Source organism: Lycium barbarum, chromosome 1 (genome assembly GCF_019175385.1).
Source record: "Lycium barbarum isolate Lr01 chromosome 1, ASM1917538v2, whole genome shotgun sequence".
Classification (NCBI taxonomy): domain Eukaryota; kingdom Viridiplantae; phylum Streptophyta; class Magnoliopsida; order Solanales; family Solanaceae; genus Lycium; species Lycium barbarum.
Window position 1 is genome coordinate 129,624,671 of NC_083337.1, and position 72,089 is coordinate 129,696,759.

General features: G+C 36.3%; 2 protein-coding genes and 2 pseudogenes across 2 annotated transcripts; 3 read left to right on the plus strand and 1 right to left on the minus strand.

Moving 5' to 3' along the window:
• Nucleotides 1-2,921: 2,921 nt before the first annotated feature.
• LOC132614069 (photosystem II protein D1-like) lies at nucleotides 2,922-3,670 on the minus strand (annotated as a pseudogene).
• An 8,772-nt stretch (nucleotides 3,671-12,442) lies between these two features.
• On the plus strand, nucleotides 12,443-13,690 carry LOC132614081 (uncharacterized). The gene has a single exon (XM_060328443.1). It carries the CDS (start codon nucleotides 12,443-12,445, stop codon nucleotides 13,688-13,690), a length of 1,248 nt encoding a protein of 415 aa, XP_060184426.1.
• A 2,583-nt stretch (nucleotides 13,691-16,273) lies between these two features.
• On the plus strand, nucleotides 16,274-18,265 carry LOC132614088 (uncharacterized). The gene is made up of 7 exons (XM_060328449.1): nucleotides 16,274-16,679; nucleotides 16,758-16,996; nucleotides 17,077-17,280; nucleotides 17,407-17,493; nucleotides 17,580-17,657; nucleotides 17,802-18,183; nucleotides 18,252-18,265. Exons 1-7 carry the CDS (start codon nucleotides 16,274-16,276, stop codon nucleotides 18,263-18,265), a joined length of 1,410 nt encoding a protein of 469 aa, XP_060184432.1.
• Nucleotides 18,266-25,938: 7,673 nt separating this feature from the next.
• LOC132614097 (maturase K-like) lies at nucleotides 25,939-26,762 on the plus strand (annotated as a pseudogene).
• The last annotated feature ends 45,327 nt before the right edge of the window (nucleotides 26,763-72,089 follow it).

Here is a 72,089-nt window from a genome sequence, read left to right on the forward strand (position 1 = left end):
TTATTAGTAATGTGGTTCGCCTACTCAGAGGGATAGTGTAGGTGCCACCACGACTCGCGAATTGCAAAAACACTTTCACTTCCTTCACAGTGGGTAACATTCAGCATGCGATTGTCTTCTTAATTAACAACCTTAGTGTTGGCACATAATGTTTTACCTCCCATAATTTATTTTAATTACCCAGAGTCCTTGAATATCAAACAGAGTGAAATGTGTTTTTTTTAGAAGTCAAATGATTTTATAAAATTATTTAGATAATATTTTACCAGTCTTAATTGGTAAAATAATTCCTATAATATTATGATCATTTAGAAATTAATTTACCCATTTATTGCAATAATTATGACATTTGCTAAAATAACCAAGAGAAAAAGCAATTTATAACAATCATTTAATTGTTTAAATTATTAAATTGTCAATTAGTAAGTGTTTTACTCTGTTTAATTCAAGGAATTTGGATAATTAAATGAATTAATCATTCTTATCCCTCAATGCCTAAATTAGTATTTATCATAATTAATTAAGTGTCTAATTGTAGTTAAAATCCGTAAATTGCTTTTTGTATGGCTAGAAGTGCTACAATTGAAATAATCAATTGTTAGTTTAAGTATGACCTCAATTGAAGATCAATCTCATGATTTAAGGCAATTAGGTCATATTCCACAAAATTGGATTTTATTGATTAGTTAGATTTAATAAAGCTATATTTGAAATGTCAATTAAATGACAACTTTAAAATATGGCTATTTGTTAAAATTCATTTGACCTCCCCTTGCATAGATATGTATACACAGATATACATATGTGTATACATATACAGATATGTATCTCGTGTATACATATGTATACAATGGGCTGCCCCTTTATTTCCTTTCAGAATTGACCGAGTCCAACCCAAAATAGGGCCAGACCCGACCCAAGTGACAAAACATATATACTCCCTCCTTCAGCCAAACAAACCCCTTAGGGGTCATTTATTTTTTACCAATGTTTCCGTTGAAAACCCTAGCGCCGCCACAAGGTGATGGACTCTCTCTTATATCATTTTTGCCATTTCTGGCAAGTTTACAAGCGTACCACACCTTTACTAGGTCTGGTGTGACTATATCGAGCAACGCATTTAATGTTTCTCCCTTCTCTCACCAAACACTGCCCAAACACGGTACATCTCTCTTCCCTTTTTACTTTTTTCTGATAACTTGGGGTCAACGAGTACGGATTTGTCTCAAGGCGAATTTGAATTCTCAAATTTCATTGGTTGGTCCAGAACCAAATGGATCCGTTGGGATGTCCTAACTTTGACCCTTCATACGTTGTGTTGCTTTAACCTTGGCCTTTGAATGTTGAGGAAGTGGACACTACTCACGGTGCTGAGTTCAGTCTCACATTAACTTTTCTAGGGTTTGAGTTTCAATTTGGGGTTTTATATAAAGAACTCCAACTCACATTTTTAAAAAGACAAAAAAAGGGGATATACACATATATTCGCTAAAAGAACTTAGTTCCTTTTAAGTTTTGGCGAGGACAGGTTATTCACATTTCATTTGATAGTCAGAGGCGAATTGAAAGTTAAGCAGTGGGAATTCTAAAGATTCCCTGGGGGGAAAATAGAGATGTCTCCTACGTTACCCATAATATGTGGAAGTATCGACGTAATTTCATAGAGTCATTCGGTCTGAATGCTACATGAAGAACATAAGCCAGATGATGGAACGGGAAACCCAGGATGTAGAAGATCATAACATGAGTGATTCGGCAGATTTGGATTAATATATATAGCCACCCATATGGGTACTTCATTCTACGATATATATAAGATCCATCTGTATATATATCATCATCTACATCCAGAAAGTCGTATGCTTTGGAAGAAGCTTGTACAGTTTGGGAAGGGGTTTTGATTGATTAAAAGAAGAATCCACTTCAACCGATATGCCCTTAGGCACGGTCATACATAACATAGAAATCACACTTGGAAAGGGAGGACAATTAGCTAGAGCAGCTGCTGTTGTAGAGAAACTGATTCCAAAAGAGGGGAAATCGGTCACATTAAAATTAACTTTTGGGAAGGTCTGTTTGATATCCAAAAACTTCTCAGCAACAGTCGGACAAGTGGTGAAGGGAGAGCCCCAATTGGTAGAAAAAAAAACCCAGAACCCCTTGGTTTATCCTGCAGTTGGAAGAAGAAGTAGAAAAAGGAATAAATATAGTGATAATTTGATTCTTCGTTGACGTAGTAAATAGGAGAGAAAATCGAATTTAATTCTTTGTTTTTACAAAAACTTTACAAAAAAAAAAAAAGAAGAAGTAAGCATGTGACACATTCACTAAAAAATACCCCTTTGAAGCCAATCATTTATCTAATATTTATTATTTATGAATTATATAATATTTATTATTTATGAATTATAGGCGAACGACGGGAATTGAACCCGCACATGGTGGATTCACAATCCACTGCCTTGATCCACTTGGCTACATACGCCCCCTCGCGTACTTACATTCCATTTTTACATTATTTAAATTCGAAAACAAAAGATTAAAGTTCGAAAATATCTCTTCTTTCTTATTTCAAAGATAAGAATGTGAAGTCAAAATTAGATTTTTTATTTTTATTTTTATTTTTTAGAAATGAAATGAAAAAGAGATAGTAACATTAGCAACAAGAGGAACAAGTTATATTTCTACAATTTAAAATAAATACAAAATCAAAATAGAATACCCAATCATGAATAAATGTAGGCAAATACCCTCTCCTTCTTTTTCGATAATGTAAACTAAAAAGTTTATATGAGTAAAATACTGGTAAATTAATTATCTAAAAAGAAAAAAAGAAAGGAGCAATAGCACCTTCTTGATAGAACAAGAAAATGATTATTGCTCCTTTCTTTTCAAAACCTCCTATAGACTAGACTGGGATCTTATCCATTTGTAGATGTAGCTCCGATAGCAGCTAGGTCTAGAGGGGAATTATGAGCATTATGTTCATGCATAACTTCCATACCAAGGTAAGCACGGTTAATGATATCAGCCTAAGTGCTAATTACACGACTTGACTTTCAACTACAGATTGGTTGAAATTGAAACCATTTAGGTTGAAAGCTATAGTGTTGATACCTAAAGCGGCAAACCAGATATCTATTACTGGCCAAGCAGCTAGGAAGAAGTGTAACGAACGAGAGTTGTTGAAACTAGCACATTGGAAGATCAATCGGCCAAAATAACCATAAACGGCTATGATATTATAAGTTTCTTCCTGTTAACCGAATCTGTAACCTTCATTAGCAGATTCATTTTCTATGGTTTCCATGATCAAACTAGAGGTTACCCAGGAACCATGCATAGAACTGAATAAGGAGCCGCTGAATACACCAGCTACCCCTAACATGTGAAATGGGTGCATAAGGATGTTGTGCTCAGCCTGGAATACAATCATGAAATTGAAAGTACCAGAAATTCCTAGAGGCATACCATCAGAAAAACTTCCTTGACCGATTGGGTAGATCAAGAAAACTGCGATAGCAGCTGCAACAGGAGCTGAATATACAACAACAATCCAAGGTCACATACCCAGACGGAAACTAAGCTCCCACTCACGACCCATGTAACAAGCTATGCCAAGTAAGAAGTGTAGAACAATTAGTTCATAAGGATCACCATTGTATAACATAAACTTGCTATTATTTATAATTCGTGAAATAGATTGGATCGTTACTTGAGAAGTAGTTTCCTTTCTTCCATTCTTGCTGCCATTGATCAATTTACTTGCTTTCTAGATTAGAATTTATATTTCCATATTTTATCAAAACCTTATAAAAAACCACCATTGATGCGTTCGGGCATAGCTATTGTTAGTGATAATTCCTAATCTGCTTAAATCGCCTACATATTGTTCTCTGTGGGATTCGACCCCAACCTTGTTGGGTTACTATATTTGACAACGTCCGCGTTATACCATTAATAGGTGTAATTTGAGCGTATCAAATTTTGGCACCGTTGCCGGGGAACAATTGGTGTATTTTGGCTAATCTAGGAAATACGCTAACTTGCTTTGAACCGAACCCGTAAATATTTGTGTAGTTGTTTTCTGTGTTTTATTTTATTTTATTTAAAAAAAAAAACAAAAATGGCATCTTGGAATGAAAATGGGTTTGATGGTTGCAATCCATACTTTGATGACCCATGTCCATTTTGTGAAGGACCCCATTTTTGGCAAGATTGTGAATATGCTCTCGGGAGAGAGATGTGTGCACCGTCTCAATCCTATGATGAGAGTATTTGTAATATATGTGGTGGTCAAGGTGGACATTGGGGTGATTATCCCAATTATTTCACTTACCCTCCCCCGAGTTGTTCTAACGAAAATGCTAGCTGTGCTTTTGAGTTTGACAGGGACAACAACATGACAAATGAATGACAAAGTGCCGGATATGAAGGCATCATGGCAATGCTCCAAACATACTTAGATCGAGAAGCTAAAATGGAGGAAGAGCGAAAGCTCCTCCAACAATCCATTTTAAAAAATGGAGAAGCCATAAAAAGAATGAATGATTCATTTGAGGATGCCAGTTCTTCAATTGTCATGGAAGTGTCGACTCCTCAAAATGAAATGGTTGAAGAAGAGATTTAAAGTTTACAAGATGAACCCGAAAATTCTTGTGACCACGACGAGAGTTGTGAAATTGAAGAAATGGTTCAACTTGAAGAAAATGAGCTAAGTCATAAAGAAGAAATCTCCAATTCTCGAAAAGAGGAAATTGAGGAAATGTTGAATGGCATTATGGCGAGAAATGAAAAATATGGGAAGATTGTGGCCAATTGGTGGGAAGTAGTTCAAAATGGAGATGATGAAACTATCCAAAACATGGATTTCACCATGTTAGGATTTTTACAAGCTTTGGACGATTCTCACCATGAAGAAAAACTTGACAAAGTGGATATTGTGAGCCAAGATTGGCTAATGAATCAAGCTCAACATCTTGAAGTATATGGGCATCACCGTGAAGGCTTTTCACGGATGATGGAAGAATATCTAAAAATGCATGTTGAGCAAAGTCAAGAAGTAGAGCTACTTGAAATTGCTATCCGAGAATTGAAGACCGAGTTGAATGCAAAGATTGAGGCATGTGACACTCAATATCAAAAGGCCATGGATAGTAGTTTTAAGTTGGTTTCCAATGAAGAAGTGGTCACTATTGATTTTCAAGAGCTAATGATAAATTACCAACCAACAAATCCAAAAATAGTGAATGATGCCGAGATTGAAGAAATGATGCTAGAGTTGCATAAAAAAGTTCATGAAATCGTTTTTGAAGACTCTAGTTCATTTATGGGTAAGAATGTCAAAATCATGCAAATTTGAAATTTGAGCGCGTTGGACCACATTCGGACCATTTTTCAACATTGTGCTTGGTTGATGATATGGAAGTTGAACCAAACAAGCCAATGGAGAATTTTGGATACGAAGAAGAAAGCGTTTTTATTTTGAAGTTTGCTATGCCAAGAAGACAAAATGACATTCCTCACTCAAAGGCCAAAAAGTGCAAAATGCGACATCCGAGAGTTGGCCTCTTTGTTTTTCTACCATCGCCTCATGAGCATCACCGGAATCTTGATTCAAAGTTGGGGCGCAAATTCATAAGCTCCAAATGGAGAGAAAAGCGGTAAAGTTGGTAACCGTCGTGCCGCGACGTTAACTTAAGCGCTTGGTGGGAGGCAACCCATCGTTTTAAAAATTTTAAATCATTTTTGAAATTTGATTTTTTAGAATTGTTTAGTTTATGATTTGTGACTAATCTGCAAAATTTCAAAATTTTTGGAATTGTTTTTGGAATTGTTTTGAGCAGGTTGGGTTTTCAGAACAACCACAAATCAGTAGCTGATGGTTTCTGCTTATTTTCTGAATCTGGAAAAACAGGGCCGAATTTACCACTACGCGATCGCGCAACAAAGCGACGCGATCGCGTTAAAAAAAAAAAGAAGAGTAACTTACTCTGCGCGAACGCGCCACATCGACACGCGATCGCGCAGAGGCACGTTTTCCAGTTAACAAAACAGAAAAATAGAGGGCAAAACCCCCCATTTCCTTCACTTCTTCTAAAATTTCTTTTCACTTTTCTCCCAAATTCAACTTCAAATTTTAAGAAAAATTCTTCAACTTGTAACCACAAGGTATGTGATTCTTTCATTGTCTTGTTCCTAGAGTTGTTTTTATCATCTTTCCAGGTTAGAAATTGTGAGTTAGAAAAAATATATATATTTTTTTTCTTGCACTTATTTAAGCATGAAAATGTGATGAAATTGTTGAATTTCTTGTTATATAAATTGTTGTTTGTTGTTGAGTGATGTGAGTTGAGAGTTGGGTGCTGATAATAGAAAAACAAATGGGGCAAAATACGTGCTTAGAATCATTGAATTGAAGCCCCAAAAATGATGCCCATAACCTGTTTGTGAAAATGTTTCTGAGAATCTGAAATGACTCAGCGCAATCGCGTTGATAATAGACGCGATCGCGCTGAATAATGGCTAAAAATTACGCGATCGCGTCCTGTTGAACCGCGATCGCGGTGAAGAACATTCTCAAAATGGCGTGATCGCGCAACAAACTGGCGCGATTGCGCTGAAGGAAATATGACAGTCCACAAACAGAAAGCTCGTACAGAGCTGCCCAGAACTTTGGCAACCAATTTCTTTGGCCTAATTACCTCATTATACATCATTGTAGGTGTTCATATGCATTGTGTTTGTTTTGTAGGTACTTAATCTTAAAAAAAAAATGGCTTCATCATCCAATGCTGCTCAAGTGCCCTTGATTGAATACTATGACACCACCACCTTCCAGTCAGCAAAATGTTCGAAGCTATATGATAGACTGCTGGGAAAGAGCTTCATTGAAGAGAGGGGCTTTGTAACAGAAAATTTGGAAGAAAAGATGCCCGAGTTCTATGGAAGGTTGGTAACAAGCGGCTGGATACGCTTTGCAGATGAACCAATCAGGGCAAATCATTCCCTTGTGCGGGAATTCTACGCAAATGCTGCAGAGGCAGACATTATACATAGGGAAATTGTCAAAGTCAGAGGTCGATGTCCTGTGCAATGCCTCTAGAATCAATGCCTATTACAATCTGCAGGATGGTGACAACAGCGAGATGGCACAGATGTACGAACAACTACGGCAACAATGGTTTGTGACCCACCTTCACGGTAGGGAGCAACCAAAGTGGCTAAACACAATGCAGAAAAGGATTGACTCTGCAGAGTTCACTGCTGAAGCCAAAACTTGGCTTGATATTGTCACATCCAGGGTGCTGCCTTCAAAACACGATTCAGAGGTGCCCCTTGAGAGGGCTAAAGTAATTTGTGCTGTGATGGAAGGGTTGCCTGTCGACGTGGGGAGGCTCATTATGCAAGAAATCCGGGAGGTGGTGCTTGAACGTACTAAGAGTATATTCTTCCCATCATTAATCACTTAGTTGTGCTCCACTGATGGAGTACCCACAAGACCAGGCGACAAAGAAAAGGGGCCTAGTGGACCGATTTATCCGTTGAAGAAGAGAGGCCCCAGGAATGTGCAGAAGAAAAGGAGGATTGATGTAGCAGCCCCGTCATTTGGGCAGTTCACCTCTACTGCATAAGAGTCGACTGGTGGAGCATCTGCTCCCCCCATGGCTATACCAATCTTGCCACCACTGCAAGAAGCCGCCAGGCCTTTCCAATATATCTCCACCCAGGTCCATGGGGTGGACAATCGGATTCAGCAGCTAGTGGCTAGTCTCCCTTCGGGCCCACATGGAGAAGGCACATCTACAGCTCCCTCTGTTCCTATTGGTCCGACATTAGCAGGTGTGGTGGAGGACATGAAGCATATCAAAGAAAAGCAGGGAAAGATAGAGAGGAGGCAGAAAAAGGCAAGAGAGCACGCCAAGAAGCAAAGCAAATTTCTGAACAAAATGATGAGCATTCTGAGGAGTGTATGCGGAGCACAACATGAAGAGGAGGAAAATGAGGACGATTTTGTCCTGCCAGAGACCAGCAGCTCCAGTTCATAGGGTGAGCAGAGATGACCATAGCACGCAGTGCTAGGAGGTATGAAAAAAAAAAGTTTTTCTGTGTTGATGTACTGCAATGAGGACACTGCAAGTTTTTTAGTTAGGGGTAGGAACCTCCTCGGCTTTTCTTTGCCAGAGTTCTTTTCCTGAGGGGGTTTTTTATTTTGTTGAAACTGGCATGTTTAGGATGTTACTTAGGTTGAATAGAGTAATTTTGTTTTATTTGGTACTACTTGGTAACTAATGGCATGTATTGTGTTTTGTTGAAATTTTTAGACCCCTCGAAATTTTGAAAAATGCATACTTAGAACAGTTATTGTCTGACATGATTGATTCTTTATATGACATTATGATTGTTGGGGTGTTGTGTGTGATGAATTACTACTTAGGAGGTCACAAGTGTAAAAATTATTGTCCTTATGCCGATGTGTGTGTGAGTTGTTAGTTTGATTCTGTTTATGCATGTATAATCTAGAACTTTCCCGGTTGGTCTTGTATGAAATCCGAAAGTTAGTTTGGTTGTGAGATGATCTTAGGCTTTCTTTGTTGAAATAGTCACTTTGCCTAAATAAGCCTTACCAAAAGTGTTAAATACCCTTAGTTTCCCTTTTGAGCCTTTTTGACCTTTTTCTTGGCTAGCCAATTATGAAACCTTACCCTTTGTGAAATTAATCCATCTTCGCACCCGTTCCCTCCTTGATGCTACTAGTTAGATGAGGCAAAATGCCTAAGTTGGGGGTGAATTAAATGTGGAGTACATGTTAAAAACATAACTTGGGGGTGGTGGAGTTTGCTAGTGGAGATTCGATGTGGTAGTTGCGTATATATATATATATATATATATATATATATATATATATATATAGATATATATATATATATATATATATATATAAAATAAAATAAAATAAAAAAAATTAGAAAATTGTTGTAAAAAATGATTTGTAAGTTGGTTAGGAGTAAAACCACATCGAGGTTGAAAACTGAAAGAAAATAAAGGGGTGAAAAGAAAAGAGGCGAATTAAGGTGACAAGATGTTGTAGTGTTCAAGGAGGGTGAGTAACTAATATCCAAAAAGTATCCGACCCGTCCCTAAACCTACATTACAAGCCGAAACAAGTCCTAATGTGATCACAACCGAACGAGCCTAGGATGAGAACATAGAAAATATGGGCAAGCCTATGGTATTTGCATGTGTAGATATGAATTTCTTTGTGAGTGTGAGTGTTTTTCTCTTCTCTTTCGTCTTCGTCCCATTCTTGTCGTATATATGTGTGTTGGGACATTCGTTGGTCTATGTGAGGGCATAAGGATGAGAATTGAACAAAATAAAGTGACCGCTTAAAGTAGCGTTTGTGTGCACCATAATATGTTCGATAATGTAATGTCATTCATTGAAGCTTCATTGTTAGTCGTAGTGTTCTTGAGTTGTGCATATTGCTTTAAAGTAGGAAGTTGGGGTGGTCGTTTAAAGGAAAACATGCATGCCGGTAGTTCAGAGTCAAAACCAATGTAGACATTGTTATTCTATAATATCTAGGTGTTAGATTGAGTCATGGTTTTGTATGGCTTGCTTGAGGACAAGCAAATACTTTAAGTTGGGGGTGTTGATGTGGCGTGATTTTACGCCACAATCGATGCTTTTTAACTACAAGTTTTACTTGTTTTTAAGCAAGTCTATGTCATTTTACGTAGTTTTTATCATTTTTTAGGTAATACGAGGTCCCTAGAGCCTAAGTGTGGAAAACAAGCAAAACAGAGCACAAAACGTTGATCACTGGAAATAATTGGAGGTTCTGGAAAAATTCGTGGAAAAATACTCTGCGCGTTCGCGCAGGTATCCCACGCGATCGCGCCCACGCGCAATATTAACTATACGCGTTCGCGCTGCAAGTCCACACGATCGCGCACACGCGCGATATTAAGTCCACGCAATCGCGCTAAATGTTCACGCGATCGCGCTGAAGGTAGCGAGTGGAGATGACGTCATCCACGCGATCGCGCAGACACATGGCGCGATCGCGTTGAAGGATTTTCGGCAATTTTCGACCAGAACTTGAGATTTGACGATTTCTTCCATTCCAGTTCATATAAATACAAAATTAGGGCAAAACATCAGATATCTTTGGCAGCTTTCACAACTTGGAGGCTAGGGTTCCTACAAAAATGTTCTCTCTTCTTTTTAATCCTTGTTGATGGAAATCTCTTGGTGACAATTAAGATTGACACTCTTGTTGTGCTTATTTATTCCTATGTATTATTCTTAATCAAGTAAGTTCTTGCTATTTTAATTATTCTTGTTCTTGAATGTTTTCAATGGATTAGCTAACCTTTGAACTCGCCCATTTACTTTGTTTGAAACTCGGAAGAGGAAGAACAGAGTTGGGATAGAATAATTAACATGAATTTGGGGCGTTAACCCTCATCTAATGGAAATTGACCTAGGAATAGGCAATACCACTTGTAGCCATATTCGGGTGTTCTTAATGCTCCTAATTGCTTGAGGGATCTTCAATTGGGTAGTCTAGTTAATCTTCGGAAGAAGTCAATTTAGAGTCATTATCCGAGGCTAAATAACATAAACTTGCTATTATTTATAATTCGTGAAATAGATTGGATCGTTACTTGAGAAGTAGTTTCCTTTCTTCCATTCTTGTTGCCATTGATCAATTTACTTGCTTTCTAGATTAGAATTTATATTTCCATATTTTATCAAAACCTTATAAAAAACCACCATTGATGCGTTCGGGCATAGCTATTGTTAGTGATAATTCCTAATCTGCTTAAATCGCCTACATATTGTTCTCTGTGGGATTCAACCCCAACCTTGTTGGGTTACTATATTTGACAACGTCCGCGTTATACCATTAATAGGTGTAATTTGAGCGTATCAAGTATCTGTTTCCATTTTTTGTACATAGTCTTCACACGACTTTAGGGATGTTGTTTCTTCTGTCAGCTAATATAGTGTGTGTGTGTATATATATTCCGATGTTGTTTTAGGAACTTCATTGTACTGATGTGCAGTTCCATCTAAGTGATGGTTATTAATGAAGCTTCTTTATTGCTTATTGATTTGAAAGAATACTAATACTTTAGAACCATTGGAAGTTTAATTTATTGTAACTGTCTTCTCGCTTAGCCTTGGGGTTTGTTACTTAGTTATGAGATTCTTATAGTTTATGTTAATTGAAAAACAGAAATATAATTATAGTAATCCACATTTACATATTAGCAAAAGTATGCAAGTGTATGGTGAAAAAAATAAAGATTTTTTTTTGGTTAGCAATTAAAAGTGAACTTTATTAAATCACAAAAGTGAGAATGACATACCAGGGGAGAGCTTAGCCACCTCAATCCCTTCTCAGTTACTTCCTCTACACCTAGAAACAACAACACCTAGGAAAAAACCAAACAATACAAATGAACCTACAGATTACTAGCTAATGTATTCGAACAGCCTACTACTAGCTCTAACTCTAGTACAAATAGCAAGCTTCAGTTGGTGAAGCAGTTGATTCTCTGGTGTAGCTTTGTGCTGAAAAATCCTCAAGGTCCTTTCAATCCAAATACCATGTACTACTGCTGCAAAACTAGCCTTCAAGATAGTCCCTCTAGGATGTTTGCCCCTAGCTTGCTGCATTACCCCATTTCCACATTATATCCCAATCTTGTGATTCTCCTGGCCACTTTTGCCACTCCAACATGCTTCTCCAGATTTTGTAAGTATACTTACAACCAAAAAATAGATGTGCTTTAGTTTCTGGCACAGCTTGGCAGAATACACACATGGCATCCACAGTCATTCCCCATGTAAGTAAAATGTCTTTGGTTCTAAGTGTACTGTGAAGACAAAGCCATAACATAAATACATGTTTAGGTTCAGCTACATTCTGGCAGATCAACTTCCTTTAGGGGACATTGGGTACAACACCTCTCAAGATCTTGTAAGCACTACTTATGTGAAAGACCCCTCTTTGTATGAAACTGTTATTCTGATTCAGTACCTGCTAGTGTTTCCTCATATTAATAATCTTCCTAATCATCCAAGAGGCTTGTTTTGGCATCTCCATTGTGAAATTTTTTTGAACAAGTTATTTATGTTGAATGGATTGAAACTAATAGTTCAAAATTTCAGCCTACAAAGTATGATGGTAACTATCTGTTTTGGGTCCTCCGTGTATGCTCTTTTAGTCTTTGATTTCTTATCTTTTGCTACAAATTAAAATAGCATCTCCTTTTCCTTTTGAGATGCAATTTTATTGAATGAGTAAGAGTTTTGTGGTTAGTAGTTGAAGGTCCGTAACAATTATCTTAACATGTTGTTCTTCTTCTATTTCTTGGCTATCAGGACTTCTAAATTTTGTGTTTTTCTTATCTTATATAGGATTTTAATGGACAATGGAGATAAAAGTTGGATGAATTGCCTAAGATGGACGGAGGAGTATAGTCGTGAAGTGAACAATTTTCTTGATAAGGCATTTGAACGAGCTTCTCAAGGAGATGAAATATTATGCCCTTGCAAAAAATGTGTTAATCGCTACTGGCATTGTAGAAATGTCGTGGAAGAACACTTGGTTGTTGAGGGGTTTGTTGATAATTACACTAAATGGGTTTTCCATGGAGAAGGGTTTTACTCGAGAAATGCACCTGATCCAATCAATGATGATGAAGATTCTAACTTGCGTGACGACATTGATGGACTGCTTCATGGTACATTTAGAAATGTGGAGGGTGAGTCGGCACATGAAGAAGTAGGGAGAGAGGGACTATTATCTGAAGATGCAAAGAATTTTTTTAAATTATTGGAGGAAGGGAAACAAGAGTTATATCCGGGGTGTGAAACTTTCACTAAATTAAGTTTCACCATTCGGTTGTACTTGCTTAAAACCTTCCATGGGTTGAGTAATGTAGCATTTTCAGACATTTTATCATTCCTGAAGGAGGCATTTCCCTTTGCCCAGCTACCAGAGTCATTCAACAAGGCTAGAAACATGATAAAAGATTTGGGTCTTCATTACGAAAAAATACATGCATGCCCTAATGATTGCATGCTATTTTGGAAAGACAATGAGAAAGCAGAAAATTGCTCTGTTTGTCGGTCTTCTAGATGGAATAGTGTTGGTAATGCCTTGACTAATGCCAAATCTAAAATCCCTGCAAAGGTTTTAAGGTACTTTCCCTTAAAGCCTAGGCTTCAAAGGATGTTTATGTGTCCTGAAACATCTGTTGCAATGAGGTGGTATGCTAATGAACGACCCAATGACGGGAATATAAGGAATCCTGCTGATGGAGAAGCTTGGAAGGATTTCGACTCTTTGCACCCAGACTTTTCTAGAGATCCTCGTAATGTCAGGTTGGGTCTTTCAACTGATGGTTTCAACCCATTTCGAACCATGAGTATTTCTCATAGCACGTGGCCTGTTATGTTAATGAACTATAATTTATCACCGTGGATTTGCATGAAGTCGGAATATATCATGTTGTCAATGATCATTCCGGGTCCTTCATCTCCGGGAAATGATATAGATGTGTACCTACAACCATTAATTGCAGAATTAAAGGAATTATGGGAAGTTGGGATAGAAACTTATGATGCTGAAACCAACCAAACATTCCGAATGTGTGTAGCCTTATTGTAGACAGTTAGTGATTTTCCAGCATTAGCAATGGTTTCTGGATGGAGCACCAAAGGGAAATTGGCATGCCCCACTTGTAATTATGACACATGCTCTCAATATCTCAAGCATAATCGTAAGATGTGTTACATGGGTCATAGGAGATTTTTTCCTCGCGATCATCTATTAAGAAAAGATAAGAAATCATTTAATGGTCAGGAGGAGCATAGACCTGCACCAACTCCTTTGTCGGGTGTATAGGTATTTGAAGAGCTGCGTGAATTCAACAATGTGTATGGAAAGGGAAACAAAAAGGCCTCGGGATAATAAGGGTCCCTGGAAAAAAAGGTCCATTTTTTATGAATTGCCATATTGGGCATATAATAAATTGAGGCACAATCTTGATGTGATGCACATAGAGAAGAATATATGTGATAGTTTGCTTGGGACTTTATTGGATATAGATGGAAAGTCAAAGGATCATGTAAATTCTCGCTATGACTTACAAGAAATGTGGATACGGAAGGAGCTACAACCAATAGAAGATGATAATGGTAGTTTAAGTTTGGCTCGAGCTTGTTTCTCCATGAAGCCAGAATAGAAACGGTTGTTTTGCACAGTCATAAAAAATGCCAAATTACCAAAAGGGTGTGCGTCGAATATATCACATCGTGTGCAAGTGAAGGAGATGAAAATATCAGGGTACAAGAGCCATGATGCTCATTTTATAATGCATTACCTTCTCCAAGTTGCTGTTAGAAAAGCTTTGCCCAAGAATGTTTCGCTGACCTTGATTAGATTGGGTAATTTCTTTAGAGCCATATGTAGTAAGGTTATAAGGCCAAGAGATCTTGAAAAAATGCATTCTGAAATTGTTGAAATAATATGTGACCTTGAAAAGATTTTTCATCCAACATTTTTTGATATAATGCTACATTTACCTATTCATTTAGTGAATGAAATTAAGTTTGGGGGTCCGGCCCATCTTCGTTGGATGTATTCCATTGAGAGGCACCTATGTAAGTTGAAGGGGTTCGTTCGCAATCGATCTTGTGCAGAAGCATCAATAGCAGAGGGGTTCTTGGCTGAAGAGTGCTTGACTTTTTTTTCGAGATACCTACACGATGGCGTGAAGACAAGATTTAGTAGGTACCAAACTGAGGATGACGAGTGCCTTCAAAATTTGTAACCTATATTCCCTAACATAGGTCATCCAATAGGAAGAGAGAAGAAAAAGAGAAACACTTTTCTTATGGATTCACAATCCAAAGATGAAGCACATCGGTATGCTCTGTTCAATACTGGAGATGAACAAGTGGAGAAGTTAATTGAGTAAGATAAATTATATAACAAATATTTACATTTAAACTTCATTATTTGCATTTTAACTTCATTTATAAAGGCGTAGTAATTTAATTTTTAATTTTCATGATTGCAGGGAGCATAAGAATTTGATGGGTAATCATACTAGATCAAATGCCTGGGTAAGAGAAAGGAATCATAGTCTAGAATTCAGTAACTGGTTTGAAAAGAAAGTTGAAAATGTTGAAGTGCCAGATTATTTACGAGGGCTAGCTCAAGGGCCTAATTTGGTGGCTAAAAGATATACTGCATATTTTATTAATGGATACCGATTTCATACGAAAACCCGAGATGCACCCCGCAAGACTCAAAATAGCGGAGTGACTTTATCAGCAACAACTGATAGTTTTGCTAGTGCTAGGGACCAGAATCCCATTGATGGAGAAGTCATCTATTATGTAGTTATTCAAGATATCATTGAGATTGATTATTATGGTCATTTTAGTGTCGTATTGTTCAAATGTGATTGGTTTCATAATGAAGTAGATGAATATGGTTTAACTCGGGTATACTTCAATAGATTATGCAGTACAAATGACCCTTATGTGTTAGCATCGCAAGTTCATCAGGTTTTTTATGTGGAGGATCCAGCTGAAAAAGAGGTTTACTATGCAAGGAATAAAGTTCCGATAGATTTGCATGATTTAGAGGAAGAGAATTGTCCCAATATCAGAGACACATTTTGGGGGGAACCTAATGATGTCATTGGTTCCTTAAGTAGATTACCTGATGTTGACAATGGCACGTCAAGAGAAGACATGCCTGTTGATGTTGTTGACGTGCCAATTCATACACAAGATTTAGAAGAAACAATTAGAGAATCATCAGAAGAGGAGGATGACATTGATGATACTGATTGGGATTGGATGGAAGAGGATGATTAAAGTGAAAATCTTGAACAAACTTTAATTATGCACTTGCTGTTTTAATTTTATTTTTATTTTTTATCAATGAATGATAAATGCCCTTTTAGAAAACTATTTATGACTATTCTTGTTCTCTCTTTTTAATCATCTTTCATTTATCTTCTTCAATTTACTGAATTTATGAATAGATTTGTATATTTAACAAAATGTATCTTAGGATGAGATTTAAGTTATATGAAAAAGGTGTGAAGGTCCTGATACAAAATTTAAAAGGTCTGTAATTTTAGAGTTGGTCATCTTTTATTTTGTTTCTACTAATGCTTATGCTAACCTTTCCTTTTATTTTAATTTTCTGAACTTTACAGAGTTCTGAATAGTCATGGATGAAAAAGATCGGGCTGTAAGAAAAAACAAAAGAGCAAAAGGCTCAATGTTCCTTCCAGCTGGATCACTTTCCTCGTTGGCAAACCAAATGTCGTTGAGGGGAACAAAAAGAAATGTTCAAGCAGCTGATTGCTCAAATAGGGAAAAACAGCTTCCAAGGTTAAGATCCCAAGTGCAAACTCAAGTGCAGCAAGAGACAATTCATTCTACCTCTCTTGTAGAACAAGTACAACAAGTACCAAGGCATTCAACCGCTTCTGCAGCACAAACAGTACTAGAACAAGTGCAGCAAGAGTCACGACATCCTACCCCTTCTACAGCACAAGCAGTACAGGAGCAAGTGCAACAAACATCACAAGATTCTACACCCCAAGAAGCAAATCAAGAATCTGAGGAACAAGGTAAGAATCTACAGATTGTCATTGATTCTACTAACATTAATTAGTAATTTGGTAATCTCTGTGTTGTGATTATTGTAGGTCCTGCTTCCATGAAAAAAAAAAGAAGTAGAACACAAATTCAAAATGTCCATGGACGAAGTGAGCGTAAATTGATCGTGCTAAATAAGCACAACCAACCTGTTGGTCCTACTCAAGCGATCGTAGCAGAGTTAGGTAGCTTCCTTGAAACATTGGCAAGGAATTCGACCTTTTGTCCTGTTAACGTATCAAATTGGAGGAAACTGAAAACACATAAAGATATGTGGAAATATACCAAGGTTTGAAGTTCTCAATGTTTCTATTTTTTGTTGATATTTTTCAGTATCTTTCGCATTAACCTAACAACACCAAGTTGTAGGAAAAATATAACATTCCTGATACTGCACAAGCATGGGCTTTAAAAGCAATTCAATTTGCTTGGAGAAAGTATAAGAATTGGTTGAAGAAAAAACACTATATACCCTATGCCAATGACCAACTTCGAATGGAAAATAGACCCGGATATGTTCCACAATCTCATTTTATGGATCTCCTTGTATACTGGAACTCTGAAAAATCTCAGGTAATATATAAATTAAGGACAACGTAACTTTCTTTTCTTGAAGCTAGTGCCTTATTTACATCTGATTTATTCTCTTCATTGCTTATATTTTTGGTTCCTATTATCTCACTAACTAATTTATTGCAGAAAATGTCCAACACTAACAGAGAGAATCGCAAAAAGTTGAGGTATCCGCATACTGTTGGCAAAAAAAGTTTTGTTGTAATTCGCGAGGTTTGGCGTTTTCTTTTATTGTTAATTTACTATAAACCTGCAGACTTTACTTAGGAAGATTTTTATGCCAACTTTCATTTAACTAGGAAAAAAAGAAGGAAGATCCCGATGCTGTGACGAATAAGGCCATCTTTGTGACTACAAGAAAGAGGAAACCTGGTCGAGTATACAAGGACTCATATGAAGATATGATTAGGAAAATAGTACGAAAATTTCTAATATAAAGTTTATTGAGATCATTTGTTTGTTCTTAAATGTTGGATTAGTTTGATATACTTGAACTCTCTACTCTTGAATCTGATTTGTAGGCTGAAATGGAAAGAGTAGAAACTCAAGAAAGAGAAGATGGAGTTGATGCATTTGCCGCAGTTATGGAACCTGATCATCCGGGCCATGTAAGATTGTATGGGCGTGGGGTTACAAAAACTGTCTTGAAAGGGAAAGCTGGAGATTCTGGACCCTCTTTAAATGGTAATGATGAACTGATGAAGCAAAAAATGGAGGAGATGGAAGTGAGGATGCAAAAAATGCAGGAAAAATTCGATGCACAAACGGAAGTGATGGAACAAGGTATTACAATGAACGTCATCGCACAACTTCAGCGTCTAAACCCAGACTTAGTACTTGATCCTAGCATGCTAAAATTCAATTTTCGTTCGCGAGGAGAAGCTGCTAGTAGTAACAACCAAGGTCAGTAATTCTTCTTCTTCTTCCACTGTTCTCTCTGTTAAAGACATTTCTTTTCTTCTTGTTCTCAGTCTCAAGCAACTGAGTAATCTTGATTCGTACATGTGATCTATTTGATAATTTTCTTAATCTCTCTGTTGATTTTTTTTCTTGCCTAAGAATTGATGAAATCTTATACTGGCTGGTTGTTTGTAAGGAATGAACGAAATATGTAATGCTGGTGTTTAATTGCTTCCTACTTCTTGATCTATCTGGATTGGTTGGAAAGAACAGTGAGCTGGTGTTTTACATATTAGATGAAGAATGTTGTTTACTAGTTTTTTACGAAATAGTTTTTTACCTGAGCATTTACCAGTTGATTCTGCTTATTTCCAGCAGACTTAGGATCAGTTTTGCTAGGCTTGTGTACACTAGCACTTGAGGTCAAATGTTCATAACTTTCAAGTGATTTTTCCCCACTTCGAACTATTCGATCTGGTATCTGCTAGTGCATTGTACTGCTGTTTGTGAGTTGCAGATTTTTATGCTGTAAACTGGTGCAGCTTATGAGTATTATCTCTTGGAGTCACATTATTTTCCAGTGTCTTGTTTGCTGCTTGCATTCCTAGCAGTTTTGTTTTCTCATCAACTTTATATATACGGAGTATATAACAACGAAATAAGTTTTGTAATGTTTCGTTGTCGTTTTATTCTCGTGCTATCAACCCTTCTACTGGTACATGCTGTATTGATCGATGGACTTACCAATCTTGATTGTTAAAATTCTTTTACCTCAGCACCCCTCAAATGAGATGGAGCAACTGGAGCACTCATAGTAGCATAGACTTGCTGCTGTGTGTGAACATCGATCAGTACCCAAGACTTGCCCTATAGTACCGGTTTCACCAGCAATATGTTTAGTACTGCCCTTATATATTCTCCGCAACTGATTGCAGCTTCTTTTGTACATTAACTCTGGACCTTCTTCCGAACAACAGTACTTGGACTCATTTGATCCTCAGTCTGCACCATAGCATTATGCAGCACTTTAGCACCATCCTCCAAATTCCTTTCTCTCTTATTTGTTTGTACTGCATCATGTGTATTTTGGATCAAGTTAGAAGCTTCAGTAGCTGCATACAAGTTAACATCTTCAGCAGCTACATATTCACCTGCAGCCACTTTGTTTACCATGATTTCCTACATGTTACCCCTTGATTCTTTCTCATCAACAGCATCCAAGGCTTGCACTTTAGTGCTAGTCTCACCAGCAAATTGCACCTGCTTCTGATCTTTCTCTTCTCTAATTATATATTCGTTTTGGGGTGGATTTTGAAATTGTGTCACATTTTTTTGGGATTCTTCTTTAATATGCTTTCCATTGTTGAAACGACCTTCAAAAGGAAGCAGAAACAAGAAGCAAGAATTTTATCAGGAAACACGAACTTCAAAACTATAAGACAGATCTATTGTTTTATGGTATTAGACAACAGCTGAAATGGGATGTCAAATGATACATACAAGAAACTGATAGGTAGAAACAGCTGGCACAATTCTCTATTCCTAGTCATTTGTTTTTGAGACATTACTGACAACAAAACATACACTTCTATAAAGGCCATAAAACCGTTATAGTTCTTACAAGGAAAACTTTGACACATTTGCAAAATATAACATAATGAATATCATCCATGAAGTTGATGTGTACAGATTTGAATGTTTCTCAAAAATAAAATAGGAGTTTTAATAAGATATTATCTGTGTATTGAGTGTGCACGCTTGAAGGGTAACAGCATTATTTATCCTCTTTTGTAGGTGTTAAAAAGGAAGAAATGGAAGGTGATGATGATCGGAGTGAAGACTTCTGAGTCGCTGCTCTTTTGCTAGATCTTTTGGGAATGATCTCTTTTGCTAGATGTTTTAGGAATGATCTTTTGCTATCAAACAATTTAGATCTTTTGCTAGATGTTTTAGGAATGATCTTTTGCTATCAAACAATTTAAAACTTATGCAAACTCTCTTGAAATGCATGTAAATTAAAATTAATTATGCATATTTGGGTTGTAACATTTTGCTTTTATGGATATTACTAGCTTGCAGCCCATTTGGATTGAAAACTTTCATTTTCTGATTATATAAAGTTCATTGTATATTATAATTGATTGACCAGGGTTGTAAATTTTATTTTTACCGTTGCAATAGTCTACCAAACCCGTTGCAGAAAGTCCCAAATAAAATGTGCCAACCGTTGCAATAGGCCATGTGAACCGTTCCTATATGTCCGAAAACTGTTCCCGTAGATACTTATTGATTGTCTCTAATCCAATAAAAACTGTTGCATAAGATTTTATTAACCTTAATTAAGCGTTGCCATACCCTTAGCAGTCATTGCATAAAAGGTCTATGGGGACGGTTTTTAACGGTTCCATTTAACCAAAATAATGTTGCTACAGATAGACCAATTAACCGTTGCTATAGAGAAACTATAGCAACGATTATGTTAACCGTCGCAATAGAGAAACTATAGCAACAGTTATGTTAACCGTCGCAAGAACCGTGGCTATAGAGCTATTGGCATGCGATCAGATGTCACCGATGATAATGCGTCCCGATAGATCTGTGGCAACGGTTTTCGTTTCTATTGCAACGCATTTGTTTGGGTTTCCATTGGCCCATTTTCTGGTAGTGTTCAAAATAAGTTTTTAAAGGAGAGACATACCTTAATTTTTTAAACAAGGTTTAATAATTCACTTTTCTAATGAAGAACACCCAAACCCTAGCTTGAATCACTTCGGAAAGAATTATGTTGCAAACCCTAGGTTTTGGTCACAAACATCATGTTAAGAATCATGGGTTTGATGTTAGAATGAATTAGTAAAGTTAAGGATGCCCTTACCTTTGATTTGAAAACTTGAGGGAATGATTTTCGTCCTTAGGGTTGTTTAGGAAGTGGAGGAATAAACAAAACAAGTGTCCTATTTATATTTTTCTGGTGAAAACGGGCTAAAGGACGCCTCTGAAGGACGGACCGTCCTTCGTGTTACGGACCGTTCTTTGCACCGTCCCTTAGTGGAAATTTCCAGAGAGTTTCTGGAAATTTTTGAGACGTTACGGTTCATGTTATGGCCCGTAACACGTGTTACGGTCCGTAACGTCTCACCGTAACACATGCCAAATTTCCAGCGAAGACAGGCTTCAGTAAAATGGGCATAACATTTTGTACGTAACTTTTCTTGGGCTGGGCGACATACCGTTGGAAAGATATTTCAAAGATCTACAACTTTCATGAAGGAAGTTTTTCCAAATTCGTAACACAATTTCATGAAAATTGCCCAGAAGAAAGACCTACCAAATCTTAGGCGAATTTAAGAGGCCTTAAGAACTTCACTAGTTGGTTTGTCTTTAAAACGGCCATCTTCCACCCGAATTCATCAAGAATGGATTCATATAGATATAATATCATCTTAATACTAGATTTTTACACATTCACACCTAGTTCAAGTTTACGAGGTGTTACACCTAATAAGGTCTTTCACTAGAAAGGAAAGCGTCAAAAAATAAGGAAATAAGTTAAGCCGGATTTCTCGTGACTATCCAAGAATTTCAATGTTTGAATCGAGGTTTCAAGCGGTAAAGCTTATCTTATTTTATTTATTTTAGAATTTTTTCTCGAATAAATCATGAATTTTCTAGGATATTATTAAGGATCTCATCGAAAACTTACAAGAGCTTGCCAAACAAAGGCTAAGAGAAAAACGAATAGAGGTATGACTGGCATGATATCTACAATTGGATTCAAAAAAGCATAGGCCTCGGGTAATTTTCCCAAGAAAAAACTACTCGAATAAAGGGTCGAATTAAGACAGATACCGATCAAACTAAAGGTATTAAGCATAACAGACTTTTTGTTCTTGGAGATAATTGCATTTTGATTGAGTTATTGATATAAGGAAAAGGAAAGTAAGTAAGATAAACAAAACATCCTTCTTTTTCTTTGAACTCACCCAATCAAAAATCGTCCTTTTCTCAAAGGAGAATCGAAAAAAATCATATTTTCATATAATATCTTAATTGAATTATATGTAATGATCAATCAATTAAGTTGAATTATATATCTACACATACCGAAGACATAGCAAAATCCTAGCACCAATCTAATCTATTCTATAGATATTTGGACTAGAGTTGACAAACAAACAAAACCAGCAGTATACTTTATTAGTATCGAATAGAAATCTAAATAGGGTGTGGCCAAGTGGTAAGGCAACAGGTTTTGATCCCGTTATTCGGAGGTTCGAATCTTTTCATCCCAGAACATATATATATATATATATATATATATATATATATATATATATATATATATATATATTCTATGAGAATATAGATTGTTTTTTTAACAATATTCTATTTAAAATCGAAATCTTAGCTGGAATGTGGTTAAGGAGCAAGAATTTGACTTAATCTAGACTTGTTTGGCTTTGTACCTAGACAGCTCGCATTTCGTAAAAATAAAAAATACTAGGACACCTCCTTCTTTTCTTTTGATTTATGCTGCATCAGTCCCATAGAATGGGGTAGATAGAAGTTAATCAGTAATGGGAAGGCGTTCATTTCAATATCTATAAATGGTGACAATTGCTCAGTCTATTTGATCGAATTGATAGATACGAAAACCTCCCTATTCTTTGGATTTTATCAATCAGATGAAAATAATAATAATAAGAATTAAAATCTTACCTTACATTAATCTTTTTTTTTTATCCATCTCATAAAAAAATTGGATTTGTTGTTTGGTGTATTTATCTATTTTAAATCATTGAAATCATTGATGATTCAATTAAAAAAAAAAAGATAAGTCTTTTTTCCTAAGATGATCAAAATTTCTTCAAATAATGATGTCGAAAGATAAATCGTTTTAATAATTCCTTAGAAGCTGAATCTTTGCTATTTGAAGAAGTATGAAATAGGTCAATCTCTCCTATTGAGTCACATGAAGATGCAGAGTAAAAAAGAACTCATTTATTCATCTTATTTATTATTATTTATACTTATTATTATTATTATATATATATATATATATATATATATATATATATATATATATATATATATATATATATATATATATATATGTTAGACAAATTAATATTATTGATGGGGTCTTACTAACACTTCTTCAGAAAAATATTTATCCACCTATATGTATAGTATATAGATATAGAAAAAACTATAGATTATAGTGTTTATACATCAGCCTAACCAATGACTATTCATGATTCCATAATTGAATCAATTCCATATCGGTTCTTAGAGGAATGTTATGGTAAAAATTTGTTTGAAATGATGTGGTAGAAAGCAACGTGCGACTTGAAGGACACAATCCGTTGTGGATTTGTACATCCACCATTTTATGTAGGAATCAAGGTGCTCTTAGCTCGACGTCATTGGTAATGTAAATAGTCCATGATGGAGCTCGAGTAGAAAGTATTAATTTATTTCTCGGGGCAAGGGTCTAGGGTTAATGTCAATCAATAAAAAAATTGAAACAACTTCGTAAATATATCTTCGGTATGGAAATCTAAAGAATCCAAATCGAGCAAGTTTTCAATTCCAAAATTTCTTGGAATTGATCAAACTTTTTTGATCCAAAGTGTTTCACGCGGGAATCCATCGTCTGTAGGATTCTTTCATAGAAATCGCAAAAAGGGTATTTTGTTGCCATTTTGAAAGGATTAAAAAGCACTGAAGTAATGTCTAAACCCAATGATTAAACATAAAAGAAAGATAAAGGATCCCAACACAAGGAAACACCTTTTTAATTGTCTTAATAACTGGATCTGACTGAAGAATCCAAATCGATTTTAAACGAGACAAACAAAAAAGGAGGAAAGACCGCTCAATAAATGAAATTGCCGACAAATTTTTCTTTGAACTGTTCGAAATATATCCAACTCGAGTTATGAGACTATGAATGGTTTCTTTTTCATTTTCAGGAAGAAGGAAGAAAAAAATGACTAACATCTTTTATTGATTTGATCATTTTGTGGACCCAGTTGTCATTTCTTAGATAGAATTCCATACAGAGACAAAACCTCGAATCAATCATTTTTCTCGAGCCGTATGAGGAGAAAGCTTCCTATACATTTCTAGGGGGGTGTTGTTCATCTACATCTATCCCAATGAGCCATTTATCGAACTGTTGCAATTGATGTTCCATCCCGAAGAGAAGGAAAAGATCTTCGTAAAGTGGGTTTTTATGATCCGATAAAGAATCAAACTTATTTAAATGTTCCTGCTATTTTATATTTCCTTGAAAAAGGGGCTCAACCTACAGGAACTGTTCAGGATATTTTAAAGAAGGCGGAAGTTTTTAAGGAACTTCATCCTAATCAACCGAAATTCAATTAAGGAAATAAATTAAGGAAATACAAGAAAGGGGGTAGTGAATTGTATATAACTTTGTATGAATTTTCTCTTCTATTTTTTTGTATTTCCTCCCTTTCCTTTTCTATTTGTATTTATTTCTCATTACTTCCATTGAATTCCGTGTTCTATAACGACAAAACCTCTTATTTTATTGATCTTCTAAATCTAAAATAGGGGTATTTCCTTCAATTGGGTGGTTTAAAACGAAGAAAGAAATCAAGTTTGCTTATGTAACTTAACTTGATTGAATCCATTATGGATTCAATAAATATAAGTAAATTGTAGTTTTGTTTTCCACTTAGTCTTTATTTATTCCCCCATCTATACTTTTTTGTATCTATTTTATTTTGATTAGATTTGTAGTGCCAATCCAACACAAGTCCTTTTTTAAAAAATATTTTTTATTGTTTTCAATTGAAATTTCTTTTTTTTCCATTATTCAATATTTATATTGACAACAGTGTATCGAATAAATATAACTTATTGTGATAAATGAAGTGGATCTATTTAGTTTTATTTTATGTTTTAAATTAATTAGAAAGTGTGAATGTATTTTTTTAGATTTCTTCTTTCAATGCTTTTTGGTTGTCATGTCTAATCTCTTTATTTCTTTTTCTTCGGATTGGATCTACATAATTTTTTCGATATTTACTTCGGGTTGCTAACTCAACGGTAGAGTATTCAGCTTTTAAGTGCGGTTAGTGTCTTTTACACATATGGATGAAGTGAGGGATTCATCCATACTCTCAGTAAAGTTTGGAAGACCACGACTGATCCTGAAAGGGAATGAATGGTAAAAATAGCATGTCGTATCAACAAAACGTTCTGAAAAAATTTCGTTGTTCCTAGATGGGTATAAAACCATTTTAGAATTCTTGGAACGGAGCAAAATAAAGTTGGGTAGAATGAATAAATGGATAGGGCTGCTGCTTCAATTAAATTATAGGGAAAGAAAAATCAACGAGCTTTTGTTCTTAATTTGAATGATTCCCGATCTAATTACACGTTAAAAATTTATTAGTGCTTGATGCAGGAAGGGTTTCTTGTCCCATGAGTGGATTATCTATTTTTTTAATGAATCCTAACAATTACCATTTTCTATTATGGAGATATGTGTGTAGAAGAAACAGTATATTGATAAAGAAATTTTTTTCCGAAGTCAAAAGAGCGATTAAGTTTGAAAACATAAAGGATTTCTGACCATCTTATTATCCCATAACACTATAACATAGACCAATTAAATGAAATGAAAAAAAAAAAAGATGACAGAGAATCCATTGAGAAGTTTACCTGTATCCAAGGTATCTATTCTATTCTTACTATAATACTTTGTTTTAACTGTATCGCACTATGTGTCATTTGATAACCCTCAAAATCTTCCATCTTGGTTCAAATCAGATTTCAAATGGACGAAATCCAAAGGTATTTACAGCTAGATAGCTCGCAACAACACAACTTCCTATATCCACGTATCTATCAGGAGTATGTTTATGCACTTGCTCATGATCATGGTTAAATAGAAATAGGTCGATTTTGTTGGAAAATCTAGGTTATAACAATAAATTTAGTTTCCTAATTGTGAAACATTTAATTACTCGAATGTATCAACAGAATCATTTTCTTATTTCTACTAATGATTCTAACAAAAATCCATTTTTGGGGTGAAACAAGAGTTTGTATTTTCAAATGATATCAGAGGGTTTTGCATTTATTGTGGAAATTCCATTTTCTCTACGATTAATATCTTCTTTATCTTCTTTCGAAGGCAAAAATATTTTCAAATCTCATAATTTACGATCAATTCATTCAACATTTCCTTTTTTAGAGGACATTTTTTCACATCTAAATTATGTATTAGATATACTAATACCCTACTCCATTCATCTGGAAATCTTGGTTCAAACTCTTCGCTATTGGATAAAATATGCCTCTTCTTTACATTTATTATGATTCTTTCTCCACGAATATTGGAATTTGAATAGTCTTATTACTTCAAAGAAGCCCGGTTACTCTTTTTCAAAAAAAAAAAAATCAAAGATTCTTCTTCTTCTTATATAATTCTTATGTATATGAATGCGAATCCACTTTCGTCTTTCTATGGAACCAATCTTCTCATTTACGATCAACATCTTTTGGAGCCCTTCTTGAGCGAATCTATTTTTATGGAAAAATAGAACCTCTTGTAGAAGTCCTTGCCACGTATTTTTAGGTTACCCTATGGTTATTCAAGGATCCTTTCATACATTATGTTAGGTATCAAGAAAAATTAATTCTGGCTTCAAAAGGGACATTTCTTTTGATTAATAAATGGAAATTTTACCTTGTCAATTTTTGGCAATGTCATTTTTCTCTGTGCTTTCACACAGGAAGGATCCATATAAACCAATTATCCAACCATTCCCGTGACTATATGCGCTATCTTTCAAGTGTGCGACTAAATTCTTCAATGGTATGTAGTCAAATGTTAGAAAATTCATTTCTAATCAATAATGCAATTAAGAAGTTCAATAACCTTGTTCCAATTATTCCTTTGATTGGATCATTAGCTAAAGAAAACTTTTGTACCGTATTTAGGGCATCCCATTAGTAAACCAGTTTGGTCCGATTTATCAGATTCTGATATTATTGACTGATTTGGGCGTATATGTAGAAATCTTTTTCATTATTATAGCGGACCTTCCAAAAAAAAAAAATTATATCGAATAAAGTATAAACTTCGACTTTCTTGTTCTAGAACTTTAGCTCGGAAAAACCCAAAAATACTGTATGCACTTTTTTTAAAAGACCGGGCTCAGAATTATTGGAAGAATTCTTAACTTCAGAAGAACAAGTTCTTTCTTTGACCTTCCCGCGAGTTTATTCTAGTTTGTGGGGAGTATATAGAAGTTGGATTTGGTATTTGGATATTTTTTATATCAATGATCTGGCGAATTATCAATGATTCATTGTTAGATTTTCTAAGATTTTCTAAATGATGAAGAGATAAAAAAATTTCACTATTCTGAAATGTTGATTGTAATAATAATAAGGGGTAAATCAACTGCGTATTAATCTTTTTAAAGTCTTTCTAATTTCTATCAGAAATGAACTGATGTATACATAGGGAAAGCCGTGTGCAATGAAAAGTGCAAGCACGGCTTGGGGAGGGATCTTTACTTGTTTATTTAATTTATGATTAACATTTATTTTCTTTAACAAGGAACTTATTTACGCCATCCGACTAGTTCCGTGTTCGAATCCTGGGCAACCCACTATCGTATCGAAATTCTAATTCTCTGTAGAGAAGTCCGTATTTTTCCAATCAACTTTATTAAAAATTTAAATAGATCCACATACACCTTGGTTGACACGAGTATATAAGTCATATTATACTGTTGAATAACAATCCTTCAATTTTCTATTTTTATTTGTAGAAAACTCGTGTGCTTGGGAGTCCCTGATGATTAAATAAACTAAGATTTTACCATGACTGCAATTTTAGAGAGACGCGAAAGCGAAAGCCTATGGGGTCGCTTCTGTAACTGGATAACTAGCACTAAAAACCGTCTTTACATAGGATGGTTTGGTGTTTTGATGATCCCTACCTTATTGACAACAACTTCTGTATTTATTATTGCCTTCATTGCTGCTCCTCCAGTAGACATTGATGGTATTCGTGAACCTATTTCGGGGTCTCTACTTTACCGAAACAATATTATTTTCGGTGCCATTATTCTTACTTCTGCAGCTATAGGTTTACAGTTTTACCCAATCTGGGGTGCAACATCCGTTGATGAATGGTTATATAGCCTCGGATAATGACTCTAAATTAACTTCTTCCGAAGATTAACTAGACTACCCAATTGAAGATCCCTCAAGCAATTAGGAGCATTAAGAACACCCGAATATGGCTACAAGTGGTATTGCCTATTCCTAGGTCAATTTCCATTAGATGAGGGTTAACGCCCCAAATTCATGTTAATTATTCTATCCCAACTCCGTTCTTCCTCTTCCGAGTTTCAAACAAAGTAAATAGGCGAGTTCAAAGGTTAGCTAATCCATTGAAAACATTCAAGAACAAGAATAATTAAAATAGCAAGAACTTACTTGATTAAGAATAATACATAGGAATAAATAAGCACAACAAGAGTGTCAATCTTAATTGTCACCAAGAGATTTCCATCAACAAGGATTAAAACGAAGAGAGAACATTTTTGTAGGAACCCTAGCCTCCAAGTTGTGAAAGCTGCCAAAGATATCTGATGTTTTGCCCTAATTTTCTATTTATATGAACTGGAATGGAAGAAATCGTCAAATCTCAAGTTCTGGTCGAAAATTGCCGAAAATCCTTCAACGTGATCGCGCCATGTGTCTGCGCGATCGCGTGGATGACGTCATCTCCACTCGCTACCTTCAGCGCGATCGCGTGAACATTCAGCGCGATCGCGTTGACTTAATATCGCGCGTGTGCGCGATCGCGTGGACTTGCAGCGCGAACGCGTATAGTTAATATTGCGCGTGGGCGCGATCGCGTGGGATACCTGCGCGAACGCGCAGAGTATTTTTCCACGAATTTTTCCAGAACCTCCAGTTATTTCCAGTGATCAACGTTTTGTGCTCTGTTTTGCTTGTTTTCCACACTTAGGCTCTAGGGACCTCGTATTACCTGAAACATGATAAAAACTACGTAAAATGACATAAACTTGCTTTAAAGCAAGTAAAACTTATAGTTAAAAAGCATCGATTGTGGCGTAAAATCACGCTACATCAATACTGCAAAACAGATAGCAAAGAATGCTAGTGTATATGGAAATATAGTTGGAATATATACACACACACACACCATATCAGCTGACAGAAGCAACAACACCCCTAAGGTCGTGTGAAGACTATGTACAAAAAATGGAAACAGTTACTGCAAAACAGATAGCAAAGAATGCTGGTGTATATGGAAATATAGTTGGAGTATATATACACACACACACTATATCAGCTGACAGAAGCAACAACACCCCTAAAGTCGTGTGAAGACTATGTACAAAAAATGGAAACAGATACTGCAAAACAGATAACAAAGAATGCTGGTGTATATGGAAATATAGTTGTAGAGAAGGTAGCTTTGAATCTTGTGTCATTTTTGTACAGTTTGCTTCAGCCAATAAAGTTAATAGACTCAAAATAGAAATAAATTATCTGGCAGTTAACTTGAATTTTCCAGTGCAGATTTTGTCAGTTGATAACATGAAATATGGATATAATGCTGCAAGAGACTATTGAGAATTCCAAAATAGCAAAACAAAGAGCATAAAAAATAAATCCAGAAAACAAATGAGAGAGAGAGAGAGAGAGAGAGTACCTGGAGAGAAGTAGATGCAATCAACCGAGCTAAATGTCAAGTTTACTGGAAACAGACCAAGGCGACCTCAATCGATGAACTCAAACAAACTCTACGGAAAGTTTGGCCAAAAATCAATCAAACAATTCTATGAAAGGTGTAATCTTTTCAAGGTAAATCTCATTAAGAATATAAAACTAACAACTTAAGAAGTGAGAAGAAGAACCGTCATGAACCGCCAATGCGTAATCTTTGCTATTTTCTGCTCATTCCGAATCCAAATGGAAATTAAGTGGGAATACCAAGTATAAATGCTTTCCACAATTGAAACAACACTAAAAATTTGAATCGTTCCATGTATAAAACATTAATACTAACACAATGCTTAAAGCATTTACAAGTTTCTAGTGATTCATACATGGAAACAGCAAGAGAAACATCTCTATCGAGATAGCTTAACTAACAACGTACCATCTTATGCATATGCAAAAATCTCTGAATTACAATTTAGCTCTAAACGCCATTAAGAAAAACATACATACACGCACGTGCCTATATGTGCCTGTCTATTTGAGAAAATACGACAACCGCAAACCTCAAACAACAAGCAAAAGAAATAATATGCATTCTAAGACCGTTTCGCAAATACTCAACTCTACCAAACTCCAAAAAGAAAACACCCACAACTAATTGATGACCATCTAATGTAAATGTTACAATACGAGAGCAACACTCAGTACCTCCCAACTGATTGAAGCTCCAAATTCTGGATTCTCCCCACGATCGAGTTACCTAGCATCAAAGGAAAAATTCAGCAAACAAGCCACAATCTTGAAAGAAAATTAGAACTGGAAAACCACAAAAAAAAAAAACATATACCTACATCTAATAAAAAGAAATCTCCCAAAACTAACAAAAAAAGCAAAAAAAATAAAACAATAAGAGGAAAAATTGTTGCAAATATGAAACACTTGGATTTAGATATAAAATTGAACCTGAAAAATTGATACTTGGATTCCAACCAAAAAACCTCACTTAAACTAAGGCATTAAGCTCCATTTAGTCAAACAAAACTCAAAAATTTAAATAAGAAGGAAGATTCAGGTAAAAATGGAAACATGCAAAGAACCCATGACCATAAAATTAGATTTTGACAAACAATTCATGACCATGAAATCTAAAGAGAAAACCCCCACTAAGAATCAACCATAAATCTCCATTCTAACCAAGAAAATAACCAAAACCAAAGAGCAATGATTTCATGTAAAAACGGAAAAATTCAGAGAAATGTAAATTGAAAAAATCCCAACACAATAACCACAAATCACCATTTTCATCAAACACCCACCAAACGAACACAGAAAAATTCGACCAGAATATGTAACATTATAAGCATATTGTGTTTAACACCCATCAAAGATCAACAAATTGCGTTTTTGTAGAGAGAAAATCAGCTGGGTTCAACAAAAAATTGCATTTTGTCCAGTTGTTCTTCACGTATGTAATGAGAGAAAATTTACCTCTCTTCCACACTACTGATGAGTGAGGTAAAGAACTGAGATATTAAAAAGTGGGTTTTAATTGTTTGCTAAGCGTGGATGATGAGCAAATGGAAAAAAATTAAACCTATTAAATTTAATATTAAAAGGGTGAAAGGATAAAAATATTGGCTGGTGTATCGAAATTTTCGGGGGGAAAATAATTAAGGAGGGAATTATATAACCGTTCCAATAGAAAATTTCCCAAAAATAATGTTGGAATAAACGTCTCTACTGTAACGGTTAGAAAATCCGTCCCAATACCTACACCTCTGGCAACGGTTCTTACACAATAGCTACGGTTTTGTAGCCAAAGTGTACTTATAGTACCCAGAAGATATTGCAACGGCTATGACCGTTACCATAACATATTTATAGCAACAGTTTTACAATCGTTACAATAGATTCCGTTGCCATAGGCCCATTTTCTGGTAGTGGAATGAAAATCACTTTTTGAAACTATTGTTGGAAGTATAAATTTTATTCAAGATTCTTTAATGAATGAAAGGAAAATCAATCTTTTCATGTTTCTTGAACTCTAATTCATGTCTAAATGGTGGTTAATGTGTGTGAGGGGACAAACCCACATTAAACCCAGATTGTAACAAACCCTATATATGTATAAGATATTATGAATGATTACCTCTATGAGATATGCTTAGTAATGATAGTTAAGAGTTGGTAATGACATTCTCATTGGTGAATTGGGACATGAAAATCTTTGTAAAGAAGTTGTACGTTTTCAAAACATTGATTGGAATGACTTATTCTTTCGATATGCATAATGAACGTTAATGTTATTGATGGTGTGACTACTTTGAGACAATTTGTGAATCGGCTTCTATGCTATGAACTTTGTTGTGGTGTTTGGCCTAGCTACTCGGGAGGAAGGGTAGCCACTATGGATCCTAGTGTGTCATTGCCTAGTCATTCGGGAGGAAGAGTGGCCACCGCTGGGTTCGCTACCCGAGGAGTGATTTGTGCTTAGCTATTCGGAAGGATAGCCACCGCGTACTACATAGTCCGGTGTGATTTATGCCTAGCTATTCGGGAGGAAGGATAGCCACCGAGAATTATATGTTCCGGTGTGGTGCGCTATGCGCGATATGCTTGATTCTTGGGCCTATATTGGCATGTGTGACATTCTTATTCTCTTATTCTGTTATGAAATTGTTGATGACTATCTTAATTGATAAAAAAGGCATATTTGAAGTTGCAACTTCACAAGAGGCTTTATAAATGGGTTTTGATACTTATTATTGAGATACATAAACTGAATAATTGTTCTTACATCGCTCTCACCTGACTGGCAAGACTAATTTCTTTATGTATTATGTACTCTATTTTCTTATTGCTCATTGTCCCCGAGGCACTCACTGAGTACGAAGTACTCAGGCATACCATTGTTGTTTTTTATGGTATGTTAGGTAATGGAGAAGAGCAGGTTCTTGATACTCCAAGCGTTTAAGAAGGACTTGTTATTGCTGCTGATTTGGTGAGCCCACACATTCATTTGTAGGACACTCTATTTATTTAATTCCATTTACTTATTTTAGTTTCCGGGCTGCGTCCCGATGAGTTAGACATTTACTCCTTATTCTTAGAAGCTCCTTAGTATACATTCGAATGTGGGTAGAAGAAGAGTTGTCGTTTAACTCTTGCGGGCACACTATCATGCTTTGGGTGAATCATTTAAATTATAAAGACTTCCACTGATTTAATTCATGTATTCATGATTTGCTACATTTAATTTATAAACTGTTGGAGGCGAATGTTGAACCTGGCGGGTTCAAGTATTATTATTGTGTTGTTTAGGTTCTTTCGATGTTGTTCATGGCGTCGGATGCCGGTCACGTCTAGGGTGGGTTTTGGGACGTGACAAGCTTGGTATCAGAGCCTAGGTTTAAATACATCCTAGGATTATTGTCGGTGTCTGTGGAGTTGTGTCTAGTGGAGTTTTCCTTGTGTAGCCTGATCACCTGCATGACCGAGAAACTCCCAGGACATGTATAGGTGTTTCCTATTCTTCTTGATTCTAGATTGTGTTGTAGAGCTTAAAGTCCTTTTTAGGATCGTTCTAATTCGCTCGTTAATTCGTGCCTTGCAGAAATGAATCTGACGCGATCCAAAAATGGTAAACGAGGACGTCCTGTGAAAGTTAACCGAAATCTTGGGGGCGCGAATGAAAATGGAAATCAAGCACCACCCCCAGCACCGCCTGCTCCTGCTGTTCCTGTTGCGGGTGTGCCTGAGATTGGTACTATGCAAACGGCTATTCAAATGTTGACTAATTTGGTTGCGGCTCAGCAGCAGCGTGGAGGTGTGGGACCTCATGGTGGAGGCAGACTTAAGTATTCGCCTAACCCGAACTTCCAATTATCCTCCTGTTATCACAGAAATACCAACAATGACAGTAATAACAATATTCATATAGAATCCTTACAATTCAGCCCATAAACAACTCTAACAATCCAATAACCCTTTTTAATCCTTTTCAACCCACAATTTCGTATAACAACGATTTCATGTAATTTCTTACTACCAATTTCATCCAATCCAATTTTAATCCTTCCATTACAACACCATTAATAAAATTATACTATAAAACAAGAAAATCTTACCTTAATTTTCTTGGAGGAATTTCTACACTTAATTGCTCCAATTTCACAATTTCTTCTTCCTCAATTCAATATCCAATGTTGATATCACCTCCTTGGACTTGTAAATCACCTTGGAATTAAATCAAAGCAATTGTTTTTTAAAACAGCCATGGCTGGCCGTGAACAGTAGCAGCCATGGCTGCTCATGCTCTTCTTTCTCTCAACTTCATTAGATTTTGCAATTGAAATATGAGTCACATTAGTCATGAATTGTGAACTTATATATGTTGCATAACCATATGGCACGTGCCCCTCTATGATGAATCATCCCTCTTATTTCATTTCATTTTGTATTTATTCATTTATTATATATTACATGCATACATACATATATACATATACATGCATACATATATATATATATATATATATATATGCATATATATAATAAAAAAAATATAATAATAATAATAATAATTTGGGAAATAGACAGAAAATTAATTATAACTACATGATAAGAAGAAATATAGGAGTGAGGAAGTATCGAGTAGGATTGTTAAAAAATTTATTTGAAAACAATATTAATTTCCTACTTTGTCCTTTGACTTTTTCTTATTGAAAACAATATTAATTTCATGTGGTCGCCAATCCAAATGACATTACTAACCATTCTAAATGTCCTTCAGGATAGGTGAATGCAGTCCATTCTATGCTTTCTTCATGCATTCGTATCTGCCAATATCCTGATTTACAATCGAATTTACTAAATATTTTCTCTCCTTGTATTCTATTTATTAATTCTGTTTTGTCTGGTAATTTATATCCATCTGTCCTAATATTATCATTGAATCTTTTATAGTTTATTACCATTCTTTCTTTTTCCTCTTACTGTTTCGCTATGATTTCTTACCATAAATGCTGCAGATCTATGTTTAGAAGTAGATCTCCGTATTACTCCTAAATCCAATAATTATTTTATTTATACTTTAAAATCTTCTACATCTTGGTTTGTTGCTTCAATCGAAGTTGTTTTAATTATATAGTCTGGATTTATTATATCTAATTTACATACAATTCTATTATTTTTCCAATGTTTTAATGGTTTTTCTCCTATAATTTCTATTTCATCTAGTATTTTTATTATACTATCTAGGTCCTTTTGATTCTTTATTACTCCTATTCTTTCTATTCCTGTTGTAAAATTATATAACTCTGTTTCTATGTCTATTAAAGTATAATCATTTTCTAACGAATCCTCCGCTCCTAGAATTTCTTCTTCTTCTAGAGTTAAATTTTTTATTTCTGGCTTATCTTTACAACATGTATTATTTTCTTGACACTCTTTACAACAACTATCTTCTTTCTTTTGCAGGTTGTGTTGATCTGGTGTAGGGATCTTCTTATGACGGATTCTAGTTTCAGTCTTTAGAACTTGTACCGGTGTATGAGTAATAGTTTTTAAGAAAATTACTCCATCTCTTGTAATCATACAGCTGCCATTATTATGTAACATAAAGTCTAATCCTATGACAAAATCTACATTTACATTAATGTCTCTTACTCGTATCTTATCCATTTTATAGCTTGGTTTGTAAAATTCTGAACATGTATTTATAAAGCTAATGTAGGCCTTATGAACATAATGTCTATATATGTTATGTGTTCCATCCATTTGCATGGCTGCAACTGATTTTTCTAGAATTTTTATTAAATTGGGTGGAACTATTCTTTTGTTTATTATGCACTTTGTGCATCCTGAATCTACTAATGCTAATGTTTCTATCTCATAATCATCTATTTTAATTCTTGCAAGTATTTTTATTGTTCCTAATTTTTTATCTTCATTACATACTAATGCTTCATGGTCTTCTATACTCATCAATTCTGCTTGAGAATCTTCTGGTATTGTTCTTAATGATTTCATTATTGGTTGTATATTTGATAATCTTATTTCTTCGTCTTCACTATCTACTTCTTTTTGTTTTCTTTTTTCTAGGTTACATAATCTAGTTTCTAATTCAATTATTCTTGTTTCTAATGTTATTATTCTTAGATGAATAGTAGGGTCTTCAACTTTCTTATGAGTTTCCTCTTTATTTATTTTTGTCTTAAATTCTTTTTCTATACACATTGTACATCCTTCTATATAGCAATTTTTACATTTAGCTCTTTTGTCTCTACTAGGATACCATTTACAAAAGAAACATGCATTACTATCCAATATATTTCGTTCAAACTCATGGTTACAGTCTTCCGCTATATTTGCTAAATTATCTATTGTTTCTAAGTCTAGATTTTCTAATCCGATTTCATTGATTAATTCTTCTACTTCTGAGTCTGACGAGTCTGTTTTGATTTTTTCTTCAATGTCTACACTTACTATAGAATATATACTCTCTGTGTCTGACATATATTCGTCTACATTTATTAACGTCTCTTGAAAATCTTCAATCAACTGAGAATTTCTTGTCTTATTATTTATTATTTTTGGGCATGTATTTGCTAAGTGTTCTACACTTCCACAAGTAAAGCATTTTAGTTTATTTTTATAATTCCTTTCTGTTCGATATTTTCTTACATGCCTATTTCTGTCTAAATAAGGTTTTCTGGCTGCTGATTTTCTAAGATAATATTTCTTTCTATTTTATTGAGGATAATTTCTATTATAATGTGTTATGTATTTTTTATGCTTTTTCTTTTTGTAATTGTCTTTATCATAGATTTGTGTAGTGTAAACTATGCTTTTACAAAAGTTCATTTCATTTTGTTTTAGTTGTTTTTGTATTTGTATATGGGTGTATTTCTCTTGTAGTATATCCATTATATGTTGTATTCTATGTCCTATAGACCATTTTAGATTAGGATTTTGCACTACTCCGTCTCTTTATTCCATCTATCTTCTATTTCTCTTCCTAAGGCTCCTAGTAGTTTATTAAATAATTTTTTACCTAATTCTTGATCAAGCACATTTCCACTAATAGTACAGTAGTAAAAATAATAAAAATTTCTTAATATGAAACCAACTACTTATGCTTAGTTGTTCTAATTTTATTACCGCATTTCTCTGTAGTACTAATAATCCACTATTTGGGTCTTCCCCTGTAATTAAAGTATGTATTTTATTAGTAAAGTTATATGGATTTGCTCCCATAGATACTAAGTGTTGAAATTCCATTGGAAAATTTTCCTTATAAGCTTCCCATAGAGCTTTGGCTGATTCTCCTAAAAAAGTTTCTAAATATTTATACATTGTTTCTGCGTCTGTATCACTATATGTTTTTATATAGTCTGCTACTACTATTCCTTTCCAAAGATCTATTACTGAATTCCATCTTTGTGCTTCATGTGCTGCTATATTTAATATTTTACCTTTATTATCTCCTTCTTGAAGAATAATGGGTTCTTCTATAGGCATTTTTTTTCCTGATGGTTTAACATTGTCTATAGGTTCTCCTGCTGTTCTAAAAACTCTTCTTCTAGATACATTTCCTGTGCTTGTGTCTACTGTGTGTTGTTCTCCTGTTGTTCTTTGAAATGGACTAGAACTAGATGCACCAGATTTCATTACTTCTTTTTGGCTTATTATTGAGTCTATCTCTATTTCGTCATCACTATATTGCATATCTTCTAATATTTTATCGAATTCGTCTGATTTCTTTTGATATATATGTTTTACTCTATATCCCCAATTATCAATTCGAGCTTCACATAATTTAAAATGACTTATGGTTTCTTCTATTGTAAGTTCTCCTAACTTACACCCTTTACATCTAAAAAGCATATTTTTATTTTCTTTTTGGAGTCTTTTTGCTTCTTCTATAGCTATGTCTACTTCAAAATCTTTTTGTATTAATTCTATGTTCATAAGGGTTGACTCAGTAGTTTCATTTTCATCTTGAGTACATTCTTCTTCTATGTCTTTTTGTGGCGTATAATTATAATTAGTAAAACGTATAGATGTTTCTCCCTTAGAATTAGTGTACATTAGGTGAGATTCTGGCTGTACAATCTTTTTTCTATTAAAATCTTCTAGATTCTATTCCATTCCTACATATTCTTCAGGATTTATCTTTATGGGTTTATTAGTCTTATTCCTCTATTTTCCATTACTTCTACTACATCTTCTACCTTAATTTTAAATTTTGTATTACTATTATTAGTCATTTTTCCTAGAAATCCTACGCATATTAATAAATTATTACCGTTACACATCTCTTCATAACCCTTGGTCTGTATTCCTATTTTTATGTGCTTTCCAAATTCTGCTAAATTCATTATAAAATCTGGGCTAATATAAAAGATTCCTCCATTATTTGTCATGTCTACCTCCGTTAGTCCTATTATTGATTTTTTCATGTTTGACCATCTACCATCGTAAATCACTATTAGAACTTTAGTTCCTAAGTTCTTTCTAGTTAATCCTACTACTATTAATCCCATATGCATTAAACTTCTTCTAGTATTTTTTATTTGTCTTACAGCCGCTGGGTCTATTAAACTTATTGTAGTAACTTTAGTTCCTATGGCTGATAATTGTTCTTCTCTATAATGTCTATATAATTGTGCTGTACTTGAGAACTGTCCTATATTATATAAGGTTTTTGGATTTAATAGTTTTAATTGGTTTTGTTGGAAAATTTGTATATCTCTATCTACGTCTATTACCTCACTTAGCTGTTGATTGTTTTCTTCTGGTGTTTTTCTACTTAAAATTCTTAATAAAAAATTATTATCTATTCTATTTACTGAAAAACTTACTCTTGGTCTTTCTTGCCTTTCTGATCCTCCTTCGTTTCTTGGTCTAGTTGAAAGAAGGTCCATCTTTGTGGTTTTCTGATTACTTTAACTTTTTCTTTCTGAGGTGTTATCTCAACCTTCTTCAATTGTTCTATTAATTTTTCAACTTCTTTATTTTTAGGGGTCTCTTTATTTTTCTCTTGTTGTTGTTCACTTAACCACCGAACGCGTTCACCTAATAATTATAACCTTGGTACTATTATTTCTATTTTCTTTATTATTTCTAATATTAATGAAATTATAGTAATATTTTGTTGTAGTATTATTTGGTCCGATTTAGCGTTAGGTATATAATCTTTATAGTATGCTGGTAAAGGTATAGATTTTTCTATTAATTTTGAGGCTTCTTCTTGAGCTAATGTTGGTCTACTCATGAAAGAGTGATTTCTTTTAGTTCTGCTACTGTCTTTTTTAATTCTCTAATGTCACTGGTTAAAACTTCTACTTGTTGTGTTATTTTACAGACTATGTGGGTTTTTTTTAGTTCTATTTCTTTTGTTTTTTCTGTAATAACTTTAACTAACTTTTTTATTTCTGTCTTTGTAGGTAATTTTTCTAGATTAAATTTATTAACTAGAGTCTGAACTTTCTTTTCTAATTCTAATTCTTGTGTTTTTAAGTAATCTAGATTTTGTTGTAATGTTTTCTTTTGCTTAGTTTGAGATGTTTCTACCACCTCTAATATTCTAGTAATATCCTTATTATTTTCTTGTATTTTTTCACTAAAATTTATGAGTAAATCTACTAATGTATTCAACTGTTTGTCTTCACTATGTAGTATATGTTCTCCGTTACTGAAATTGCACTTTATAATACTATGGTCTTTTAATGTTCTATATTTCTTTTCTGGGTATATTCTTAAGTCGAAGTATTCTAGGTTTTTTAATGTATCTATTTTTCTAGGTTTATTTATTACCCTATCGGAATTTTTATTTTACACGCTTCCTTATGGTGCTCTATAATAGTTGTAAGTCTTGCTATATCTTCTCTTAGACCGTGTAATTCCCACGTTATAGTAGGGATTGTCTCTTCGTTAATCTGACTTTGTAAGAGTCTATTGTTTATTAGTGATGATAATGTTTCTGAATTTATTATCTCTAAATACGCACTTAAGGCTTTTTCTACTTGTCTATATTCTCGTCTTTTCTTTATATCTCTATATAAATACCAATGATTAATAGCTATTTGTCTAACAAAGAGTAGTGTTCTCATACAATTAATATGGTCTAAATCGCTTTTGGTTCTTTGGGGTCTTTCTAGATTTTATATATCCTAGTAACTTATATTCTAATCCTGATATTATATCTATTAATTCTTGTAGTCTCAACTGGTTTTCTTTGGTACTACTTAATTTAATATATTCTAGGTATAGGTTATTTTACTCTTGCTTGACTTTTAAATAATTATCTTGCATTTATTAACCAAAAGGTATAAAGTTTACTTGTTGTTCTAGATGTCTAAGACGATCTTCAGCTCTAACGATCTCGTCGTTGATGAAAAATAATTCCCAATTAAGATTATTTCTTAAAATTAGTATTGTTATATTATTATGTAAGTCTCGGCGATGGATTATGTCTATGTATCGACTATATTCAGTTAAAAACTTTCTTGTTTGTCTAAGATTTGCAAGTCTTCTTTGGGTGAAATATATCATACGATAATTATAACTTATATATTGAGTACAACTATGTTGTCTCATATAATCTTGTCTTTAAATAGGTATAGGTCCAAAAATCTTCTCGCTTTAATACCAATATTAAAGGGGGTAGGAAAAAATTTTCAATAAGAAAAGTTCAAAGGACAAATCAGGAAATTAATATTGTTTTCAAATAAATTTTTTAACAATCCTACTCGGTACTTCTTCACTCCTATATTTCTTCTTATCATGTAGTTATAATTAATTTTCTGTCTATCTCCCAAATTATTATTATGAACAGTAAAACGTAAAATTATTATTATTAATCTTAATCTGGAATTTGTTTAGTCACGAATCTTGTTATACTGTTCATCTCTTTCTCTTAACCTTTGTTCTTAATAACAGTCTTCTTTAACCACACCCCGGTAACCACGGCCAACATCGTCCTTTATTATTTGGACATTAAAACGGACTCTTTAAAACCTAGGAATTTACAGGTTAATCTATCGTGGTTATTAAGAAGTTAAGAGAATAACCATATACTAAGGATAAAAAATCATGATGATAAGGAAGTAATTACTTAAACATAATAATCACAAAGTAATTTACATAATAGGGAGATTAGTACAGAAAACATAGTAAACAAACTTACATGGTTTGAAGAAGGAGAGAGGTTTCCCTTTCGAGGAACCCCAAAAAACTACTTCACACTAGGGGGTAGTTATTAAAAACTTAATACTGATTTACAATAGGGGTTTATATTACACAGGGTTTTGACTGGGCAAGGGATTGGAGCATTTGATGAAAGAGAAGGGGAATATGAAAATTTTCTAGAGAGAGGTGGTTGATGCTCTTGTTGGTGATGTCCTCGCTTCTTCACAAATGCTGCTATTTATAGGTGTCTGGCGGACACTCCTATATTTCTTCTTATCATGTAGTTATAATTAAGTTTAATAGACCCAGCGACTCTGATACCAGATCAGCTAAAAGACGAGTAAATAAAGTTTCTTTTGAAAAAGTTCACGTGACGATGGGGCCCAAAGAGCACCCGGCTGAACTCAAGAGATTCTTTAGCATTTTGAAATTCGAAGTTGAAGTCCGCTAGACACCTATAAATAACAGCATTTGTGAATAAGCAAGGACATGACCAACAAGAGCATCAACCACCTATCTCTAGAAATTTTTCATATTCCCCTTCTCTTTCATCAAATGCTCCAATCCCTTGCCCAGTCAAAAACCTGTGTAATATAAACCCCTATTGTAAATCAGTATTAAGTTTTTAATAACTACCCCCTAGTGTGAAGTAGTTTTTTGGGGTTCCTCGAAAGGGAAACCTCTCTCCTTCTTCAAACCATGTAAGTTTATTTACTATGTTTTCTGTACTAATCTCCCTATTATGTAAATTACTTTGTGATTATTATGTTTAAGTAATTACTTCCTTATCATCATGAATTTGTTATTCTTAGTATATGGTTATTCTCTTAACTTCTTAATAACCTCGATGGATTAACCTGTAAATTTCTAGGTTTTAAAGAGGTCGTTTTAATGTCCAAATAATAAAGGACGATGTTGGCCGTGGTTACCGGGGTGTGGTTAAAGAAGACTGTTATTAAGAACAAAGGTTAAGAGAAAGAGATGAATAGTATAACAAGAATCGTGACTAAACAAAGTCCAGATTAGGATAAAAAAAAAGTTTTACTGTTCATAGTACTTTTCACGTTTTATTGTTCATAAAAAAAAATATATTAATAATAAAATTTAAATGTGTGCGTATGTGAAATAATCAGACAGACGTAATGGAGGAAATAGTTATGATGAGACAAAAGGCTGAAAGATTCATTGAAAAAAGCAACGGCTAGCAGACATTTGCAGAAAAAGAAGGCTTTATTAAAAGCAACTTTAATAAAGCAGCCATAGTAAATGGACAGATCAACTAAAAGACGAGTAAATAAAGTTTCTTTTGAAAAAGTTCACATGACGATGGGGCCCAAAGAGCACCCGGTTGAACTCAAGAGATTCTTTAGCATTTTGAAATTCGAAGTTGAAGTCCGCCAGACACCTATAAATAGAATCATTTGTGAAGAAGCAAGGACTGATACCAAGTGGCTACAAAATGACTAGCGTTTTTTTTGTTATGTGATATCCATAAATTATCTACTAAACATGTCTGTTGTTTGTCTATTACATATTGTGGTAATACCTTAAAAGTTAAGTTAGAAGGCGGAAAAAATATTAAATTATTGGTTCCAAAATGTATTCTTTCTATGGCGTCATTGTCTAATGCAGATGTAGGTCTAAAATGAAGGTTACCTAATACTGTCTGTCTGTATGTGTCTTGGGTTGAGGCTATGCCTTTCCCCTTGTCTGCTATCTGAGAACTGGAAGGTCTCATGCTGTTCAAATAAAAAATCAGTTAGCAGTAATCTCTAGTCTACTTAATTGGTCTGCTAAATTATTATCTTTTCCTTTTATATGTTCAAATTGTAAATTATAAATAGAAATAGTTCTCAAGTACAGCACAATTATATAGAAATCATAGAGCAGAATAATTATCAGCCATAGGAACTAAAGTTACTACAATAAGTTTAATAGACCCAGCGGCTGTAAGACAAATAAAAAATACTGGAAGAAGTTTAATGCATATGAGATTAATAGTAGTAGGATTAAAAGGATTAACTAGAAAGAACTTAGGAACTATAGTTCTAATAGTGATTTACGACGATAGATGGTCAGATATGAAAAAATCAATAATAGGACTAACGGAGGTACACATGACAAATAATGGAGGAATCTTTTATATTAGCCCAGATTTTAAAATGAATTTAGCAGAATTTGGAAAGCAAATAAAATTAGGAATACAGACCAAGGGTTATGAAAAGATGTGTAACGGTAATAATTTATTAATATGCGTAGGATTTCTAGGAAAAATGACTAATAATAGTAATACAAAATTTAAAATTAAGGTAGAAGATGTAGTAGAAGTAATGGGAAATAGAGGAATAAGACTAATAAAACCCATAAAGATAAATCCTGAAGAATATGCAGGGATAGAATGGAATCTACAAGATTTTAATAGAAAAAAGATTCTATAGGCAGAATCTCAACTAATGTACACTAATTCTAAGGGAGAAACATCTATACGTTTTACAAATTATAATTATACGCCACAAAAATATATACATATATATATATATATATATATATATATATATATATATATATATATATATATATATATATAGATACATGCATACATATACATACATACATACATACATACATACATATATATATATATACATACATACATACATACATACATACATACATATATATATATATATATATATATATAGATACATGCATACATATATATATTTATATATATATACATACATACATACATATATATATATACATATATAGATACATGCATACATATACATACATACATACATATATATATATATATACATACATACATACATACATATATATATATATATATATATATATATATATATATATATATAGATAGATACATGCATACACATATATATATATATACATGCATACATATACATTCATACAATACATATATATATATATACATACATACATACATATATATATATATATATATATATAGATACATACATACATATATATACATATATACATATATACATACGTACATACATACATATATACATACCTACATATATATATATATATATATATATGTGTGTGTGTGTGTGTGTGTGTGAGAGAGAGAGATTATATATAATACGCAGTTAAAATTGCTTTTGTATGATTAATAACCGTGTTATTAGGTTTTACAGTAATAATACAGAGGCCATAAATAATGTCATCACATGTTACCAAACAAGTAAAAATGACGATGAACAAAATGACGATCAAGAAGAAGAGATAACTGCAACAGAAGGGTTGATATATGTCGAACAAGAATATGAGAACAGAACAATGCTAAACCTAGAGGAAACGAAGGCCGTTAATCTAGGAAATGAGGAATTGGTTTGGGAAACTAGGACAAGCATGCACTTGATAGCAGCTGAGAAAGAAGGGTATCAGAGTCTGTTGAAGGAGTATGAAGACATCTTCACTTGGTCATATGCCGATATGCCGAGGTTGAGTACGAAAGTTGTCAAGGCAGCCTAAGCCTGACGTCAGCATTTGAATTAAAGAAGAAGTAGAAAAGCAGATTCAGTCGGGGGTTGTCAAGGTGACACCATACCCGACATGGTTTGCAGATTCAGAAAGCTCGACTCTTTATCGATCCAAACTGCTCAATTCGTGTGTGAATCTATAAATCAATATAAGTTTCTCTGTTATCATCCGCTAACTCCAAAATCCCATAAATTCAAGTAGTAACACATCACGATCCCAATTACCCATATCTCAATTTCGCTCAAAAGATCACTTTTAGGCTATTGATGGACCAAGTAAATTTTATTCCTTACCATTTTCTTTATTCCCAATCATTCGTGCTAATTTGCTTCATTATGAGAATGCATAATTAAGGTTATACAGTTAAACAATACTCTCAATCTCAACATCATAATTTAACTTAACCCAAATCTCTAAATCCTTGTATATATAAAAATACTAATTGAGATAGGAGAAAAAATATATGTTTACCTTGAATTGATAATTGAAGTTGAAGAAAGGCGGAAGGGAATGTTGAACCCGATGAAGCTTCTGCTTCTATTTCTAATCTTTTGCCTCCAGGGTTTTTTTTTCTAATGTTGTTGGGGTAGCAGTGCTACGGTTTCCCCACCCCTAATCCCTTAATCTGATGCCCCCCTTTTTTTTCATTATGGGCTGCAGCCCAACATGTCCCTTATTCTTTTTTTTTTTTTTTTAAAGTTTTACTAATTAATTACCTACATTTAAATATGAGATATTACATAGTGATGTAGAAAGATTTAGTTATGATCTAAATATAATCAACAAAAATCTTACAAAAAATAAAGAAAGCGTCAAAGATATATAGCATAATGAATTTCAATGTACAATGTGTATCAACATGACACTCGAGTTTTCACGATCCAAATATCACAGTCGTGATGGCACCCCCACTACCCCCCCCCCCCCCCCGGGTGGGCGTACAATCCCCTTAATTCCAATTACTTAATAAAATTACGATTTAACATAAATAACAAGAACAATCATTAATAAGTCTAAGTCATAACATAAATACTAAAAGTGCGGAAAAATACTAAGTCATAATACATCCCTAGGAACTGAAGTCACAGTACAAGAACGACTATCCAATATGATGTCTAAGAGTAGTACATAAGTCTGAATATATGAAAACATAGTCTAGAGAGATGAGTGATAGACAATAATAAGATGGACTCCAGGACTGTAGACAAGCAGGTAGCTGACCCTCAGAATCTCAGCAGTAATAGCCACAAGGCAAGAAGCAGAGTCTCAATGAAGGTCCTGCCTCAAACTCTACCCTTAGAAAAAGTGCAGAGTAGTATCAGTACACACACGTAATGGTAAGCATCGCAGGCCGACTAAGATTAGTTCACGCATATAAAAACACAGAATCAGCAAGTCAATAGATTGACAAATAATAACCATCAAGAGTTACAAATATCACATAATCAAGTCAAGCCTTAGGTTAAGCTCCTAAACCACAAGTCTGCCAAGTCTTCAATGATTTCTCAAGTAAATACAGCATGAATTTGTTTCCTTCCTTTTTCGTTCAAAGATGAGCGATTATTTAACTGATACCTGATGTAGCGACCCGTTTGGTCGTTATGTGTGTTTTTACCCTTTTACCATTGTTGACCCTTCCCCGAGTTTCGTTAGAGTGTTTTTGACCCACATAAATAGGCGACATGGTTTTTGAGGTCATAGGGCGAGTCTTGGTGAGATATTATAGGAATTTGGAACCTTAAAGTGAAGGAGGTTTGACCAATATTTAACTTTTTAGAAATTTCATCGATTCCATGAGGTTCAAAGGGTCGATTCTAATTTGGTGGGACATTTGGTTCGGTTCTCGAGGCATTTAGGAGCATCTTTTACCCTTCATTGGAAGCCATATTTTGGCTGTTTAGGGGTTGACCGAGTCAAGGTGATGTCCATTGGGAATTTCAAGGCCACGGTTGAGTTTGTGGCACGTTTTTACATGTGTCTGCATGTTTGGTTTGTATCCAAGAGGTCTCGGATGAATGTCGAGATTTTAGGTGGAACTTGGTGAAAACTAGAATCTTTTGATGTCCGCTTCTGCGGCAGTGTTTCCGCCTCTGTGTGTCTGCCAACATAAGACTTTTATAGAAGACACGAGAATGGTTGAATTAGTGAGCTTAGATTTCCCAATTTTGAACCATTCTTTCCATTCTCAAATTCTAATCCTAGAGAGTATTTGTGAGCAATTTCCCGAGCGTTGGGGTGAATTTGTTACATCCGGCATCTTCGCATATTCGAAAAATTTGAAGTAACTTGACTTGAAATGAATAAGGCCATATTTGGACCTTACTTGGTATGAATGTGTTGGCTATGAATGCGTTGGTGTGGAATTGCGAAAGGAGGCCAAGGGTAAAATTGGAATTTTGGAAACTTGCCTCATGAATTACGAAATGTAGCCTATTGGACTCAAAAAAAATAAATAAGAAAAATGAGGCCCAAAGGGAAGGCCCAACCGGCCAACATGGCCCAAGTCCATGGATTCATTAATTTCCATGTGACAATTATAAAATGGATTATATTATATAAGTCATACTTATCTTATAGAAGGTTCAAGAAAACAAAAGAAATTGAGAGGAAAAGAAGAAGAGGGTTTCGGGTAAGGGAGAAAGAAAGGAAAGAAAGAAAAGAAAAAAATTCTAGTCCTTCAATCTTGAACAAAAAAATTGAAATTGTTGTGTAATACTACTAAGTGCAAGATTCCCTACAAGGTGGTATAATTACTTTGGCAAGAAAGTAGCTTGGGTGACAAGTGAAGGAGTTGAGAAAAGGTAAGACTTCTACCATTTTTATATCATGGAATATATGTATATATGTTGTAGTGTGTGGGAATGAATGAAGAGCATGAAAATTTTGTATGTTGGGATGAAGTGCATGTGGCCGTGGGTATGCATATGTTGCATGTATATGATGAGTTGAATTTTTGTTGAAATCTAGTCATTGTTATGGTAGAAATTGTATTAGAAATGAAAGTCGAATGAATTGGTGTAAGTTGGAAATTTAAGTGTGTGGCCGTGTGGTGCTATGTCTAGGAGGGAAGGTGAATTAAATTTCACTAGTATGTTAATTGTGATATTATGAAACGAATGGAAGAATAATGGCTCTTGTTATTATGCAAAAATGGTTGTTAAGTTGTTAAAGGAAATTATACAACTTAATTATGGTTTGTGTAAATGTGGAAATGAAAGTATTAAGAGGCAAATTATGGTTGTCATTGATGTAGTTGAAAGATAGACACATATCATGAACATGTTGCTAAAAGGTTGGAAGTTGTGGGTGAAATATGCCTTTAGTAGGAAACTTGTATATTGTGTATACTTTATGAATATTCAGTGAAAACGATATGATATGCCTCTAAAGTATGTTGTAATGACCTTGATAAGTGACGAATATGAAAATGGTAAGATTAGGTTGGAAATGTAAGGTCGGAATGAAAGATGTTACGTTATGTCAGAAAGATGGCTAGTTACGCCATATTATGTGTTGTGTGATGCTTGTTGTTGTTGTGAATGTTGTTGTTGGGTTGCTGTGTTGATACTTTAAGCCGAGCTATGTCTCGGGGATGTTATGTTTATAGGGGAGGTGCTGCCGAAATTTCGGTAGGCAAATCCTAAATCAAAGTTGGGACTTCAAGCCTTATGAATAGTAATTGGTAAATGTGACCATTTGTAGGTTTTTGACGAAATGGGATTTGAGCTTTGGCGATCGTAAAAGGCAAGAAAGGTATGTAAAGTTGTCCCTTTCCTTCCTTTGGCATGTCCTAGTTGTGCTAGGTCTTGATTTGAGCCTCGGGGATCATTCCGTTCATAGGAATCCGAGTTAGATTTTTGGCACTATTCATTCAGTAGAATTGAACCTTAAAGAGCACACTTGTGGGAAAAAGGGTAAACCTCCATAACTTGCATAAATGTAACCCGATCGCCCCGAAACTTTCACGGATGACTTCACTAGACCTAATGCACGTAAATTTTGTGTGTCACCCCGACTTGACCCGAGGTGGGCCCACAAGGCCCGAGACCTCTCGTATTGCTCCATTTGACCTAGTTCTGTACGGTTGCTAGTCTTTCATGCTGAATTGGATTCATTGAAACTTTGTTGTGGGTTGCTAATGATTTCAACCAGGAATTATTATTTAAACTTACTAATTATCGGTCTCAAGCTAAAGGGAAAATGAATTAGACTTCACAACCACTCCGAAGGGGGTGCGATATTTTATTATTTAGACTGTTCAAAACCACTCCGAAGGGGGTGCGATATTTTATTATCTAGCCTTTTCCAAAACCACACTGAAGGGGGTGCGATGGCCTCAGTTCATGTCTGAGCGAGCTATGGCCTCAGCTTATGTCCGAGTGAGCGATGGCCTCAGCTGATCACTGAGTGAGCTATGGCCTCGGCTTATGCCTGAGCGAGCTATGGCCTCAGCTTATGTCTGAGTATGCTAATTTCAAAAACCACTCCGAAAAGGGTGCGAGGTTTTGCCACTGCGTTTCACCTACGATCTATTTTAATTTATATATTATATTATATTATTATTATGCCGGAAGCGGATGCCCGATGGGGCTATTATATTATTATTATGCCGGAAGCGGCTGCCCGATGGGGCTATTATATTATTATTATTATGCCGGAAGCGGCTGCCCGATGGGGCTACTATAGTATATTGTTGAGCCGGAAGCGGCACGTACGTTACGTCGTATTATTTGCTTGAAAGAAAGTGTTTGACTACATTGCTTATTTGAATATGTCGGATGGATTGTGTTAATTACTTAAGGACTGTTGAGACCTTACGTACACGTTTCTGCTTCTATCAGCGAAGACTGCAGGTATTGGGCTGGTTACGACCACTTCTTCCCTAAACTATGTGCTAGTTATGATTTATTATCGCTTTACATACTCAGTACATATCTCGTACTGACCCCCTTTTTACGGGGGCTGCGTTTCATGCCACGCAGGTCCAGGGACGCGACCCGGCGATCCAGCTATTTAGGGGAAGCCAGCTTTGGGAAGTCAGACAGCTCCACTAGTTCCGGAGGCTGTTCTTATTTCGGTATAATTTTGTATATATGTCTTGTAAGTCATACTCTTTAGGAGTCTGCGAACAGCGTGGGTGTCATGAGTACTGTTTGGTTTTGTCGATCGTCATTTTGTCGTACAGAATTGGTGTAAGGCTTTTTGGCTCGCCTGGCCCTATGTCAGGCGCATGTATGTATGTATGTGTGTAACACGCCTTGAGACGTTCTGAATAACGTGTTGACTTTGGTATCGTGTTTACAACTTTCAAAAAAAAAAAATGCCATATTGTGGATCAAGAGACGTAAGTTGGGACATCGGGCAGGGTAAGCTCGATTGCTTGTCATGGCCCTAGTTCGGGTCGTGACAGAATTCTTCCTTGGGTAAGTTCCTAATTCTCCATTTTTGATTCACTTATGTTTATAAATGGAATCCATGGTAGTATTAATGAGCTAATTGGGGAAAATGAGTTCATGAACCCTATGATGATGATTATAAATCTCTTTCAATCTAATTGGGTTTTATTTGTTAATTTACTAATTTATACCATCTAATCATTGGGTAATTAGTTCCTAGGCTTAAATCTTACTTTTATTTCAAGAATCAAAGTCATGGAAATTATGGTTCCTCTCTAATTTGGGGGTTTTCAATCTAATGTTGAAATTGATAATAAACTGAGTTTAATTAGTTATTGAGGGATAGTATGGGACTTCCAAAGTGTTGATTAACTGATTTTTACTTGAAATTCCTATTATGCTCTTATGGGCTCGGTTCCTTATTTAAAAGGGTTGTTTTCGATTCGAATAGTATCGTTTGTATCCATTTCTAATGTAGATTACGTTGTTGAATAGACTTCAAACATTCAGAAGCTCTTCGAAAGGGCAAGGCTCGAGTTGGATAGTTCATGGTACCTGCTCGGCATTGAGGTAGGTTACGATTTACCTTTTGATTAGGCTCTAATTAGTGAAGCATATGTTGGAGTTAGATATTGATAGGGAAAACATGTTAGGCCTTCGGGTATGGTGTGAAGGTGAAATATGTCACGCCCCAAAACCCACCCTAGATGTGACCGGCATCCGACATCATGAACAACATCGGAAGAACCTAAACGACACAATAATAACACTTGAACCCGCCAGGTTTAACATTCGCCTCCAACGTTTATAAAATAAAGGTAAAAAAATCATACATATATGAATTAAATCAGCGGAAGTCTTTATAATTTAAATAATTCAACCAAAACATTATAGTGTGCCCGAAAGAGTTAAACAACAACTCTTCTTCTGCCCACATTTGATTGTATACTAAGGAGCTTCTAAGAATAAGGAATAAATGTCGAACTCATCGGGACTCAGCATGGAAATTAATATAAATAAAAGGAATTGAATAAATAGGGTGTCCCATGAATGAATGTGTGGGCTCACCAAATCAGCAGCAAGCGCAAGTCCTTCCTAAACACCCAGAGTATCAAGAGCCTGTTCTTCGACGTTACCTAACATACCATAAAAAACAACAACGGTATGCCTGAGTACTTCGTACTCAGTGAGTGGCTCGGGGACATCAAGTAACATAAAAATAAATTACAATAATGCATAAAGAAGTCAGTCCTGAAAATCATGTGAAACCATTGTAAGAACAGTTACTCAATTTGTATCTCAATAAGAATTATCAACACCCGATTATAAAGCCTCTTGTCAAGTTACCACTTCAAATATGCCTTTCAATTAATCATGATTATCAACAACAATTCCATGAGAGAATAAGAATATCACACATGCCAATACAGGCCCAAGCATCAAGCATATCGAAGGGGAGACCGTAGAGGTTCCCTTGTCACAGCGCACCACACCGGAATATGGAATTCTCGGTGGATATCGTTCCTCCCGAATAGCTAGGCATTAACCACACTCCGAGTAGCGAACCCGGTAGTGGCCACTCTTTCCCCCGAATGGCCAGGAAATTACCACACTAGGATCCATAGTGGCTACCCTTCCTCCCGAGTAGCTAGGCTAAACACAACAACAAAGTTCATAGCATAGAAGCTGATTCACAATTTAACTCAAAGTAGTCATACCATCAAATAGCATTAAAGTTCATTATGTCATTACAAAAATCTATAGTTTTATAGATAATCTTGAAGATTTTTCTACTTCTTTCAACACTTTTCATTTGTCATAGCTCCCTCTTAATACATGCATGCCCGACAATTGACCCTTGTTAATAACCATTTCTTATAGAAGAAAATGGTTATGATTTCATGTACGTATATAAAGGATAATACAATAAAGGTTTAGTGTGGGCTTGTCCCCTCACGCACACCAACCACAATAAAAAACATGAATTAGGGTTTCGTATGGAAAGTTCACGTTTTTGTTCAATAAAGAACCTTTGAGAAGAAAACATATATCCATGATAAGGTTTTTAAAAGAGAATCATACAAATCATCTTCATAGTCAAAAACGATTTTTAAGAGAGACATACCTTAATTAAGCCTTACGTAATTCAACAATTTAGTTTTGTAATGAAGAAAACCCCAAAACCCTAGCTTGAATCACCTTGAGAAGTATTACCTTGCAAACCCTAGGTTTTTCATTCAAGAACCATGTTAAGAATCATGGGTTTAATGCTAAGACTGATTAGTAATGTAAAAGATGACCTTACCTTTATGTTAGGAGACGCGGAGAAAAGATTTTCGTCCTTAGGGATTATGAGAATGAGAATAATTCATAAAATTAACTGAATCTCGCTACTTATATACACAGCTGGCGGATGTTGAAATACAGTCAGAGTTTACGGACCGTATTTCAACATACAGGCCATAAACTGTGGCCGTACTTAACAATAATGAATATAGTGAGCAATCTTAGGGAATAGGTAAAATACGGCCGTAAACTCTGGCCGTATATTATGATATCAAAATAGTAAGCCGCCTAAGACGGTGGGTGAAATACGCCCAACGTATACGGACCACATTTCAAAATACGAGCCATATTTCTTGGCCGTATTTTTCATTTAACCCAAAACAGTGGAGTCCAATTATCCCAGATACTTTCACATTTAACTCGAATTTATAGAGCGTTACATCCCCCCCCCCCCCCCCCCAAGATCATTCGTGCTCGAATGAGAATTGTAGCCTAGAAATAATTCACTAAACCACAAGTTATTTCGAACAAAAACAACGATTCATCTATGAATAATTTACAGTGCTAGCTCATACCTTCCATAGAGAACAAGTGAGCATATCTTTTCTTCATGTCCTCCTCTGTGTCCCAAGTAGCTTCCTCCGTATTATGGTTTCGCCACAACACTTTAACCGATGCAACATCCTTTGTTCTCAATCTTCTAACTTGACGATCTAGAATCTGAACCGGTTTTTCTTCATAGGTTAGCCCTTTATTAATTTCAATCTCTTCATGGTTCAACACATGGGAAGGATCAGGTTTGTTAAACCTCAACATCGAAATGTGAAACACAGGATACACCATGGCCATATCAGATGGTAACTTCAATTCATAAGCCGCCGTCCCAATTTTCCTAACACTCTCGTAAGGGCCAATAAAACGGGGACTAAGTTTCCTCTTTTTACCAAACCACATTACACCCTTCATCAGCGACACATTCAAGAACACTTTGTCATCGACAAAAAACTCTAGCTCACACCGCCTCAAATCGGTATAAGACTTCTGTCCACTCTGAGCTGTCTTGAGCCATTGCACAATAAGATTAACCTTCTTAATTCCTTCATGAATTGAATTCAGACCCAATATTTCTACTTTAGTTGGTTCGAACCAACTAATTGGGGACCGACAACGCCTCCGATAAAGGGCCTCGTAAGGAGCCATCTGAATACTTTCTTGGTAATTGTTGTTGTACGCGAATTCCACAAGAGGTAAATGTTCATCCCAATTTTCTCCAAAATCTATAACACAGGCTTTCAGCATATCTTCCAACGTTTGAATAGTTCTATCTGCCTGCCTGTCAGTTTGAGAATGAAATGTAGTGGTCAATTTCACTTTAGTTCCCAAACCTTCCTGAAAGGATGTCCAAAAACGAGTAGTGATGCGGAATCCCATGCAATCTAACTCTCTCCTTTAGATATAGCTTGGCATATTGCGCAGCAACGTACAACGTCTTCAGAGGGAGAAAGTGGGCAGACTTTGTGAGTCTATCCACTATCACCCAAGTGGAATCAAACTTAGTCTTAGTGCGGGACAAACCCACAATGAAATCCATGTTAATCTCCTCCCAATTCCACTGCGGAATCTCGATATTCTGAGCCAGGCCTCCAGGCCTTTGATGTTCAGCCTTCACCTATTGACAGTTTAAACACTTAGCCACAAAGTTAGAAATATCAACCTTCATGCTCTTCCACCAATAGTGTTGTTTCAAATCCTTATACATTTTGGTTGATCTCGGATGAACCGTATACTTGGAACTATGAGCTTCAATCATTAATTCTTGTCGAAGACCATCAACATCAGGAACACACAATCGTCTTTGCAATCGTAAAACACTGTCGCCAGTCCCAACAGTAAATAAAGTGTACTCACCTCTTTCCACTTCCTCTCTTAGCTTTGCTAGAAGCTCATCATCATATTGCTTGGATTTAATCCTTTCCACAATGTCAGACCGTGATGGAGTGATTCCCACTAACTCTCCATCTTCAGTTTCATTAACCCTAACCCAAAGACTAGCAAGCCTTAGAATCTCCTTACCCATGGGCATGTCATGAGCATGCAAATAAGACAACGTGCCTATATATTTCCTACTCAAAGCATCAGCAACCACATTAGCCTTACCAGGATGATACAGAATATTCAAGTCATAGTCTTTTAACAACTCTAACCACGTCCTCTGCATGAGGTTAGCCTCTCGCTGCTCGAAGATATATTGCAAACTCTTGTGATCAGTAAACACATCACAATGCTCACCATACAGATAATGACGCCACATTTTCAAAGCAAATACCATAGCAGCCAATTCCAAGTCATGAACCAGATAATTCTTCTCATGCTTTTTCAATTGATGCGAAGGATAAGAAATCACCTTACCGTTCTGCATCAATACACAACCCAAACCAATTCTAGAAGCATCACAATACACTATATATCCACCAGACCCATAAGGTAAAGTCAAAATAGGAGCCGAAGTCAACCTTGTCTTAGGCTCTTGGAAACTCTTTTCACAAGCTTCGGACCACTGAAACTTGGTAGTCTTCTGTGTCAATTTAGTCAGTAGGGAGGCTATAGACAAAAAATCTTCCACAAAATTTCTTAATAATTTGCCAAACCCAAGAAACTACGAATTTCAGTCACACTAGTGGGTCTATGCTAATCCTTCACCGCTGAAATTTTCGGAGGGTCTACTTTAATGTCGTCACCAGTCACCATATGACCCAAGAAAGCCACAGAATCAAGCCAGAATTCCCACTTATAGAATTTTGCATAAAGCTTGTTCTCCTCGAGTGTTGTCAAAGTTATCCTCAAATGATTAACATGATCCTCACGATTCTTAGAGTACACCAAAATGTCATCAATAAACACAATAATGAAGCGGTATCGATCAGCTTAACCACACGGTTCATCAAATCCATGAATGCAACAGGCACATTAGTCAAGCTAAAGGACATGACTAGAAACTCAAAGTGCCCATAACGAGTACGAAAAGCGATTTTCGGGATATCTTTCTCTTTTATCTTCAATTGGTGATACCCAGACCTCAGGCCAATCATTGAAAAGAACTTAGATCCCTGACATTAGTCAAATAGATCATCCATCCTAGGCAGAGGACATTTATTCTTAATGGTCACTTTATTAAGTTGAAGGTAATCAACACATCCTAAGGGAACCATCTTTCTTTCTAACAAACAAGACTGGAGCACCCTAAGGTGAGGAACTTGGTCGGATGAAACCCTTATCCAACAAGTCCTTCAATTGATCCTTTAATTCCCTTAGCTTTGTTGGAGCCATACGATATGGTGGAATTGAAATCGGTTGGGTGTCGGGAATAACATCAATCCCAAAATCAATAACTCAATCAGGAGGGATGCCAGGGAGATCTCTAGAAAATACTTTAGGATAATCACTGACTATGGGAACAAATGCAAATTCGGGCACTATGGCTTTTGTATCATTAACAGTAACCAAATGGTAAATACACCCCTTAGGAATCATTTTATGAGCCTTGAAATAGGAAATAAATCTACCCTTTGGCTTAGCAATATCACCCTCCCACACAATACCAGGCTCATCGGTAAAGGCGAAACGAACTAACTTATGGCGACAATCCATATTAGCATAGCACGTAGACAACCAGTCCATCCCCATAATTACATCAAAATCCACCATCTCAAGTTCATAAATCAGCCACAGTCCCACGTCCCTTAATCACAACAACACAAGTTCTATACACTTTAGAAGTAATAACAGGAACACCAGAAGTTGTATCAATAGCAAAAGGTTCCAACAAAGGTTCAGGTTTCATACCCATATCAAGAGAAAAATAAGGATTCACATAGGATAAATTTGAACCCGGATCAATCAACGAGTAAGCATCATGAGAATAGATGGTAAAGATACCTGTAACCACAGCGTCAGAAGCCTCAGCCGTCTCCCTACAAGTCAGCCCATAAAGTCGAGTTGTCACTCCACCAGAAGTATTAGCAACTTCCTTCCCTTTGCCATTAGTATGAGCATTCTGATTATTATTGTGAGCATTATCAGCAGGCGAATTTTTAGCAGATGTAGAAGCAGGCAAATCATTCTTTTGATTAGACATAACAGCCATCTCGCGTAGCCACTTTCTGCATTCCCTCTTAAGATGCCCCCTAATACCACAGTGATGATAGGTACGATCTTCCCCCACTGACGGACGACTACTTCCCTGCGAAAACTTATTCTTATCCTGATTTTTCTGGCCATGCCTGCCGGAAGGCACACTAGTATGGGAATGGGAACCAGACTGAGTAGGTACAGAATATCCTCTACTCTTCCCTCCCTTATAGTTATAACCCCTGAAACCACCCGCCGAACGAGCCTTCTTGTTCTGATCTCGATCCACCCTCTCTTTATTTCTCTAACTCTCTTATTGTTCAACAAACCCAACCAGAGATGAGAAAGTGCAAGTAGGAGACATAGCCACAGCAGCACATGCAGACTTGATACGTGTTACCAAGCCTTTCACAAAATGAGTCAACTTATGCATTTTAGTTGGAATCATGTATAAAACATACTTTGATAGACGGGTGAACTCCAAACTATACTCACGAACCGAATTGTTACCCTACTCTAGCTTCTCAAACTTTGTAGCCATAGAAAATCTTTCCTCATCAGATAGAAACCTTTCTATGAACGCCTCTTCAAATTCAGCCCACATCGGAGCTAAAGTAGTGTCACGCCTCTCAGATTCCCACATCTCAAACCATGTGTGAGCAACATCTTTCAATTGATATGAAGCGAGCCTCACAGCTTCAGAATCTTGGGTATCTATTGCTCTCAATGCCTTGAAGGTCTCATCTAAAAATTATTGGGGGTCATCCACTTCTCATGACCTAAAGAACACTGGTAACTTTTAGTCTAGGAATTGCTTAAGCCTGCCTCCACCATGGGATCCCACACCTCCACGTTGCTTCTGAGCCACCACTAAAGCAGTCAACATTTGAATAGCCATTTGCATAGTACCAATCTCAGGCACACTTGCAACAGGAACAGCTGGAGCAGGCGGTGCTAGGGGTGGTGCTTGATTTTCAACATCATTTCCCTTACTAGCATTCGCTCCCCCAAGATTTCGGTTAGCTCTCACGGGTTGTGCTCGGTCACCATTTTTGGATCGCGCCAGAGCCATTTCTGCAAGGCACGAATTAACGAGCGAATTAGAATGATCCTAAAAGGTCTTGAAGCTCTACAGCACAATCTAGAATCCAGAAGAATAGGAAACACCTGTAAATGTCCTAGGAGTTTCTCGGTCATGCAGGTGATCAGGCTGCACAAGGAAAACTCCATTAGACACAGCTCCACAGACACCAAAAACAATCCTAGGACGTATTTAAACCTAGGCTCTGATACGAAGCTTGTCACACCCAAAACACACCCTAGACGTGACCAGCATCCGACGTTATGAACAACATCGGAAGAACCTAAACGACATAATAATAACACTTGAACCCGCCAGGTTCAACATTCGCCTCCAACGATTTATAAAATAAAGGTAAACAAATCATACATATATGAATTAAATGGGCGGAAGTATTTATAATTTAAATAATTTAACCAAAAAATGATAGTGTGCCCGAAAGAGTTAAACAACAACTCTTCTTCTGCCCACATCCGATTGTATACTAAGGAGCTTCTAAGAATAAGGAATAAATGTCGAACTCATCAGGATGCTGCCCAGAAACTAATATAAATATAAGGAATTGAATAAATAGGGTGTCCCGCGAATGAATGTGTGGGCTCATCAACTCAGCAGCGACAACAAGTCCTTCCTAAACGCCAGGAGTATCAAGAACCTGCTCTTCACCGTTACCTAACATAACATCAAAAACAACAATGATATTCCCCAGTACTTTATGCTCAGTGAGTGCCTCGGGGACAGCAAGTAATATAAAAATAAAGTACAATAATACATAAAGAAATCGGTCCTAAAAATCATGTGAAACCATTGTAAGAACAGTTACTCAATTTGTGTATCTCAATAAGAATTATCAAAACCCGATTATAAAGCCTCTAGTCAAGTTACCACTTCAAATATGCCTTTCAATTAATCATGATTATCAATAGCAATTCCATGAGAGAATAAGAATGTCACACATGCTAATACAGGCCCATGAATCAAGCACATCGAAGGGGTGACTGTAGAGGTTCCCTTGTCACAGCGAACCACACCGGAATATGAAATTCTCGGTGGCTATCCTTCCTCCCGAATAGCTAGGCATTAACCGCACTGCGGGTAGCGAACCCGATAGTGGCCACTCTTCCTCCTGAATGGCTAGGTAATGACCACACTAAGGTCCATAGTGGCTACCCTTCCTCCCAAATAGCTATGCCAAACACAACTATAAAGTTCATAGCATAGAAGCCGATTCACAATTTGTCTCATAGTAGTGACACCATCAAAAATCATTAAATTTCATTATGTCATTACAAAAATCCATAGTGTCATAGATAATCTTGAAGATGTTTCTACTTCTTTCAACACGATTTCATTTGTCATAGCTCCCTTTTAAAACATGCATGCCGAAAATTAACCCTCGTTAATGACCATTTTTATAGAAGAAAACGGTTATGATTTCATGTACATATGTAGAAGATAATACAATCAAGGTTTAGTGTGGGCTTGTCCCCTCACGCACACCAACCACAATAAAAAACATGAATTAGGGTTTCGTATAAAAAGTTCGCCTTTTTGTTCAATAAAAAACCTTTAAGAAGAAAACATATATCCATGATAAGGTTTTTAAAAGAGAGTCATACTAATCATCGTCATAGTCAAAAAGGATTTTTAAGAGAGACATACCTTAATTAAGCCTTACGTAATTCAACAATTTACTTTTATGACGAAGAACACCCTAAAACCCTAGCTTGAATCACCTTGAGAAGGATTACCTTGCCAACCCTAGGATTTTCATTAAAGAACCATGTTAAGAATCATGGGTTAAATGCTACGATTGATTAGTAATGTTAAAGATGACCTTACCTTTATGTTAGGAGACGTGGAGAAAAGATTTTCGTCCTTAGGGTTTATGAGAATGAGAATAATTCATAAAATTAATTGAATCCCACTATTTATATAATAGTTGGTGGCTAGTGAAATCCCGCTATTTCAAAATACCGTCCATAAACTGTGGCCGTATTTAACAATAATGAAAATAGTGAGTAGTCTTAGGGAACAAGTGAAATACGTCCAAAAATACGGACCGTATTTCAAAATACGGGCCGTAAACTCTTGCCGTATTTTATGATATCAAAATCGTGAGCCACCTAAGATGGTGGGTGAAATATGCCCAAGGTATACATACCGTATTTCAAAATACGGGTCGTATTTCCTGGCCGTATTTTACATTTAACCCAAAATGGTGGAGTCTAATCATCACAGACACTTTCACACTTAACTCGGATTTACGGAGTGTTACATTATCCCCCCATTAAGATCATTCGTCCTCGAATTAGAATCGTAGCCTAGAAAGAACTCACTAAACCACAAGTTGTTTCGAACAAACACCACGATTCATCTATGAATAATTTATAGCGCTTGCTCATACCTCCATCGGAAACAAGTAAGGACATATTTTCTTCATGTCCTCCTCTGCTTCCCAAGTAGCTTCCTCCGTATTATGGTTTCGCCACAACAGTTTAACTGATGCAAGATCTTTTGTTCTCAACCTTCTAACTTGATGATCTAGAATTTGAACCGGGTTTTCTTCATAGGTTAAACCTTCATTAATTTAAATCTCTTCATTGTTCAACACATGGGAAGTATTAGGTTTCTACAACCTCAACATCGAAACGTGAACACAGGATGCACCATGGCCATATCATATGGTAACTTCAATTCATAAGCCACCGTCCCAATTTTCTAAACAATCTCGTAAGGGCCAATGAAACAGGGACTAAGTTTCCCCTTTTTACCAAACCCCATTATTCCCTTCATCGGTGATACTTTCAAGAACATCTTCTCATCGACAGAAAACTCTAGCTTACGCCGCCTCAAATCGGTATAGGACTTCTTTTGACTTTGAGCTGTCTTGAGCCGTTGCACAATAAGATTAACCTTCTGAATTGCTTCATGAACTGAATCTGGACCCAACATTTCTACTTCAGTTGGTTCGAACCAACCAATTGGGGACCGACAACGCCTCCCATAAAGAGCCTCGTAAAGAGCCATCTGAATACTTACTTGGTAACTGTTGTTGTACGCGAATTCCACAAGAGAGGTAAATGTTCATCCCCATTTCCTCCAAAATCTATAACACAGGCTCTCAACATATCTTCCAATGTTTGAATATTTCTCTCTGCCTGCCCGTTAGTTTGAGGATGAAAGGTAGTGCTCAATTTCACTCTAGTTCCCAAACCTTCCTGAAAGATTGTCCAAAAACAAGCAGTGAATTGCATACCTCTGTTCGATACGATGGATGTCGGAATCCCATGAAATCTTACTATTTCCTTTAGATATAGCTTGGTGTAGTACGCCGCGACATACGACGTCTTCACAGGCAGAAAGTGGGCAGACTTTGTGAGTCTATCCACTATCACCCAAATCGAATCAAACTTGTTCTTAGTGCGGGGTAAACCCCCAATGAAATCTATGTTGATCTCCTCCTACTTCCACTGCGGAATCTCGATCTTCTGAGCCAGGCCTCCAGGCCTTCGATGTTCAGCCTTCACCTGTTGACAGTTTCAACACATAGCCACAAAGTTAGAAATATCAACCTTCTTGCTCTTCCACCAATAGTGTTGTTTCAAATCCTTATACATTTTGGTTGATCCCGGATGAACAGAATACTTGGAACTATGAGCTTCAATCATTAATTCTTGTCGAAGACCATCAACATCAGGAACACACAATCATCTTTACATACGTAGAACACAATCGCCAGTCCCAACAGTAAATGAAGTGTACTCACCCCTTTCCACTCCCTCTCTTAGCTTTTCCAGAAGTTCATCATCATATTGCTTAGATTTAATCCTTTCCACAATGTCAGACCGTGATGGAGTGATTACTACTAACTCTCCATCTTCAGTTTCATCAAGCCTAACACCAAGACTAGCAAGCCTTCGAATCTGCTTCCCCATGGGCATGTCATGAGCACGCAAATAAGCCAACGTTCCCATAGATTTCCTACTCAAAGCATCAGCAACCATATTAGCTTTAACAGGATGATACACAATATTCAAGTTGTAGTCTTTTAACAACTTCAACCACCTCCTCTGCCTGGGGTTCAAATCTCGCTGCTTGACTATAAATTGCAGACTCTTGTGATCAATAAAAACATCACAATGCTCGCCACACAGATAATGACGACAAATTTTCAAAGCAAATACCGCAGCAGCCAATTCCAAGTCATAAGTGGGATAATTCTTCTCATGCTTCTTCAACTGTCGCGAAGTATAAGCAGTCACCTTACTGCACGAAATTAATACACAACCCAAACCAATTCTAGAAGCATCACAATACACCTCATATCCACCAGACCCAAAAGGTAAAGTCAAAATAGGAGCCGAAGTAAACCTTGTCTTATGCTGTTGGAAACTCTTTTCACAAGATTCGGACCATTGAAACTTAGCAGTCTTCTGTATCAATTTAGTCAGTGGAGAGGCTATTGACGAAAAACCTTCCACAAACTTTCGGTAATAATTTGCCAAACCTAAGAAAGTACAAATTTCAGTCGCACTAGTGAGTCTAGGCCAATCCTTCACTGCTGAAATTTTTTGAGGGTCTACTTTAATGCCTTCACCAGTCACCACATGACCCAAGAAAGCCACAGAATCAAGCCAAAAGTCACACTTAGAGAATTTTGCATAAAACTCGTTCTCCTCAAGTGTTGTCTAAGTTATCCTCAAATGATTAGTATGATCCTCAAATTATTAGGGATAAAAAGTTATGGATGTTTTAAGGTGCAAATTTCAAACTGGGCAGTGGGCTCGGCCCAACCCGACTCCAAGTCAGGTCAGGCCCACTTCCCTTGCTATTTAAGGAAGGTTTTCACCCTTATCTTCCTCATTTCATACCAAAAGGTTCAGAACATTTTAGTGAGAGAGCGAGGGGAGTTTAGAGAGATAAACCAAGGGTTCAATCAAGTTCGAGGCCCTGAATCCCGAGGCTCGTGAAGGATAACGTGTAGTATGAGTTGTCATCGTCGTTTTAAGCTAATTATTGAGCTTGGGGGGGGGGGTGATATTTCGTGGTTAAGCTGCTGCTAAGGTATGTGTAAGGTTACTTTTATGTTATTAAAGTGTTTACTCAGAGTTTTAATAGATTAGAACGGAGGAAATAATGTTAAAAGCTCGTTTGGCATTTTGGGAAGTTTATGAAGGTGGGGTTGTTTCAGTAGAGTTAAATGGATGGAAATATCTGAGTTATGATGTATATTGATTTTTAATATTGTTTTTTTGATGTTGTTGTTGATAATTTAGCTGAATTGAATTTTCGGGGCTGTCCAGTTTATAAAGGAAATGCTGTTGAAATTCCGTTAGAAATAGAGATAAGTCTAAGGGATTGACTATAAGGATATATGTTGGATTGATTGTGGGTAAATTGATATTGTTGATAGATTAGCATGACTCAAAGATGGACTGTGGTTAGCTGGAAAGCGACAAAGGTATGTAAGGCAAACCTTTCTTCCTTTGGCATGATTCTTGTTGTTATTCATTCTATATGTACTCCATATGATTCCATTCTTAGACAAGTAAGGTCTAAATGTTTCTTGTGATGGCTTATTGATATTGTACTCCTATTTTGATCCGAAGGAACACCCATAAGGTGCCAAGTTGAGTTGTGTATATAATTTTACTAATGATTTCGAGGAAATGAGTGTTATACTAAAGGAAACATAAAGTTAGATTTTCAAAACCACTCCGAAGGGGGTGCGAGATTTTACTACTTCATTTCATTTACAATTTATGTTTACATTCCATAGTATCATCCCTTTGTATTGATATGATCATTTATTCTTTGGGTAGGGCAATAAGATGAAATTGAGTAGAATATAAGTAGTAAGAATTTCATAGCAATTCTACCCTCAAACTTGGAAGTATGTCCTCCTATGTCTAGTGAGATACAAATTAGATAACTTCTTATGAAAGATTAAGGCTAATAACTGGATTGTGATGAATTGATTAGTGACTTATGATATGAATTGAAATTGATATTTGTGGATTGAGTTTGTGTTGATATAATGGTGATATTAAGCCGGAAGCGTCTTCCCGAAGGATCCATCATTATTTTGCTAGAAGCGGCTGTCCGAAGGGACTATTGTGATACTAGCCAGAAGCGGCTATCCGAAGGGACTATTTTGTTGACATGTCGGAAGCGGCATATGTGTTGGATTGCATTATTTACTTAAAGATTATTTTGAGACTTCGTGTGCACATTTATGTTTCTTCTAGCGAAGTTGTCACAACCCAACCAGAGGGTCATGAGGGGCACCCAATGCTAACCCACCCAGGTACCTCTTATCGTACAATCACATTCACAACTAGGTGGGCCACATGGCCTACGCATGATTTCTATACATTAATAGTGATAATCTCATTGTGCAACAACACATTCATATCATCATCAACAACTGTGCCCATATCCATATACACAAGCTGACGAGGCTAACAAAATAATACACAAAATATGAGCCGACAAGGCTATAAGACATCTGATCATACACAACTGTCTACGAGCCTCTAACAAGAGTATGTAACATCCTGTAGGAGGGACAAGATCGCACCATGCCCATATGTATTTATACAAAAGAATAATACCTAAAAGCTACAGCTCCGAATCAAATGGAGCTCCTCTATGCAGTCTCTAACACAAGCAGTCTATGGGTCAAGTCTATCTCCCTGTCCACCTGCGGGTATGACACAACGTCCATAAACAAAAGGACGTCAGTACAAATAATGTACTGAGTATGTAAAGCATGATCAACATCATAATAGAAACGTAAGAAATAACATAAGATAGAGAGGTCATGAGATAATGAAGCCATTTATACCTTTAGAATTGTTCATCGTATTTACTTATCCCCTTTCTAATGGGAACCTTCCATTTCATACATTTATACTTGTAGTAGTATCATACCCAACCATAGATGTTACACCTTGGAAATTTCATGTCGTCGCGTAGTGAATAAACCAATGCGAGCTTAAGGGTAACAAGAACTTCTTAAGACTATAAGACGGATATTTAGTTGTTTTAGATTGCATACGTTAAAACTTTGAAGCCATACGAATTGATGAAATAAGGAATGATAATGACAAGTAGAGCATAAATGGGGTTTGGGAAAGGTTTCGTAAATTATTGCATTAAGGATTGTTTGGTAAGGCCTTGAGGACGAGCTATAGGGATGTTTAGATCATTAATGAAGTATTAAACAAGTGTTAAGAAGGTTTTATAAGGATTGGAGATCAAACGAAACGACGAGGACAACTTCGGAAAAACTATGAGTTACACGACCGCATTATACGGCACATGGAACTTTAGACGGACCGTATAATGGTCCATATAACCCAACAACAATAATGTTTTCCATGGTGGTGAACCACGGACACTTATACGGACCGTATAATTTTATACGGATCGTATAAGTGGTCCGTATAAGTCCCGATGGGCGGAGTTACTCCAAGTATTTAAATGTGATCCCACTTCATTATGTTCATTCTCCTCACTTCTCCACTTCTCTCCAAGATTCTAGAGAGTTCCACACACACTTCATATACAATAATACAAAGGAAAGAAAGGATCAATATCAAGAATTCAAGTGAATCAAGTGCAAGAAGCTCACTAGGGTTCCTCCAAGTCAAGAATTCTCTTGGGAGTGAAGCTAGGGTTTTATCCAAGTGAAGTATTGCCAACCAAAACCCGTTCTTACGCATTCAAAGGTGAGTTTCATGACTATTCCATGTTGTTTAAGGTAAGGAAAGGTTGAAACATGTGGATTATGGAAGAAAATGGAAAATGGATTACAAAAGATGAGATTAGTGGCAATTGTGAATAGTAGATTAATATGAATCATGAATCATGATATGTTGAGATTGTAATCACGTTATGAATGTTATTATTGACGTCTGGGAGTTGAAATATGATATGGGGAAAGCAGTAGAAACAAAGGAGATGCTGCCCAATTTTCTTTAGCTTTAGTAAGCACGTTTAAGTGATCGATTAACTAATGTTCATGCGACTTCTCTTGAAGATAGAAACGTGAGCATCGAAGGAGAACAAGCAAGCGATAGATTAGTTAAACGAAAAAGGTATGTAAGGCTAATCCTTTTCTTCTAAGGCATGAATCCTCCTAATTTTCCATGATCATCCTATACGATGGTGACTATGAGTCCATGAATATATAAAGCTACATACGCACATGATTAAGAAAGGAAATACGATACGAGCATGATAGTGATGATGATGATGATGAATACAAGTATGAGGAATTCTAGTGTAATATAAGATGTCCATGAAGCTAATAATTCTAAGTATGGTTTCATCGATGTTTCTCTTTACGTACACTCACCTTAAATTGTTAGTTCCTTCAAGGTGAGATATCATTTTGATTATTACTCCATAATATAATCGGGGATTCACGACCTTATGTCACCCTGACATAGCCATAGTTACCTTCAAATTCTAGTGTATGTTCTTAATGATAAGTGTATAATGATTCTATGTCATGATATGTCTATGAGATAATAAATAATGTAAGTTTATAACATAACTACGCTATGTATGAAAATGTTGAGTTACGATAGGTATATGACAATATGATTACACCGTGCCTAGATGGTCGGACATGTCACCGCTAATGCGGGCTGCTTATGATTACACCGTGCCTAGATGGCCGGACATGTCACCGCTATTGTGGGCTGCTTACGATTACACCGTGCCTAGAGGGCCGGACATGACACCACTAGTGGGCTGCATATGATGGTTACCCGGACGCGGGTTAACGATGAGGATTATGATGTGATGATATATGCGCTGTGATGACATATGTACTACGATTATATATATATATATATATATATATATATATATATATATATATATACGATATATGTATGAAATGTATCCACTTATGAAACTCATGCAGGTGATATCTTCCTCCCATGGCTTATGATTCTTTCATTATGTTCATTTCATTCTTGTCTTACATGCTCAGTAGAATGTTCGTACTTACGTCAATTTTCTTTGGACGTTGTGTTCATGCCCACAGGTAGACAGGGAGGTGAGCTTGATCCAGACTCGTAGGACCTGTTAGCTGACTTGAGAGCACTCCATTGTCCGGAGGTGCCTCTGTTTATTCTTTTGTGTACATATGTATATTTTGGGCACGATGGGGTCTTGTCTTGTCTATATGTCTAGTACTCTAGTAGAGGATCGTAGATACGCATATGTGGGTAGAATGGTCTCACGATGCTACGATTTTGTATATATTATTATTTTCATAGCCGAAGGGCTTATGTATACAAAATTAATTATGTTTCAAAAAAAAAAATTATCTTATGATTATAAGTATATGTATGGGAAAGAAGTGTATAATGACTATGACGAGTAAGGAAATGAGTGGTGCTTGGTGGTTAGCCCCGGGTACCTGTCACGGCCCCTAGTCGGGTCGTGACAAAAGTAGTATCAGAGCAGTTCCGTTCTAGGGTGTGTCTACGAGCCGTGTCTAGTAGAGTCTTGTTTATGGTGTGTTGCGCGTCACATCAATACACAAGAGGCTACGGGACATTTAGGAAAAATGACCATCTTTCATCTTAAGAGATCGTGCGATAGAGCTGTGTTATAAGATTTTCCCCTCTTAATAATGTGTTATGATTTCAGAAAAGCCGACAAAGGGAAAAGCTATAGCCGCTCAGAAGGGCAAGACTACGATGAAAAAGCGGGTGGAAAGAGAGCCGCCAATGAATGTAGAAGAGGGTGAATCACATAATGAGGCCCCATCTAGTACTTCCTCCACCCCGCCAAATGAAGAAGAACAAAGAGGAGCTTCAGCTCCAGTTCCACCACCGGTTACTTCGTCAACAAGTGACCGAGGCTATTCATCTATTGACATAGTTAGTCGCCGCCTAGGCACAGCGGCATAATGTGAGTTCAAGTGATCAGGCAGCTAGTACCATAGCCCGTGACTTTATGAGTTTGAATCCTCTGGAGTTTTTCGGGTCGAAGTCGGATGAAGACCCGCAAGGTTTTATTGATGAGATACTGAGAACATTGAGGATTATTCATGCTTCTGAAACTGAATATTTGTAGTTGGCATCTTATAGACTCCAAGATGTGGCGGTATTGTGGTATAATAATTGGCTAGCATCAAGAAAAGAAAATGCACCTCCTCCCATTTGGCAAGAATTTGTAGATGCCTTCATCCGCCATTATTTGCCACCCGAGGTCCGCCGAGCAAGAGCGGATAGGTTCTTAAATTTAAAGCAAGGAAATATGAGTGCTCGGGAGTATAGACTTCAATTCAATTCATTGGCTAGATATGCCCGACTATGGTGGCCGATATGGGAGATAGAGTGCACAGGTTTGTGAGTGGCTTAGGGCCACATTTATTTAAGGATTGTTTGACGACTTCGTTGCAAGATGGGATGGATATTTCCCGAGTACAAGCCCATGCCCAGAATTTAGAAGGACAACGACATCCGCAAAGGGGCGATCATGACATTGATAGAAGGCAAAACAAGAGGGCCAGATCTATAGGGGCAGGTAGTGATTATAGAGGGGGATCGAGGCAGACTTATTCCAAAAATTCAGGCCAGTCAGTGACTAGAGCGTCTCCACGATTTGCAGATAAGAGATTTGATCGCTCATTTCCTTCAGGACAAGGTCAGAGTTCGAGAGCTTCGGGTTCTCAGTTTGGGGGTGATTATAGTCAGAGGAGACCACCAGTCCCATGATGTAGCCAGTGCAGAAAATTACACTCGGGGCCATGCTACCAGAGCACAGATGTTTTCTATGTATGTGGACAGACTGGGCACTTGATGCGAGATTGTACCTCGAGGTATGGTAGAGGTGGGTTCATCCCACAGGGTCAGCAGTTGGTTCTTCTTCGGTGCGCCTATTAGGACAGACTCCCCAGATTTCAGCAGGTCGAGGTAGAGGCAGAGGGGTAGCATCTACTTAGGTGCCACTCAGCCCCGTGTGTACGCTTCAGCCGGATGATAGGATCTTGAGTCCTCCCCGGATGTGGTTACAGGTATATTATCCATATTTCCCATGATGTGTATGCATTGATAGATCCGGGTTCTACCTTGTCTTATATTACCCCGTATGTTGCTGGTTGTATTGGGGTGAAACCTGAGCCAATCAAACCTTTTGAGGTATCTACTCCGGTTGGTGATCCCGTGATAGCTAGATAAGTGTATAAAATTGTGTACTTGTGATATGCGAACGCCAGAGCAAAGATGATTTAATTGAGTTGGAAATGTTAGATTTTGACATGATTATGGGAATGGATTGGTTGGCCTCATGTTATGCTAGTGTTGATTGCCGAATGAAAGTGGTTCGATTTCAATTTCTGGGAGAGCCCGTGCTTGAATGGAAGGGTAATACAGCATCTCCAAAAGGTAGGTTTATTTCCTACCTTAAGGCGAGGAAGATGATAGCTAAGGGCTATATTTATCACTTAGTTCAAGTTCATGATTTCGAAGCAAAGTCGCCAACTTTTCAATCCGTTCCGGTAGTGAATGAATTTCTGGATGTGTTTCCAGATGAACTTCCAGGCCTTCCTCTAGAAAGAGAGATTGAATTCGCTATTGATGTGTTCCCGGACACCAAGCCTATTTCCATTCCTCCTTACCGAATGACTCCGGCAGAATTTAAAGAGCTAAAGACACAGTTGAAAGATTTGCTTGAGAAGGGATTTATTAGACCTAGTCCATCACTGTGGGGAGCACCAGTCTTGTTTGTGAGAAGAAAAAGATGCTTCCTTATGAATGTGCATTGATTATAGGCAGTTGAACAAAGTGACGATAAAGAATAGATATCCTCTCCCAAGGATTGATGATTTGTTTGATCAACTACAGGGTGCTAAGTGGCTTTCTAACATAGACTTGAGGTCGGGTTATCATCAAGTGAGAGTTAGAGAAGAAGATATTCCCAAAACAGCTTTCGGAACGAGATATGGCCATTATGAGTTTCGGGTGATGTCGTTTGGGTTGAGTAATGCCCCGACAGTGTTCATGAATTTGATAAATAATGTATTCAGGCCACTCTTGGATTTATTTGTGATAGTATTCATTGACGATATTCTGGTGTATCCTCGCACAGAATCAGAACATGCCGATCACTTACGTATCGTTCTTGGAATTCTTCAAGCCCGAGAATTATATGCAAAATTTTCAAAGTGCGAGTTTTGGCTGTATTCTGTAACATTTTTGGGCCATGTTATTTCAGATGATGGTATTCGAGTTGATACTCAGAAAATTGAAGATGTGAAGACTTGGCCAAGGCCTACAACGCCTACAGAGCTTCGCAGTTTTCTAGGATTAGCAGGTTACTATAGAAGGTTCGTAGAGGGATTTTCGTCTATTTCAGTCCCATTGACGAAGCTAACCCAGAAGTGAGTTAAATTTCAATGGAATGATGCTTGTGAACGCAGCTTCCAAGAGTTGAAGGACAGATTAACCTCAGCTCCAGTCTTAACACTTCCAGAAAGGCCAGATGGTTATGTTGTGTACTGTGATGCTTCCGACGTTGGGTTAGGACGTGTGTTGATGCACCACAGTAGAGTCATTGCTTATGCTTCGAGACAGCTGCAGAAACATGAAAAGAACTATCCAACTCATGATCTCGAATTGGCTGCAGTCATTCATGCATTAAAAATGTGGTGACATTACTTGTATGGTGTGCATGTCGATATTTATACAGATCACAAGAGTCTTCAGTACATTTTCAAACAAAAGGAGTTGAATCTACGGCAGAGGCGGTGGTTAGAACTATTGAAAGATTATGATGTGAGCATTTTGTACCACCCTGGAAAAGCAAATGTAGTAGCTGATGCGCTTAGCCGCCGATCAATAAGCAGCCTACGTGAAGTTCCTCCGGAGAAGAAAGAATTAATTCATGAGCTCCATCAATTAGCTAATCTTGAAGTACGTTTAATTGATTCGGGTAATGCACGAATCGATGTTAACGATCCCACAGTTTCGTCCCTGAATATGGAAGTGAGAGAGCGTTAGTATGAAGATCCTCATTTGTGCCATTACAGAGACGTATTTCATGAAAAAGAGAAGTCCCCTTTTGAAATTCCTATGGATGGAATTCTTAGATATCGAGGCAGGCTATGTGTGCCGAATGTCACAGAATTGCGCCGTCAAATTCTAGAAGAAGCCCATTATTCTCAGTATTCTATTCACCCAGGTGCAACAAAGATGTATCACGATCTCAGATTGATATATTGGTGGGACGGCATGAAGTGAGACATAGCAGAATTTGTAACCCAATGCCCAAATTGCCAACAAGTGAAAATCAAACATCAAAAGCCAGAGGGATTGTTACAAGAAATGGAAATCCCTACGTGGAAATGGAAAGTGATCAACATGAATTTTATTGTGGGGTGACCTTGTTCTCGAGGAAAGTATGATTCTATATGGGTGATTGTGGACAGACTCACGAAATCAGCCCATTTTCTTCCAGTCAGAACCACATACTCAGCGGAAGACTATGTAAGGTTGTATCTCAAAGAAATTGTGCGACTCCATGGTATACCGATATCCATTATCACAGATAGAGGAGCGCAATTTACAGCCAAGTTCTAGAAGTCTTTCCAAGAAGGTCTAGGTACCCAATAGCACGACATTTCATCCGCAGATTGATCGGCAAGCCGAACGTACTATCCTTACTTTGGAAGATATGCTATGGGTATGTGTTCTAGATTTCAGTGGTAGTTGGGATGATCACTTACCTCTAATCGAGTTTGCATACAACAATAGTTACCATTCCAGTATTCAAATGGCTCCGTATGAAGATTTATATGGAAGGAAGTGTAGGTCCCCAATTGGATGGTTTGAAATAGGAGAAGTACAGCTAATAGGCCCTGAATTGATTCAGCAAGCGGTAGAAAAATGCAAAGTGATCCGAGATCGATTGTTGACAGCCTAAGTCGCCAAAAGTCTTATGCGGACAACCGCCGGCGAGACTTGGAATTCCAGGTTGATGATTTGGTATTTTTGAAAGTGTCGCCAATGAAAGGGGTGATGAGATTTGGCAAGAAAGGGAAGTTAAGTCCTCGATACATTGGACCCTATAAAATTATCCGCAAGGTGGGTCATGTAGCCTATGAATTGGACTTGCCTTCAGAGCTTGAGTAAGTCCATCCGATTTTTCATGTCTCCATGCTCCGCAAGTGTGTTGGAGATCCTACAAGTATTGTCCCAATAGATGATGTTCATGTGAAAGAAAAGCTAGCATATGAAGAAGTGCCCATTGCCATATTAGACCGGCAAGTACGAAAACTTCGAAATAAGGAAGTAGCTTTAGTCAAAGTCTTGTGGCGAAATAACAACCAAGAAGAAATGACTTGGGAAGCGGAAGAGAGTATGAAATCCAAGTACTCGCGCTCATTCCAACCCCTAGAAGTGATCCAAGATGAAACATTAACATTATGAGGTATGTATGCTTTCTTGTCATGCTTTTGGTTGTGTGTGGCCAATTTATATTGCTATTGTGTTGTGGCCCTGTGAGGC

Coding starts and splice junctions, on each gene's coding strand:
- LOC132614088 (XM_060328449.1), top strand. CDS start 16,274: ATGGATGAAAAAGATCGGGCTGTAAGAAAAAACAAAAGAGCAAAAGGC. Junction 16,997..17,076: donor ATATGTGGAAATATACCAAG/GTTTGAAGTTCT, acceptor ACCAAGTTGTAG/GAAAAATATAACATTCCTGA. Junction 17,281..17,406: donor GGAACTCTGAAAAATCTCAG/GTAATATATAAA, acceptor AATTTATTGCAG/AAAATGTCCAACACTAACAG.
- LOC132614081 (XM_060328443.1), top strand. CDS start 12,443: ATGGACAATGGAGATAAAAGTTGGATGAATTGCCTAAGATGGACGGAG.